General features: G+C 41.2%; 3 protein-coding genes across 10 annotated transcripts in view; all 3 read left to right on the top strand.

The window, feature by feature from the left end:
• The first annotated feature begins 9,005 nt into the window (after positions 1-9,005).
• On the top strand, positions 9,006-20,980 carry LOC102079681 (sialoadhesin). Of its 3 annotated transcripts, none has more exons than XM_019356665.2 (10): positions 9,006-9,282; positions 9,659-9,740; positions 10,055-10,090; positions 11,769-11,886; positions 12,418-12,566; positions 13,622-13,864; positions 15,554-15,823; positions 19,370-19,621; positions 19,769-19,906; positions 20,781-20,980. In XM_019356665.2, the coding sequence occupies exons 2-10, from the start codon at positions 9,716-9,718 to the stop codon at positions 20,885-20,887; spliced, it is 1,338 nt and encodes a 445-aa protein (XP_019212210.1). In that variant the 5' UTR covers positions 9,006-9,282; positions 9,659-9,715; the 3' UTR covers positions 20,888-20,980. The 3 variants fall into 3 exon arrangements, with proteins under 3 accessions (XP_019212210.1, XP_005464546.1, XP_025761888.1); XM_005464489.4 differs by having other exon boundaries at positions 9,008-9,282; positions 13,616-13,864; XM_025906103.1 differs by lacking the exon at positions 9,006-9,282 and having other exon boundaries at positions 9,567-9,740; positions 13,616-13,864.
• Positions 20,981-23,316: 2,336 nt separating this feature from the next.
• On the top strand, positions 23,317-48,126 carry LOC100699267 (P2Y purinoceptor 14-like). 6 transcript variants are annotated; one of them, XM_019356672.2, is made up of 6 exons: positions 34,727-35,457; positions 43,751-43,887; positions 45,204-45,522; positions 46,408-46,516; positions 46,618-46,877; positions 47,165-48,126. In XM_019356672.2, the coding sequence occupies exons 4-6, from the start codon at positions 46,412-46,414 to the stop codon at positions 47,829-47,831; spliced, it is 1,032 nt and encodes a 343-aa protein (XP_019212217.1). In that variant the 5' UTR covers positions 34,727-35,457; positions 43,751-43,887; positions 45,204-45,522; positions 46,408-46,411; the 3' UTR covers positions 47,832-48,126. The 6 variants fall into 6 exon arrangements, 5 of the variants coding, with proteins under 5 accessions (XP_019212219.1, XP_019212217.1, XP_019212216.1 ...); XM_019356674.2 differs by lacking the exons at positions 34,727-35,457; positions 43,751-43,887; positions 45,204-45,522; positions 46,408-46,516; positions 46,618-46,877 and adding exons at positions 23,317-23,411; positions 26,439-26,547; positions 26,651-26,910; positions 27,111-27,666 and having other exon boundaries at positions 47,721-48,126; XM_019356671.2 differs by lacking the exon at positions 45,204-45,522.
• An 8,114-nt stretch (positions 48,127-56,240) lies between these two features.
• The window catches only part of LOC102080595 (G-protein coupled receptor 87-like), a 3,925-nt gene continuing 2,591 nt past the window's right edge, over positions 56,241-57,574 (top strand). The window contains exon 1 of the mRNA XM_019356682.2: positions 56,241-57,192. The gene's annotated coding sequence lies outside the window, so the exon portion shown is untranslated. The remainder of the gene's footprint in view (positions 57,193-57,574) is intronic.

Genomic DNA, 57,574 nt, shown 5'->3' with positions numbered 1-57,574 from the left:
CTCGGATATCTGAGCTTCACTGTGAAAACATAATCGTACATTTGATATTTCATTGAATTTTATTGTTTTAGCTTCGGGGTGGCACCTGGGCTGGACACGCCACTGATGCCTGTTACCCACCAGCTGACCGCATAGCTGGACTGGCCATTGGGCATACTGGACATTTGCCTGGTGGGCGGATGGTGATTTTTCATTTTTATGTTTGTTTGTTTTTGTAACGGTATAAACAATGAAAGGTGGTGGATTAGCCAATTGGTCATGATCAACTCTGGGCTGGACCAATTACAATACATCCGTATTGAGGGGAAAAGGAACGCGATTCGTCCCGAACTTCAGCTAGAATGAAAAAGACACAAAGCTGGAGTTATTCTGTCTTTACACTGTCAGCTGCCTCTTCTCCTCTCAGTCTCTCCCCTCTCTCTCCTGTTGCTACTTCAATCATAAAACTGATCAATGATCAGCTGATCGTCTCTCGTTTGTTTATCGCCCACTTTGCGCCAGAAAAAGGAAACCAGCGGATGTCGCGCTAAACAACAGCAGCACGTTTAAGCTTGATCAGCTGTTGTTAGAATTTATTTAATATTACTTTCTAGTATCAGCTGTTTGCTGGAGTGTACATCACTGTCACAACAGCGTTTGTTTTAGTTCAAAGGCTTTATGGTTTTTCCTATAATACCTGGTGGTGTAGTCGGTGATTTTTTTGTCAGTTCAGCCTTATATATTATGTTTAACCCGAGTGACCACCCGGTCAGCTGGTGGGTAACAGGCATCTCCGAAAACATTAGAGCACTTATGCAAATATGTGCTGTCTTGATAAATCGAGCAGACATTTGAAGTTTACACAGCACCATTCTCGCATGAAAATATCTTAAAAGTTTATTTTGTGACCCAGAAAGAGTAATATTTCAAACTCCGCCACTCTCCGTTCCTCCGCCACTGCCTCGTTTGAGTTTTGGACGAAATGGATTCTGGGATATTGCATTTCGTCATTTCGAGCTGATTGGAGACCAGAACAGCCAATCAGATTTTTTTGCATCCAAGTCTGTGATTGGGTGGTTTTGTGGCACAAATATAACGGTGTACAGAGAGTTGAGCGCGCACGGGCAGAAATGTTGAGAGCGCGAGCAACACATTGCGAGCAAGCGCAAATGCAAAAACTGAGCGAGAGGGGCCGCTATTGTGTGTGTGTGGATAATAGAAAACACTGAAATACATTTTTTGCACGCAGCAATGAATTTTGTTCACTCAAATTCAGCTTTTCTTCGCTCAAAATAAATTTTTCCTCAAAATACAACACTTGCACCTGCAAACTTTTTTTTTTTACGTGCGCTCAGAATAGTGGCACAAAAATAACGCTATACTTTATATGTGTATTTCCTGACAGAATGAAAAACATCAATTTTTAAGTGAAAGTCAGTATGGATTTCGATGAAACAGATCAACAGCAGTAACATTAATGAATACTATTGAAGACATTTCATCAGCAACACATAATAATAAATATACTATAGGGGTATTCATTGATTTAAAAAAAGCTTTTGACACTACGCAACACTCCATCTTGATTTCCAAGTTGATCACTTATGGTGTGGGAGGAATTGTACTGAACTATAAAATATAATATTGGCATTGCCTCAAACCACGGGTAACCTTAAACGACGGGAGACTCAGGGGAGGGGGAAAAAAAAACAAAAAAAAAAAAAACAAACACAGGACAGGAGGAGCTTGCGATGATTACCGGAAAGTATTAATGAAACAGGTTAAGTCTCATGCGTGACAGAGGGCAGCGACTGTCCTATAAGGGCAGTAAAGGAGATGGGGACATCCAGGGGCACGTCTCAATGGCAAGACAATGCACAAGGCCACCGTCAATAAGGTTCTGCTGTCCAGAATCTAAGAGTGCTTGAGTAGAGTAAGTTCCGGTTGAGTCATTCACGATAGCGGGGAGCTCCATGCGGGGAACCCGCGAAAGAGAGGAAGTGCCACCCACCAGTGCCCCAACAGTTACTTGTGGGTGCCACCTTTTGACTGAACCCGGCAGGTAGAAACAAAATGACCTGGCTGACCGCAATATAAGCATAACTGCCCCTCAAACCTCCTCCAACGCTCCTCAGGAGTAAGCCTCATTCGACCCAGCTGCATCGGCTCCTCCGTATTGTCAGATGGAGGAGACCCTGCATAGACTCGACCGGGAGTAAGAGGAGCCTGGGAGACCTCTTGCATCGAAACGTTCTCTCCCAACTCAACATGGCACCTGCTCCCCCCCTCTCTCTCTGTCTCTCTCTCTCTCTCGTGAAGGCAGTTGTCAATATAAATGGCCAGGCTAACAAGAGCCTCAAAATTTTCAGGTTCATTGCGGGTAGCAAGCTCATGCGTTCGTTTAACCCGCCGATGAACGCCTCGCGCAATAAGTTATCGCCTTACCCAGTCTCGACGGCTTTACCGTGGAAATTGTTGGAAAACTCAGCTACTGATTGACTGTCTTGCTGGAGCCCTCCAGCAGGGAGGGAAACGCTAAAGAGCAGGGAATCCTGAATCAAAAAACGCCCACAACGACGCAGCTCCCCCGCGAACGGTGTTGTGCCAAAAAGTGATTGTCTGCCAAAAACTGATTTCCAATATTTCTGTGTATTTTTTTTATGTGTAATATTTTTACGTATGTTGGTAAATAGACTTTGGTGAACAGGGTTTACAAAGGGGTTATATATAGAGTTAAAAAATTCTGTTTTTCAAGTAACTTTAACTCTGTGTTATTGTACTTACATTATAACCAATCCGATCCTTTATCCCCACTTAAAATATTTTTACAGAATTATTGTAATATTTGCTGCCATTTCTGCTGTCCTCTTGGCCAACTTACTCTTACAAAAGACATTGTTAATGTTAACGAGATTTTTTTTAACTGCATAAATAAAGGTTATATAAAAGTCACTGCCAAAAACTGATTGCAGCTTCTACCTTGCTACACGAATGTTGTTTGTGGCTCAAGATGACTTTATGTCATCCATGGGGGATGCATTTGACATATGTTTCACATATTATAGCCCAACAAGTTACTTATAGCAGTTTAAATACGAGCAATCAGTTTTTGGCAAATACCGAAAATCAGTTTTTGGCAGGCAATCACTTTTTGGCACAACAACGGCACCAGGGTTGGAGGCGCTATTTACAGTGACAGGGTAAACGTGTGAGGATTGGGACAAAACAAAACAGAACCGGGACGTGCGGGAGGATTGGCGTCCTTCTTCTTTCTTCTAAGGAAGAAGGACAAAAAAGAGTTAAGGGGGTGACTCCGAAAGCCGAGAGCAAAAACGTATGCGAATGGGAAGAACTGGAGAGCTTACTTGACAGAACTGAAAATACAGACGTGGGTGCAGACCTTCTGGAACTACAGGCAGAGGCGAGGCAGATATCCGTTTCATATCAGGGAACACAATCTCCCAAACCACAGGCAGGCGAGCGGGCAGTGGGACAGGCTAGTGAAGGAGAAAACCGGCAAGGAGACGTATCCTGAAAATTTAGCAGATGTAGCGTCAATCTCGAGAGTCTTTACGAAAAACACGTTACCACTTGTGAAAGCGACAATACTCTGATACCAGAAGTTTGTTGCACAGCTCTTTAAAAACGCTACCTCTGATGACATCTGATGCACCGCAGGTGTGCTGGGGATCCCACAAAGAAAACAAACCCAAGAATGCCACGCATACACACACCACCTCACTGGTGGTCCAATTCCCGGCTATCATGGCTGGCTATCAAGCATGGATAGTTTTGGCATATTATTTTTTAAATATACAGCAATTAGTATTAAAAGGTTAAAAAGATGGTGTTTGTCCTCATTGTGTGGGTTAAAATGTAATCACTGAATTTTAACTTTATTTACATTTTGTTTTAAACAGTTATTACTTACTGTACATCTAACAGGAAGTGACTTGGTTCCAGAATGATGTCTTCACCCACTGAGGAAGACGAGGATGATGTTATGGCTGGCGTCACCACTATCATAACAAAGCTGAGATTCCGACGTGCTTTAAAGAGTCCATCATTGTTCCTGTCCCAAAGAAACAACAGCCCTATTAAAAATGTTCTGTTTCCTGATCTGTTTTCTCTTTTCAGCAATTTCTTGTTTTGGTTGATTTCCTTTTTTTCAATGTTTTATCAATAAAAACAAATCTGACCTCATAACATAGTATGTTTTATTTAAGATAAAGCAGTATTTGTCCTAGCAATAGAAATGATCAGAGTTAAATGTAGACGTTTATTTGCACACTCTTTTTGAATTTTAACTGCCTCGTTGACTCTGTATGGGTTTGAGGCTGTAGGTCACGGTGTACAGAACCTGGCGATATGCTGCCCCCTGCTGCCTGCTTTCTGTCAGTACTCGGGTTATCCATCTCTGAGAAGAGACTGTGGAGCTAAATCAGGGAACTGAAGCCATGTGATATTAAAGATGGAGATTTATTAAAATACTGCCAGACTTTAATTACATGTGGATGTGACAGTGAATATTCACTCTGTTTTAGCCCAATGCTGGACTGAGAGCCACCCACTTTAAAAACTGCAACCACTGACCAAAGTGCTGAGTAAAATTTGCCCTTCTCACTTTGTGGGCTGGAAAAGGCCCAAACTAGACTGTGAGCATGACTGGATAAATGGTTAGGAAAAATAAGGAGAAACCAGTGAGGTGCTCCAGTTTCCAGGATTACAGCTGTTGAGATGTGGCCTCCATCCTGGCATTTTGGGGTCTATACAGAACAACAGTGTCACTGTCTGTATAGCAGAACATGGGAAAGTGGGGAAGGAGGACCCAAACGCTGGACTCTGTGAGGTTAACAGTGTTTTTATTTACAATGAAGTAAATGTTAAAACACTAAATCCCCTCTTCTCCCAAAAGACTGTGTTTTGTGCTCTCCGCTTCAGTGTCTCCGTACTCCCCATGCTCGCTGCTCTCTGCCGTTCCATGCTTCGCCTGGGGGAAAAAATAACAGAGGCAGTCATAAGGACACACAAGCTTGCAGGCATACACTCACTGACTTTTAACTAAGCTAGAAGACTGACATGGAGTCTCACGCAATAATCCCACATCAGTGGGAGCTCCCTCATGCTCTTAAATAGGTCCCCCGACGAGCCTCATCAGCAGCAGGTGCGTGGCATGGTCTTCAGGTGTGGCCAGCCCCCTAGCATGGCCACACCCACCAGGCCTGAAGGTGCCTGTCACCCGACCTACAGGATACAACTGCATCCGCCCACACACACACACGCACACACCTGCCTATACATACAGAACCCAGAACAGCAGCACAGTGTGGCTAAAACACACATAATAATAATAATAATAATAATAATAATAATGAGATAATAATAATATAATGAGAGTCCACACTGCTCATGGACCCTGGGTCCCTGACAAACAGTAAGAAAAACAACTCTTATCTCTTATCTCTTATCTCACACATATGACCTTGAGTGAAATCCATAGGGCTTAAGATGACATCGGCCCACCTTTGCAACTACAACAACTTCAACCTGTCTTCAAAGGCTTTGCAGAAGCCTACCCCCCCACCCCTCACCAAACTTTACACTTGGCACTTGGCATTGAAATAGGTACCGTTCCCCTGGCAACCGTCAAACCCAGACTCATCCATCAGATTACATCACTGAGTATGGCTGCCAGCCTGGATGCTTGTACCAGTAATGATTATGCATACTGTAATTATATTCTATGTCATAGTGATCAACTGTGATTTACATGTGCAGCTTTAATGCAAAGCCTAATAAATACTTATCATCAATAAGCTTACAACATTAAACCTTGTGGCAACCTTGAGGTTTAATTACAGACACAACTAAGCGTTTTGCATTTTGGTATAATTTTAAAAAGGTTAAATTTCTTCGGTATTAAACAGCAGAAATTAGGCTTTCTTGTCTGAGGTCATTTTTTAAAAAAGAATGGTAGACTGCAATCAAATAATGCAGAAAACAGAGATTTGAGATGTGAAACTGTTCTTGAACTACAGAGAGAGAGAGGGAGAGAGAGAGAGAGAGCTGTGCAGGAAGTGGGATTTTATCGTGGTGCAAGCAAAACAGCAAAAGTAAGAGCGAGTTATGATGTTTATTAAATGTGAAGCGTAGTTTCAATAATCTTTTGCTGCCGGTTCAGTGACTTTTATTTGGAGAAAGATAAAACCTGCAGCATCAGAGTCTGTGAGATGTCGCCTTTTGGCACCGATGGTGTGTCCATGTACGTATGTATGTATGTATGAATGCATGTATGTATGCTGGGTGAACGATCCGCGCTTTGTGTTACATCTTTGTGTAGAATCCGTTTACCTGCCCTCATTTGCTGTTTTAGCTGTTTGGTGGTTGTTGAAATAGTTTTGTGAGCTTTAACCTGAGATTCTGGCCTTTCTGACAAAATACATTTATATTTCAAAATCGATTCAGGTTTTAATGACTCGATATCGTGTTATTTAAGCTTAAATCAATTTGAATAGGAAAATAGATTTTTTAAACCCTCCCCTACTAATAAGTCATCAAAATTGCAACACACACACACAGCCCTGACCTTCTCATGACCTCACGTGACCACATCTAACAGGGCTAAAAACATTGTTAGAGCAAAGTTAAGTATGGTGTTAACCACAGGATCCACTGCTTTCTCTCACCAAGACTTGAGTATTTTTCATCCTGAGCTTATCTTCAAGTAGTTTCTAGTGTTTTGCATTAGTGTTTGTAATGATGATACAACAAGGTGTGCTTTAGAGGAAGCCCACACAGAGGTAATTCACTACAGTATGTCTGGTTTAAAAAAGCAAACATGGCAATATCACATAGATCAGGCATTCAAACCAAGACCTCAGAAACCTATTAGTTTTGTGAACAGTTCACACCACACTTAACACATTACCACAGGAACCAAAGAGCCAGTGTAGTCTGCAGAATAGGTGAGAAAAACAATCACTCACACATTTTAAGTCCAATATTTCTGTCAAACATTCTTGGGGATCTTGTGTGATACTGGTACTGAACCAATATCTATCTAATATAAAACAAATGGGTTTCAGCCTTTAATCTATACAGAAACATCCCATAAACATAGTAATATTATGTAAAATTGGCAGATGCCAATAAATACTATGTCTCTATACTTTCTGCGTTGGTCATAGATATCACTTTCAAGGGATTTCAAGTGAGACTTCAGTCTTATAACACAGAAAGTGTGTGTTTCCTGTTTCTGCTTGTAACCTCAAACAGTACATCCTCAGTCATAACCACAGTCAGTCAGACAAACACCAGTGGAAAGAAAAACCCTTATAAAGTGGAAGTGTGTCTGCTTCTTGCATAGATGCACCAATATCAGTTTTAATAGTATTAGCATACTTAATACCTTTGAGTGATGTGAGCTGCAAAAACGTAACTGTAAAGTGCCAAATAAGGTGAATATCATTACATAAAATGCTTTGTATGGTCTTGTTAACAGCTTCTGGGGATGCCCTTGATGGGTTGAGCTGATATTGCTGTCTCAGTCAATGCATCAAGCACAGGTGCTAATGACAAGGTTGATTGACTTGTCAACAAACTTAAAAAAGAGAGGAATGAATAAATTAAGATACCATATTCTTTACATACTGCGGTAAATACTTGTCACAGTTTTGCAACAATAGTGCAAACCTGTGGCTATTTTCAGGAAGCCAGATGCATGACTGTGGGTGGAAGACATCTAAAGAGAAAAGTATTACTGAACAGCAGTGACATGAGTAGCATTTTGTCCAGATGGCCACAAGAAAGAAAGTCAGTCAAGACTTGTTGGCACAAAGAAAGTTTGGATTTAACTGTTTAATGTAACTTCTTTCTGTTTGTGATTTCTGTATTCATTTAACCTTTAGGTAACCATTGGGTTGTATTTGCCGTAAACCAAGTGAGAAAGTATGTGAAAGTATGTGCAATGGACATAGCTGCCATTACATCATTACTGAGGTAGAGCAGAAACATGCAGGTCCATGTGAAGTCCATGTATGAGGCCTCGAGCTATATTTACATCATAATCTTGGTATTTTGAAACCGCATGAGGTTGGTAAGGGTGGATCTTACTATCAAAGTGAGAAAACTGCACACTCACTAGATAATAACTTGTTATTACCAAATTTTAACCAATTATAATCATCTCTACAATTGTATTTTTCATCATCATCTTTTCATCATCCTGTATTTATTTGACCTCAGACACCATGTTAATTTGATATACTGTCCACAATTTAAATAAAGTTATTATTTTCAGTCCAATACTGATAATAGTTGTCTGAGTGTGTCGTGAAGAACATGTACGGCTGGTCTATATGTTTAGTCCACAGTGGAAGCTTCAAAGTGGTTCAGTGACAGCTCTGTGTATCCAATGATATATTGTATAACAACACAAGTTAATAAACATATTGGTTCATTTAAAGTGAAAAGTTTAAAATGAAAAAAAAATTAAAAATAAAAACCAAGAAGCCATGTTGTACTCCATCACATCATTTGCTAAATCCATTGCAACATTGTACTTTTTGGTTCTTGATCAGTTTATAGCTGTTTACACAAGTGAAGGCGCAATAAAACCCAAGAAAATCATCAAAACTGGATGCCAGGTGAGACAGTACAATTAACCTGTTCATTTGTTATGAAGGGAGAAATTAGCTATTAGACTAGACAGATTTTTTCCATCCATCCATCCATCCATCCATCCATAAATCCATCCATCCATAAATCCATCCATCCATCCATCCATCCATCCATTCATCCCAGACCAGCCAAGAGGTCTCTTCAGCCCATAGCCTCCTCTTGGTAGGACATGCCCAGAATACCTTACCCAGGAGGGGCCTGGTAGGGATCCTAATGAGATTTCTGAACCACCTGAACCGGCTATGAGGATGATTGGCAGCTCTACACTGAGTCCTTCTGATATGAATGAACTCTTCACTCTGTTCCTGGCTCATTCAAATATCTGACGTCACGGGAAGAAACCCTCTGGGTACAGGCAGCAAGCCTACAAGAATACCGACCACTTTCTGCTGTATAACTGACATTTTAACAAGGGAAACTATGAGTATGACTCATGTCTCACTTCTTAAGTGGACATTACAGGAACAGCAGCTTTTGGCAGTTCAGTGTTGTCTTCATGACACTTGATACTAAGCTGGTTTAAAAGATGGGTGGATTCACAGAGCAACTTCAAATAGACTTTGCGACTTGGAGTAACGAGCTCTCCCCCTATGTTCCAGGAAGGAGCAAACTTATACCAGGCAGGTAAGAAAGATGTGCTGAAATCTATCAGCTACAACCGGCAGATTATTATATTCATATTATATTAACCACAAAAAAGTCCTCACTTTATTCCTTTCATAAAAGCATTCGATGGCTTCTAATGAACAGCTGGCTGTTTCATGTCTCAGTTCCCGCTTGCATTTATCTTTTGTTTTTTTCAAAGTTTGGTGTCAGAACAAGAGGATGTGAATCATGTTTTGTTTTTCCGTGTTCCCTCTGTTTACAAACACATTAACATAATGTGCTATACCAGATAAAGGATTTCTTCTTAAATGCCTTTAAAAAATATTTTTTGATGTTCTTTTTGGTTTGAACTCACATCCTCCTCCCCCTCACCACCGTGTGGTTTCTTTAACAGGATGTTGTCGCCACTTTTGCTACAAAACGGTCAGTGAAACTGCAGCGTGCAGACGCTATGAAGGCAATTCTGCTTCTCCTCTGTAAGTACAGAACAAAAATTAACAACCTAAACTTCTCGTCACACAATACTGCAAAAGTATTGTAGATTAAAATGCACAGAGGTGTGTTTTGAGTTCTTTGTTGATAAATAACTCGTTATAACGTATAAGGTTCTTTTTACTACACACAGTTCTGTGACAGACTGAATTGCTGTAGTATGAAAGTTTAAAGTTATCAGATGTCTTAAAGTTAAGAATTGCAAATGAAACTTAGTGATTTTATGTTTGTGTGACATGAATGAGAGTTTTTAGAAACACTTACACACTGTGTGGTTTGACTTTGACTTTCATTTCAGTGTTAAGCATCTGCCGGACGTCAGCCCAGAGTCGTGGTAAGGTTCAAGCCCTGTTTATGTCTGCATGTGTGTGTCTGTGTGTCTGTGTGTCCGTGTGTGTGTTAGCATTTTATCAGTTTTTTAGACAAAGTGAACTTTTAGAAGTAGTTCTTGACTGTTCTTGACTTGCATTGAGATGTTGTTGCGAACATCTTCCTCTCTAATCTAAAAATCTTCAAACTGCCCCTCACCAACTGTTTCCTGCCTGCAGAATCAGGTTTTTCTTCCTAGTGACACCAACACAGGCTCCTAAAGCAAAATACTAAAGCCCAATGTTTTCATTGTATTTTCTGCTACTTTATGATTCATATTTACAGATTGGAAATAACAGTCAATCAATCAAAAACAACCACCATCAATCACCAAACAAAACTAAAAAACTCAGTTGCCTCACTGATGAAGGTCCCCTAGCCTTATGTTGAAGTATCTTTTACCAAATCAAGCATTCTTATCGTAGCCATAGCTCAACGCAGACACATGCGTGCCCCTTGGTAACCACATTCATTTTCCACCAGTGATCTGTGAGACAACATGTCACACAGCTGATAAATGTCCGATCAGAGCACAAGAACAAATAACTGCTTTCTTTACTGTTTATTACCGCTGTGGGGCTACATAACAAATGAGTTCTGTTAATTACATTTCTTCTGTGAGTGTATGAAGTGAAGCCCACCATCATCAGATCTCTCAGACTCATTATGATAACAACAGCAATTGCAAAGCTCAGTTGTTACACTGTTTCACTAACTTGGTAACTCTCTGGGTTTTTGATTAATTCACTGAGTACATTTATTCACTTTGGTTAACATCTGGTCTAAAATAATAACCCCTCAGAAACAGCACTGAGCTGAAAAATGTCCACATCCGAATTTGAGCAATTTCAGCCAATGATGTTCGGAAAGCCTAAAAGAACCACATGCTTATTTTCTTTAGGCCATTGCATGGGAAGGAAACAGGAAGTGAGTCTACTTAGGTGGCACAGTTCTTATTGGTGCAGGTTGAACAGAGAAAGACGCGCTTTCTTTAGGCCAAAGTTTGCATGAATTTACATAACACCAGAGTCTGTAGTGGAGGAAGCTTTCTCAGCACGGGGTCGACTGTTCAACTACTGTTCACACGTAGGATGGTAACAATGTAAAGTGCCTTAAAAATCACGCATTTACTGCACTCACCGACTGTTTATGGATCTGAGTGGATTATGTAGAGATGTCGCTGATGATGTGTTTTTCTCTCCAGGTATGATGGTACATTTCTCACTGATTTTTACCAGCTCCCAAACACCACTGACAGAAATGCAGATGGCTGTCAACACTCACTCACTAACACTCACTCGATTAATCACTGCACACCTCTTGACATATTATGAAGTTTTGTGGCAGGCTGTGCAGGTCTCTAAACATACAAGCCAGATAGCAGCCAATGTGCACCAAACCTTTGGAATAGCTTGTTTTGTCTGTTACTTTGGCCTTTGTTCACCCCAGAGTTAAAGCTTTCAGTTTGGTAGCAATAAAATCACCTTAACTTGTAAATTTGTTTCTGGGTATGGCTTTGGGGACCACAGCGGGGTCGTCTTCCTTTCAAACACTTATGTTGTGCTCCTGTACCCCTAGCCTGGGTCAAAACAAACATTAAGACTGAAAAAAAAAGAAACCAATTGTGTCTCTGTCTCTCTCAGCCTCTTTGAAGGTCACTCCCAACTGGTCCCAGTTTTTCGAGTACGAGCACATCAGTCTGAGCTGTGAGCGGATCAACTCCGGTGAATGGACAGTGTGGAGATCCCCAGCAAAAAAAGAGTCAGTTTACTGCTTAAATAACAAAAATCACAAAACTGGCATGTTAAAGGGAGACCGCTTTTTATGTTTCACTCAGCTAATTTGTCTTTTCAGTTGCTGTTGCTGTTGTGCAGGAAGGCAATCATTTCTAAGTGAACCCAAGAAGGTTTCAGTGTCTAAACCTGATAGAGTTGTTTTCAGTGAATTAACCTAACTGGAGACTGAAAGCAAATAAAAGGAGATGTTAAAGAAAAGCAATCAGCAAAATAAAGAGCAGATTCCAACAGTCTCATAACAAACTGCTGACAAACTGATATTTGACTGGTGAATCAGAGCACCAAAGTACTTTATGAGTGACAGTGAGAGTCAGGAGGCGTCTGGTAAAATGCCTGGTTTGAGAATTTTTTTTGCATAATTTACAACTTTGGATTGTAAAATGTATCCAGTATAGTACTGAATTAGATAATTAGTTTATTCATTAGTCATCTAAAAATGAAGTTGAGAATCAGGTTATTCTACATGTGTAAATGACTAATACAAATGTTTCCTCAGATTGAAAGTGTCTGACTGCACATCAGGCTGGGGTATTCAAACTTCCTCTACCTGTGAAATTAAGAGAGTCACACATTCAGACTCCGGGGTTTACTGGTGCCAGTCCACACACGGTCACAGCAGCAACGCCATCAGCATCACTGTCAATGGTAAGATTCATTAAACTGTATTTCAGCATGCCTGAAGGAGAAGCTACATATACTCAGTCCTCCTGCTTCCTGTTTCAGGACAATAGAGCTACTCAAACCGCAGACTTGCTATGAAATTTAATGTGACTCATTCATGTGTGAATCAGCTCTTCTCTCTCCAATAGTTTTGCAACATTTGCAAATAAGTCAATACAGTCTGTAACACTGTTACTATACACGTCAGTGTTTTACAGGGAACTAGTTGTGATAAAGGGAAGCACATCAATATAAACCAAAAAGGTTCACTTCAGTTAAATGGACTCATTTTTATACACAACTTGCTTCATTCTCCCATTAACACAAGCACTACTGACTAACTTAACATTTGGCATTCAGACTGGTGCAGTCAGGGATTAAACCACCAACCTTTTGGTTGATGGTCTGGCTCAGGGCTACAGCTCCAAACAAGCCACACTTTCTCAGTCTAACATTTAACATGCTAGATAAAGTCTGTGAGCTGTAGCTCTTTGATGTGTTTCTGATCAGCAGCGACCTGCTCTACTTTCGATGCCACAGCCAACCAGAGCTAATGTTGCATGTTATGTCAGTAAGCTCACTGCATGTGGAAAAAATGATCTTTAATGCTGCACATTTCTTGCTGCATGATCTGTTTTAGAAATGGATGCCTGATTAACCTCTATGAGGTTGGTAGCTAACCTGTGCAGTGTTAGGTTACCTAAACTGGGATGCTCAAATAAAATAATTTTTAAAAGCAGCTAAAATACTTTTTAACATTACCAAAAATGATCCCACTGGGCCTGTTGAATATCAGTTGTGTATAGAGTCCATGTGAAGTCTCTGTGTTTGTGGACACGACTGACATTTAAAAGTGACCACTGGAGGCAACACCCCCAGTCCTTCTCTGTAAACCACAGTGACCTAATTTCTTTCCTGCAGAGATTCAGAGATAGCTGATTTTGTTAGCATAATTGTTCTAGGCCAGTCACCTCTTCCCCGTAGGCTGTCTCCTCACCTGAAATCACACAACAACATTTTTCATTTTTCTGTAGGTTTAGAGAACCCAGTGATCCTGCAGAGTCCTGCTGCCCCTGTGGTGGAGGGAGATAAGATCACTCTGCTCTGTAGAACAAAGAATCCCTCCAACCTTCCTGCTAATTTCTTTAAAGATGATCAGCCCATCAAAAGTGAAACTGCAAACCACACGACCATCTACCGAGCATCTAAATCTGATCAAGGTTCCTACAAATGTTACATAAGTGGTCATGGGGAATCACCATCCAGCTGGCTGCTGATACAAGGTAAGGAACAAAGTCATTTCACTAAATAACAAAACTCCTGCTGTCTGCTTAAGCTGCTGCCCCTGTGACATGACCCAGATAAGTGAACAAAATAGATGAATGGATGGATCCAGACAGCTGTATAAACACATAGTGAGGGTAAAGATGACTGAAGAAGAAACATTCAGTGCATCATGGGAATCCCCCAGCAGCCTACACCTAAATGCAGCTTAACTAAGGGAGGATTCAGGGTCACCTATTCCAACTTTGTCAAATAGTGAAGTTTTAAGTTTTAAGTTCTTGAAAGTAGAGATAGTGTCTGTCTCCTGAATCCAAACTGGAAGCTGGTTCCACAGAAGAGGGGCCTGAAAACTGAAGGCTCTGCCTCCCATTCTACTTTTAAACACTCTAGGAACAACAAGTAGGCCTGCAGAGCGAGAGCGAAGTGCTCTAATAGGGTGATATGGCACTACAAGGTCATTAAGATAAGATGGGGCCTGATTATTTAAGACCTTGTATGTGAGGAGCAGGATTTTGAATTCAATTCTGGATTTAACAGGAAGCCAATGAAGGGAAGCCAAAACAGGAGAAATATGCTCTCTCTTTCTAGTCCCTGTCAGGACTCTTGCTGCAGCATTTTCGATTAGCTGAAGACTTTTCAGGGAGTTTTTAGGACATCCTGATAATAGTGAATTACAGTCGTCCAGCCTGGAAGTAATAAATGCATGAACTAGTTTTTCAGCGTCACTCTGAGACAGGATATTTCTAATTTTACAGATGTTGTGCAAATGGAAGAAAGCAGTCTTACATATTTGTTTAATATGTGCATTGAAGGACATGTCCTGGTCAAAAATGACTCCAAGGTTCCTCACAGCATTACTGGAGGCCAAGGTAATGCCATCCAGAGTATGAATCTGCTTAGATACCATATTTCTAAGATTTTTGGTTTATTTTTTGCTTAGTTATTTTAACCTGAGTTTGAGAAATAGAGTGAATTGGACAAAGACAGCAAAACAAAAAGGAATGGGTAAGAGTGGACATGCAGCCAAAGTCCACAGAAGTTATAAAGCCAAAGTAACTTGTGTTTTGCCCACATACACTGATGGTGATCTCACAATCTAAATAGATTAACTGGCATTCATCAGGATTCATTCAGTTCTAAATATGAACAGGATGGCTGTGAGTATGGTGAAGGAACATCCTAAAAATCTATTCTTTATTCTTGGATTTGGGTACCTGACATCATGTATTTATTAGGATTTGTGTGAATTAAAAAAAATCTTATTGTAAAACAAATTGTGTTACCAGCTTGTTTTTCTGTCTTGGTGTATGGAGTCTCAGTGAGATTCGTAGCACTGCAATACATCATCCAACATGTTGCTTTATAAGGTAACACTGTAATGTGTGCCCAGTTGAACTGGTGTTTGTAAAGGTGAAAACACATTGTATATGATTTAAAATTTACATATTATATTCATATTAATTGCAAGACACTGCATGAATGGAATTCTGATTGGGGCTCAGCAACATAATAAATACATGAATTGAATTTCGGTCACATTTTTTTTAATGTAAGAAAGTCGTGACATATGTATCATAGAAACAAAGTGAATAAGTAAAACAGAAGACGGTCTCAAAACAACAGAAAATGGGAAAACATTGAATACAGCCGAACATATTCTAACACACTGAGTCTTGTTCTGTCCCCAGATCATTCTGACCTTCCCACTCTCACACCGTCTCCCAACTCAGCTCAGATGTTTGAGTATAAGGACTTGAATCTGAGCTGTGGAGTTCAAGGATGGACAGTCAAGAGATTCAGCACCGTTAATAAACAAGTGTCGTCCGCATGTGAAGACTGGGGAAAACCTACTTCCTATGGTTGCATCCTCCACAAAATTAAGGGGCTCGACAGTGCTGTTTACTGGTGCGAATCTCCTACACACCAGCGGAGCAACTCAGTTAACATCAAAGTTTACGGTAGGAGCGGTTTAAAAAACTAATTTGAAACAGAAGCCCTCAAAACTGTATACGAATGAGAGAAAACTAAACATGTAACTGTCATGTTTGTAAGACACGTGTCAAAGTTCTTATAACAAAAATGGTTAAATGAAAACGTTTTGTTTTAACCACACAAACAGTGGAGGAGTACAGCTTCACAGCTGAGCTCAGTGGATAGATGCTTTACTATGAACAAAAATAGTCGAGATGAACAGAAAAAAATGCATTTCTATTTCACTAATGTATTGTTTTCTTTTAGTTAACAGAATCCATGATTAGTCACAAAGCTTTAGTGCTGCACACTTCTAAAGCTGATACAGTAATGGTAGAGACAAAGTACATCATATTTTATTTCTAAGGTCTAACATACCAGGAAATAAGAAAAAGTAATTAACACATAACTTATTGCACCATGTCACGACAAAAAACTAACTGGAAAAGCAGGCTGTGAAAAATCTAAATACACCTCACGATGCTGCTGCTTGCAGGATCACAGTTAATAGCAGCAAAATAATAGTTTCCAACTTCATGAGAATAGGTTGGCCAACTCTTCTTTACAGCATTGTTTCAGTTTATTAATTCAATTCAATTCAATTTTATTTATATAGCGCCAAATCACAACAAAAGTCACCTCAAGGCGCTTTATAGGTACAGAGAAAAGCCCAACAATCATATGACCCCCTATGAGCAAGCACTTTGGCGACAGTGGGAAGGAAAAACTCCCTTTTAACAGGAAGAAACCTCCAACAGAACCAGGCTCAGGGAGGGGCGGGGCCATCTGCTGCGACCGGTTGGGGTGAGAGAAGGAAAACAGGATAAAGACATGCTGTGGAAGAGAGACAGAGATTAATAACAGATATGATTCAGTGCAGAGAGGTCTATTAACACATAGTGAGTGAGAAAGGTGACTGGAAATTAATATTAATGTGCACAGCTCTCTTAAGCTATCTTAAGATCCCACAGGATTGCAGTCGGGTTCACTGCTGGACTTTGCATAAGCCATTGATACATTTGATCACAGTAGATGTCTTTCTTAAAATCCTGTAACTAAGTTTAAGGATGTAAATCCTCCACTTTTATCTTCTTTAATGACATACGGCAACACAATGTAAAACAGCTACCTAGACTCCCACAAGACTGATTATCTTGTTAGTGTTACATTTAACAGCTTTCATTCAAAAAGCAGGCCTCAAATCAGAAGTGCATGAGTCCCTGGTATAACTCACAAAAGTGTGCCTTAAAGCAGATAACCTGTAAGCTGTAGAGAAAAAGGCACCTCACTATTCTAGAAGATCTTCATTTAGACTGGAAGAAGAGTTTGCTGCTCTATAATACAAAGTTCTCTGTAAACTTGGACGTCTTAGTATTTGTCACTGAATCAAGACAATAAAAACAACCCCAGGTTTCCTCAGGTGACCACAATATTTTATACACATACCCTATACTTTATACACAGAGAAGAACATGCAATAGAAATTAAAGGTACTGCACTGCAGTGGTCTGAATCATACCATATCTATCTAATAAACTCTGTTTTTTTCATGTAAATGAATAGCTCCCTTCACACACAAAGGTTTATTATGAAGTCAAAGGAGTTTGCAAAGAAAAGCGTCTGGACTGCTTTAAGTTGCTTGAAGACGTTTCACCTCTCATCCGAGAAGCTTCTTCAGTTCTAAGGTCAAATGGCCGAGAGTCCCAGATTTAAACCCAGTGGGAGTATCCCCCCAAGGAGGGACAAAGGACCCCCTGGTGATCCTCTAATCACATGCGCCAAGGTGTGAAAACCGGGTGTGGGACCTAATCAGCCAGGGTTTCGGGTGAGCTCATTGTGAAACCTGGCCCCACATTGTCATGTGAATTCCTGAGGTCAGATGGCCCTGGATGTGAGTGGGCGTTAAGGCGTCTGGGGAGGGAACTCAAAACTGGATTATAGATGGCAGACAGTTGGTGTCGTAAACCACCGCCTCTGTTCAAAGATGGTCGCTCACAGTGGACATAGATGGCCTCTTTCACTCCTCTTTCAAACCATCTGTCCTCTCTGTCTAATATGTGAACATTGGCATCCTCAAAAGAGTGACCTTTATCCTTAAGATGCAGATGGACTGCTGAGTCTTGTCCTGTGGAGGTGGCTCTTCTATGTTGTGCCATGCGCTTGTGAAGTGGCTGTTTGGTCTCTCCAATGTAGAGGTCTGGGCATTCCTCACTGCACTGTACAGCATACACCACGTTGTTCAGTCTGTGTTTTGGAGTTTTGTCTTTCGGGTGAACCAGTTTAAATCTGGGACTCTCGGCCATTTGACCTTAGAACTGAAGAAGCTTCTCGGATGAGAGGTGAAACGTCTTCAAGCAACTTAAAGAAGTCCAGACGCTTTTCTTTGCAAACTCCTTTGACTACGATGACCTGGATGACTGAGAACCTTCACAGACGGTTTATTATGAAGTTCCACAGGGCTGAGTGGTGGAATCAATTATATTTCAATTTGATATTTTTTCCTATCATTGGAAGACATACCATACATGACATTTCACTGCGGTGCAGATAATATCCAGCTTTATCTATCCATGATGACACACACTGATTATCTAAACTGCAGGAACTTCTTAAGGACCTGGATGAGCTGTAATTCCATCCATCCATCCATTCGCTTCCGCTTATCCTTTTCAGGGTCGCAGGGGGTGCTGGAGCCTATCCCAGCTGTCATAGGGGAAGAGGCAGGGTACACCCTGGACAGGTCGCCAGTCTGTCGCAGGGCTAACACACAACCTGTAATTCCCTGCTTCTAAATTCAGATGAAACTAAGATTATTGTCATTGCACTAAAAATGTTAGAAACATTGCATCTAACCAAATGCTTACTCTGAGTGGGATTACCTTGGCCTCCAGTAACACTATAAGGAGTCATTTTTGACCAGGATATGTCCTTACATGTACATATTAAACAAATTTATAGGGCGAGTACTGCATATTTGCAAAAAACGTTCATGCCAAAAAACTAATTCAGTCATTTATTACTCAGAATCTGCACGGTTGTAATTTATTATTATCAGGATGTTCAGATGATCCACAATGACAGTGACTACTGTTGTAAATTGCTGCAATAAAAATGAAACTGAATTGAACTGCACCTTGTAGAAGTACTCACACTTGCTGATGATCAAATAATCAAGTGCATTTGACTAGTAGCACCTCCCCAGAATACTTCCTCACCCATTGTTGCTCTATTCTGGCTTAATTTTTTTTTATATGTCATGTCTTGTAGTTCCTCTGAAGTTTTATTTACTTAATTTTAAGAACTTTAAGGAACCAGAATATTTTATGTCCTGATACTTGAAACCTTAGCAATTAAAGAAGGTTTACTTTCTTTATTTACCTTGATTTTATCTGCCTCTCATCAGACAGTGCTAGATAAATAAAGCTGAATAGCATGTTCTGCCAGCTGTTTCTTTCCTGTATTGAAACAGCCATTCATTAACCTTTGATTGCATGTACTCGTTTATTCAAAGATTTTGTTTTTTTATCTGTCAGAACGAGAATATACTCCAGTAATCCTGCAGAGTCCTGTCCTCCCCGTGATGAAGGGAGATAATGTTACTCTGCTCTGTGAATCCAGGAACAGTCAATCCGACATCCCAGCAACTTTCTATAAAAATGAATCTATTATTGGGACTGCGCTTAGAAGTCACATGATCATCTATAACGTCACAAAGTCTCATGAAGGCATCTACAAGTGTAACATGAGTGTGGGAGTGTCTGCATTCAGCTGGCTGTTCATCATAGGTAAGCCAGGACTGAAAATCTAAGGAATCACATGACTGGTGACTTTGGTCTTTTTTCTTTGATGTGTATTAGAGACTGTTAATCTGTGGTTTACAGAGAAGATAAAAAGAGCTTTATTCCAGCAAGATCTTTGTTGTTTGTTTCTAGATCCTGAAGATCCTGATGCCCCCACCTCAGATCCTCACAAAAACCTGTCTTCTCTGGGAATACTGCGCTACATCTTGGTGTACTTTCCATATGTAATTTCCACATTCCTCATGGTCTCTATATATCGCATGTCTGCAGGTAACACTCATCATTATGTTCAAATATCACCCATCCATCTCGTAGTGTTGGATCTACTGCTATAATCTTTACCAGAATAGAAAAACACTGGTTAGTGAACATTTTTACTATGTAAAAATCAGAGAATAACCAAAGTTATTGCAGTTTTGATGGAGAAAATCAAAGTATTTGGTATAGGTAAGTAAAGGCAAGTATTTGGCATTTATTTGCAGACAAGTTAGTGTCTTCCTTTCAAATTATAGGCAACGTTTGCAATGTGCTAGTGACCAAATTAAATACAAGGAGGTCCTCAATGTATAGCTCTTTACAACCAGTTTCATGTTATGGACTGCCAGCAACTTCTAGCAACCACTCACCATTGGGTCACAGAAAACACATTATTCCTTATCAGTAAATACAGAGGGGGTCAGTGACTGGATTAATGGGACCAATGGGCTAATGACTTTTCAAAATCAATATACATAATGGGATGAATGAAAGCTTATATTTAAAAGCCGTGATCTTCAGGCCCTCAGGCAGGACTGCAGTAACGTGTTGATATTCACATGTCCAGGGTTAGGTTTGGAAGTTGTTTAGCCACATGCTAGTTTTAGTCACTAGAATTTGCAATTCAAATAAAGTCTAATACACTTTCGCGGTCCAGTTTTTCTGTCTTAACCCTTTCCATCCCACTTTCTGTTGGCCCAAAATTATTTAAGATGGAGAAAACAGAAGCTCAACTCTATCGTCAGACAAGAATAAATTAATATCTACAGTCAATGTCAAATTAAGTTCAAATTAAGAATGTATTGTTCAAAAGAAAAATGACTTGAATATTCTTCATATTTACAGTTTGTTTCATCATTATTATCATTTCTTACTTTGCGCCTAACAGGAAGGAGCTCACATGTTTCCATGACGATGCCTCCACCCACCGAGGAAGAGGAGGACCAGTCATATGATGATGTCATGGCTGACGTCACCACTGAGCATAATTTCTAACTTAAACTCTCTGTCATGTTTTGAAGTCCTGGTTTTACATGAATTTTGTTGCATGTTGTTTTTAATTTCTGTATCAATAAAGTTTTAATGTTTTTTTTTTTTGTAAATTCATTGCTTTGTGTTTTCTTTAGTTTAAATCTTCAACCTGTTAACATGAAAAATGAAGCAGCACTTTTCCTGGAAACAAACGTTATCAGGGTTAGAGGTGAGATTTTATTTATAGGGTCTATTTTTAGGGCAAAGGGACAATTTAACTGTTAGTTTAAAACTTTACTGGGTTGAAGAAGTATATTCAAAATGAATAGAATCATGATGTTACGCTGCCACCTGCTGATGGCTTCTTGTCACTGCATCTCTGAGAGGAGACTGTGGAGCTACAGCAGGAAACTGACTCTGAGATATTAAAGATGGAGGTTTATTAAAACACCACCAGACTTTAATTCTGACTTCAATCCTACTCAGTGCTTAAAACTGATGATGCATAAACATGTATATTTTAGTTAGTTGTTATTTAGTTGTGTGAAGGGAACCTGCAAAGTGCGGTGTATATGACAATAAACTTCTTGAATCTTGAATATTTTTTTAATGTAATGCTGACACACCACAAAACAGGCTGTCTGTTTTTCTTAGTCTGATGACTGACAGCCTGCACAGAAGGAACCCTGAACCTCTCACCAGAGAGAGGCCAAACTGAGTGCAATCATGGTTGGCTGAAAAAAATCACAGAATGCATGAAAGCTATTGGAAAATGTACTAAATCAGCTCAATTTAACTTAGCAAGTGAAAGAGAGTTTAAAGTAACAGAAAAAGACAATCAAATATTTTCCACAACATTTATTTTGCTGGCCACCCTTCCAGTCCCCAGAGAAACTGCGATATCAGCCAGTCTCCGGTGCAGCCTCCCCACTGCTGGCTGCTCATTTGACCTTCAGAGATGCTCATGTGTCCTTCTCCATGTCCAGGTGGATGCTCTAAAGTGTCTTCAGGCCTCGCTCAGCCTCGTGGTCGACCCCCTGAAGTGGTTAGCCCCTGCACAGGAGGAGCCCCTGCTCCTGTCTTTGTCTCCTGTGCCTCTCACACCTTAGTTTATTCTGGCTTTTATATCTTGCTTATCTTTGGAAAACTCAAGCACTAAATGGTCGCTTGAGTTTTCATCGGCCTCCTTTTTCTACATTTGGGTTTACAACTTTCTAGATTTAGTATTTGTAGTAATTCATAGCATCTGTAGTTATGCAGTGAAATGGGTAACGCAGCAAAAGAGTTTGTAAATGTAAATGAACAAAAACACGCAGCCATTAGCTGTGTTTTCACTTCTATTATGAAAGAAAAATGGTGCCAAAGGGTAAAAAACTCAAATCTTAAAAATAAGTTCTTCTTGCTATGAGAAAATATTGAAATTAAAACAGGTTTTGACACTCACTTGAATTCAGATTTCACACATTTAACACTTCTTACTTTGTTGTAAGACTTGGGCCACAGACTGGTTGAGTTTATTCATGCCAGACAGATCAGTAATTGTGCTAGGCTGGAAGCTAGCATGGAGTTGATGGGGACGAGAAACTTGTTGTGGGCAGCACACATGGAAGAATTTCAAGCCCAGGTTTGACCGCGAGAACAGTAGAAGCATTCAGCCATCCAAAAACATCTATCCAGCAAGAGACGCAGCTGCAAGATGCACATGTAACCTAGATTTGCTTCTGAATGAAATATCATGAGCAGAAATGATGCTTGCCAGTGTAGCAGGAACTACAGCAGGAGGAATCTGCCAGTTCTGCAGTAGTTACAGCTACAGTAAAATAATATGCACAAATGCTGCCTATTTAGGAACATATTTGTGTTGAGTTCAGCCTCATGTTGATCTCTGATATCATATTCATTTTCCTGAATACTTGGGATCAATTAAAGCTCTTTGTTTCACTGATATCATTTGACTCAAAAGGCCTCACCTCCTGCAGGAGGTGCTGTAGTAGAAGAAGAACAGGGATATGAAAACCAACCTATAGCTGGATGGTGAAGCTGGTGTTGATTGTTTTGATGAGCAAGTCGACATTAGAGAGAGATCTGAGATAACGTCAAAGGGCACTAAAAAGTGCCTTCAAAACAAAATTTCCCCTCAGTGTAGGGAAATAATGTGCAGTACAGATAAGTAAATGACGCATGTTGTGGTTGTTTAAGAGCAAAGTCAGACTTTGAGGGAAAAAAACTCAAATCAAACTGAATTATAAAGGTGGAAAGCCTGTGAAGTCTTGTCAAAAAGTGACAGTGTCATAAGACCATCTGAGAAAAAAGTCCTGACATTTGAAGAATACAATATACAGGCAGCCTGTGCATCATAAATGATGAGAAAGCATATATGTTCCTGGTTTGGAAATTTGTAGTCAGTTTAGCATAAAATAGAGGAAATAAGTATGAGGTTAGTAGTGTGGTCTCTCTGTGTTTCCTGATTTGCAACAATATCATTAAACTCAGAGGACTCAGCGAATCAAGCAGCTTTTCCTGCTCGCTGAAAACGGCAGAAACACAGGTGAGTCTTGTTCACGCTCAAAACCTTTGTGCTTAAGTTCTAATTTCATGCTTTGTAGCAGCTTCTGGGGAATATAAACACACAGCTGCCTCAGCACCACAGTTGGCTCCTGCCAGTGTTCAGGGTGCAGATCTATTGATGTTATTACAAATTGGTTGTTGTTGTTGTTATAGACTAAGATTTAGGGTGTACTGGTACCAAATTATAATAATCAACCTCACACTCTTTTATGGCTTCGTTATGAACAATCTGCTAATAGCATATTCTTGTATGTGTTGATCATTGTTCACTACCATTCAAATGTTTGGACACACCTTCTCATTTAATGTTTTTTCATCTTTTGTCCTGGAAATTGTTTTTAATGGAATTATGTAGTAAACAAAAAAGTGCGAATCAACTCAAAACACGTTTTATATTTTAGAGTCTTGAAAGTTGCCACCCTTTGCTTTGTTGACAGTGTGGGTTTCAATTATCGATTTTAGCTTGAATATCAAAATATAAATGTGTTTTGCCAGAAACACCAGAATCTCAGGTTAAAGCTTTAATTTGAACAACCATCAAACAGCTAAAACAGCAAATGACAGCAGGTAAACAGATTCCAAATAAAGACGTAAACACAAAGTTCACCTGACGGCACGTATCCAGACATGCCGTTGGGGCTTAAAGCCAACATCTTACAGGTTCAGATGCTGCAGATTTTGTCACTCTCCAACCAAAATTCACTGAAACAGCAGAAGAAGAAGATCAAAACTACGCGCCACATTTGATAAACATTTACATAACATTTACATTTACAGCATGAACAGTCCCCTCTTACTTTCCCTCTTACCATAAAAATCACACTTCCTGCACAGCTCTCTCTCTCTCTCTCTCTCTCAGTGTACTTCACGACCAGTTTCCCATATCTATATCTAAGAAATCTAAACTTTTTAAAATGATACCAAATTGCAAAAACCCTTAGCTGTGTCTCTAATCACACCTCTGTAACTTTTCTCTGCTTCAGTTCAGCAACATCACTTAATGTTCATATGTTTTCCTCAGTTTTTGTTCTACTCCAGAATATTTTTAAGGTGTTTGCTATAAAAAGCCAGGCCAGGAAAATTTCCTTCATGTTTTTCTGTGTTTTAGCTTCACTTCCGCAGACACAAAGGCATCTGCTGTGATGTTTACACCTCTGATGAAGTCTCACAAGTGCCAGTACTGATAAATGATCAGAATTATAATATTTCTTACTGTTTGAGGCAAAATTTCCCTAATTTGAATTGAAATGAATTCGAATCGGAATCAAATCAATTACAGAAATCAGAGTCCTGCAAACCTTTGACCTTCTCTCAGTGAGATTCATGATGTAGACAACTGACATGGTCTTCACTTCACATTCCTTGTCAGGCTTGTCAAACTTGTCACTTTGCATGTTCTCCCCGTGTTTGCGTGGGTTCTCTCCGGGTGCTCCGGCTTCCTCCTACCGTCCAAAGACAGGCAGTCTGTGGGGATAGGTTAATTGATTAATCCAAATTGCCCATAGGTGTGAATGCGAGAGTGAATGTGAGCAGAAATGGTTGTCTGTCTCAGTGTGTTAGCCTTGCGACAGACTGGCGACCTGTCCAGGGTGTACCCCGCCTCTCGCCCTATGACAGCTGGGATAGGCTCCAGCACACGACCCAGAAAAAGGATAAGCGGAAGTGAATGAATGGCTGTTCAGACTTATACCACAGGTTGTTGTTAATTTCAGATGTGTTCATTCATAGTTTTGATGCCTTCAGGGAAAATTTACAATGTGAATAGTCATGAAAATGAATAAAAACCATTAAATAAGAAAGGATCTGTCTACCAGAGGACCCAAGCTTGAAGGATAGACCACCCGCAGGGGCAAGTGGGGAATTATTATTATCATATACTCAGCTTGGAGAGCAAAAATGACTGACAACCTTGGCCAACCACTTGAAGAGGTATACTAGGGATATTAAACCAGCACTACTCTACGGAGCCATCTGAGGTGTACTCTGAGTGGTAGGGGAACAAAATGAGAACAGCGCCACTAAAGCTGGAGACAGAGCAATAGTGGAAGAGCATAAGGGAGAAGGACGCAACCCATGATGGCAATGCTCAGAAAGGATCTCCAGTATGAGCTGAAAGTTGGGCATCAAGAGGCCCTGACATGATTCACGCCTACTGGCTGAAGAAACTGACTCTACTCCATTAGTGTCTAGCAGCACAAAAAACCCCAGCTGCTAGTCAATGAGAAAGGACCAGTCCCACTTAACTACTGAAGATTAACATGGAAGCTCCTGATATCATAGTGGCTAAGTTAACCAGGCACGTGGCTCAGTGCATTAGTGGTGCACCGAAAGAAATTGGCAGGAATACCAGACGAGCGAAACACGAGAAAATATTTGACAGTGTCGTCTGCTTATGTATGCATTTATATACCACCAACATACTGCGCAACAATCTGATGTTACAAGCAAGTTAAGTTAAGGATTTCACCTGGTTAAATGTTAGTTTAGCTGACAGCTTTCATCTGTGTACTGAGATGTATGGGCATTCAATTTTCGATCAGCTGATCAGCTTTTCAAGTTGGTATTCGAAAAGCTCAATAATGGGGAAATACAATAATAAAGCCTCAAAGTAACAAAAGCATGAACCTTGATCGGATTAAAGAAGGCACTGCTTAAGTAGATACCTGGTTAATGTGCAAGTTAAAGTTATTCTGATCATATTCTGAATGATTTGTCATCGTGACTGGGGACCAAGTTAAACAATGACTACGTAGTAAGACAGCATGGTTCTGAGATGTTTAGACGAAATATAGTTCCTATGCAATATATCACTAAACAAGATGGAACATGTCATTAACACAGTAAGTGATGTGATTCAGATCTGGAAATAAGCATAATGATATTAGACATGAATTAAAACACAATGCTAATAATAAAGTGTTAGAATAATAGGTCAGTTAAGACTGAGCGGTGGATTTCTATGACTGCTCCTTGATCTCAATAAATTGGATTTATTTTTCAACTCCAGAAACATGGTTGACACAACAAATGTGACTTCATCTTCCAACCAGACCTGTGATGCTGTTAACACTTCAGCCTATCCTTTCTTTATGCTGGTCTACAGTCTTGTGTCCCTGGTAAGTTTCAAATCATCAGATTGTGCCCTATTAAAAATGTGTTAAAGGTTCTCAGTGTATGTACTGAAGTCCTGTCCTCGCCATCCTTTCTGTGTTTCTTTAGGTGGGTTTAGGCCTCAATGGCTTCATCATGAAGTTTCACTTTTGTGGAGCACAGCAGCGGACATCGAGCAGCTTGAAGATCTACCTGAAAAACCTGACAGCTGCTGACTTCCTGCTCTGCCTCTTTCTGCCACTCCGCATCATCCACTATGCAAGCAGCTCTGTCATTATTCGGCAGCTCTACTGTACTTTTGGAGCTTGTGCCATCTTCCTCAACATGTACGCCAGCATCATATTCATGGGCTACATCGCTGCCAACAGGTAAAACTTCATGATGAAGCTCAGAGGAACCTTTTACTGATTTCACACTGCATTTCATGGTAATGCTGTTTACGCCTGACAGCCTGACTAAAGCACTGACAAGAATTTTGACTTTATTAATGATTTCTGCTGATTTGAAACCATTAATTAATAAATAGTGACTGATTCATCTACTCAGCCCCCTTGTCTTCTCTCTTCAGGTATCTAAAGATCGTCCGACCTTTAGGAACTCACATCCTGCAGACAGTAAAAACTGCCTACATCATTTCCATCATTACCTGGGTTTTTCTCCTGGTTCCGACTGTGACATACACCATCCTGTTTTTCATCACCCAGAAACCTGTGACCTCTAACCCCAGCTGCTGTGATCCCTTCTTTAGTGAATCGATCAAGCTGTTCTTCACAATCATCCACGCTTTGTCTCCCATCATCTTCCTCGTGGTCTTCATATCCCTGGTCTGCTTCTACTACAGCACCTCCCGCAGGGTGTTGCAGGCACAGCAGAGGCAGCTGGCCTCCTCTGGTTCTGAGAAGCTTGTCAAGCCTCGCAGGAACATGTTGGTGCTGGTCAGCATCTTCTGTATTTGCTTTGTCCCCTATCACCTGGCTCGTCTTCCCTATAGTCTTCTGTGGAGCAATGACTCTGTAGGCTCCGTCCTGAACTATATAATGGAGGTGACCACCATGGTGGCAGTTTTCAATGTCTGCCTGGACCCTGTTGTTTACTTTTTCCTCTGTAAGTCTTTCCGGGCAAAGGTGAGAAAGGTGTCCAGGACAACCAACAACCAACAACCAACTGAGGAGAGTGAGAGTACCAAAGAGCCACTGGACAGTCTTCCAGCAATGAAGTAACCCAGTGAGTTATAAGGAAAAGCTCAACATTTTATGAAATACAGAGATTTGCATTTGGTCTAAGAGTCAGATTACACCAGTGAAACCAGTGTCATGGATCCCTAATCCTTGTCAGCTATATGACTCTCTGCTGAGCTCATGAATCAATACGGTGCTTAACACAAACATAAAGACAGAATCAGCATTTATGTTGCTTTCAGCTATTAGCACAGTGGCTGATTTAGCATGAATAAATTGAACCAGTCTGGGTTCACATGGATATAACACTTGGCATCTTATGAACACTTACAGAGGAAAGAGATCACTCCTTTGGGGAGAGTGTGATGGTATGATGACAGTTATGAAGTGGGGTTTAAAGCCATGCACACACTGGAAGTAATTCCCCTCTTCGCACATGGCTCTGAAAATGGTTGTTAGTCACTTGTGGACATTCCAGGCTATGGTTGCCTGGGTAACGCTTTAATGTATTTATTATCAGGTTATATATCAATCAATGGTTTCCCATGTTATCATTGGTAGTTGCTTCAATCTCTTACCTGGGCCCAGAAAAACGTTTATCCCGTTCACTTGATTTTGCCAGAGTGTATTTTTGTTGTAGTCCTTTAAAGTCGTAGAATGTCATTCACTTTCTGTCTCAGGTTGCCAAATTCCTGTGAATTTGATGTATGTATGAAGCTTAAATCTGTAAGAAAACCTGCCTCAGAATGAGGCTTAATGAAAAAACGAGTACTGTGTCAAATAAAACAGCATCTTAACACCAGTGAACTCGTTTTGGTTTCTTTTCTGAATCTTATCAGCAGTTTTTATAAGCACGTCTTCTTTCTGTTTTAATGCTGAGAGGAACACTGAACATCAAACACTGAAGAAGAGTTAAAAGGGACTGCTGAATATGCTGTAGTAATCTTTCTAAAATCAGTGGAGTTCACACTTTCATTTTGACAATAGAAAGGACATCTGTCAGGATTGTAGAATAACTACAGCTCTGAGGTGTAGAAAACCTTTTACATAAAGACAAAACGGGTATTTGGGGTTGATCCCAGAAAGATTTTCCTTATCTGGATGTTGGATTTTCAGTGGGAGAAATGTTTTGTGGCTTCTTTAGTTTCTCTCAGAAACGACCAGATGAAAAGAATCAATTTTCTGGGATTTCTGATGACTCAGTGTTTTTTGTTTCCTTAAAATATATCTGTTCTTTTTTTTGTTCTGGTTATGTCTTTCATTAAGATTTGCCATTTGTTGTCATAGTTTCCGCTCGTGGGTCTGTCTGTTAAGTTCAGTGTCCAGTCCAATCTCAGTGTCCAATCTCTGTGTCTGTCGTGTATTTCCTGTTTTACTTAGAAGGTCCATTTCTGATGTGTATAGCTGTGTGCCAAAACGTTGACTGCATCCTCCGGAGGCCGCATTTGAAGGCTGATTACGTCACAGCCAGGCGACGAACCCATATGGAAAGGAAATAGTAAAAACTTATATGATTTACTCATGAAAGTGGCCACTTTCTCATTACTTTCATATATTGTTTTACTAAGTATCCAAAACATACAAGTTTCATTATATAATTTTTCAAGGGATCTTATATCTGTTTTCACTCTTGTATGCTTTTCATACAAGTTTCACACAAGACAGATACAAACTTTATAAGATTTATATATATATCTTTTCCATATGGGAAGGCTGTCCCAATTCGTTGACTCCTTCAAATGCGGCCGACAAATGTGTCCTCCATTTTCCCAAATTTGAAGGATGGGTCGGGTGTGTCCTTTGTGGCCCACCATATCCGAGAATTCATAGCACAGCCCAGCCAATTTCAGTTTTCAACAATGGCGGCCGCTACTAAGTTTTAAAATTAGTCTTATTAATCTTTCTGGGTCACAAAATAAACTTAACATTTCTCAGGCAAGAAAGTAGCTGTGTTACGCCGGGAGGCGCGGTGAGGGAAACATTAGACTTCACACTGTCTTAACTGAAGTAATTGCTTTATTATCTCATGCCAATATCATGCACATACAGACAGCAACTTCTCAAAATGGCCCCCAATCCATTTCCTGCTCCCTTTAAATACTCTAAAGACCACGCCTTCTCAATTCAGACTGGCCTATAAAAGAGCTACCATTGAGGCAGGCCTCCTCTTTACTGGAAAAACAAGATGGCCATCACAGAGGTAACCTGCAAAACACTTTATTACATGAATGCTTGCCAACATTAGTCACTACCCCCCCATTCTGGTCAACACATATCCAGCAAACGGGAAAGACAGTCAGCAATGAGATTCTTCTTACCCGAACGATGCTGGATGGTGAACTTGTATGGCTGGAGGGCTAGGCACCAGCGCAGTATCCTCGCATTTTGATGCTGTTTGGAGTGCATCCACACCAGGGGTCTGTGATCTGTCTGAAGAATAAATTCTCTTCCAAGGAGATAATATTTCAATGAATCAATTGCCCATTTAATTGCCAGTCCTTTTTCTACTGTAGAATAGTTTTTTTCCCTGTCAAACAGCTTTTTACTTAAGAAAAGCACAGGTTTTTCTTCACCAGCTTCTCCCTGAGCCAGCACTGCTCCAAGTCCAACATTAGAGGCATCTACCTGCACAACAAATGGTTTGGAAAAATCCGGGCTTTGCAAAACAGGTGCTTCAGAAATCTGTCTCTTTAAAGATTGGAAGGCATGTTCACAGTCGTCATTCCACATCACTTTAGAAGTGTTTTCTCATGAGATCTGTAAGAGGGGCTGCCAAGGTTGAGAAATGGGGAATAAACCTCCGAAACAGCCAACCAAGCCCAGAAACGACCTCACTTGCTTCTTGGTTTTAGGTCTGGGAATTGTTTGTATAGCCTTTACCTTTCCAACTTGTGGCTTTATTTGTCCATGGCCAACAATGTATCCTAGATACTTCACTTCTTCTTGTGCCCAGGCACACTTGCTCACATTCAGAGTCAAACCAGCCTTCTGGATCTTTGCCATCACAACCTTTAGATGCTGCAGGTGCTCCTCCCAAGACTGACTATATATTACCACATCATCCAGGTAGGCAGCTGCAAACTTGAAACAACCATTAAGGATAATGTCCATCAACCTTTGAAAAGTTGCAGGTGCCCCATGAAGACCAAAGGGCAACACAGTGTACTGAAATAAGCCCATTCCTGGAATTTGGAAGGCTGTGTATTCTTTACAGGATGGCTCTAAAGGCACTTGCCAGCAACCCTTACACAAATCTAAGGTTGTAATGTATCTAGCCTTTCCTAGTCTTTCCAGTAGCTCATCAATCCGCGGCATTGGATAAGAATCCAAACAGGAAATACTATTTAGCTTTCTCATGTCAATGTATTTAATGTACCATTAAATAGTTCGAATACCTTTTACACCAAGTTGGTCATAAAGAGACTTTACCAATTGTGACATAAAACTGGTACCCTGATCTGTCAGGATCTCCTTTGGAATGCCAACTCTGGAAAAAAGGTCTACTAAGCATCGAACAATGTGTTTGACCTGCAGAGAACGCAGTGGATAAACATCCGGATATCTTGTGGCATAATCACAAATGACTAATGCATATTTATGACCACTACTGCTCTTAGGTAAAGGACCTATGATATCCATAGCTATTCTCTCATAAGGTACATCCATTATTGGCAATGTTTGCAACTGGGCTCGGTCTGAAAGTTTGGTGGGAGCCACTTTCTGACATTCATGACATGTTTTGCAGTAGTCAACCACATCTGTGTACAATCCCGGCCAGTAAAAACGTTGAGCAACACGATTATAAGTCTTTGCCTGTCCCAAATGTCCTGACCATGGTACAGTGTGGCCCAAATGCAGAATTACTGATCGGTACTCTTTTGGTACAACAACTCTGGGTTTCTCCATGTCTGCTAGATACAGAAGTTTATCCTTTATTATGAAAGGTTCTCCAGTTACACTTTTAAGCCCTACAGCATTTTCTTTTCCGTCATCCACGTTGCATGCTTTCTTAAAGAGAGGTTTTAAAGATGGATCATTTTCCTGTCTTTCTCTAAAATTATTGGGAAACTCCCACTGAAGATCAATAGGTGGAGACATTGGTAAGGTTGGTTCCACAAGTTTTGCCCTACCACTGTTTTTATTTTTCTCCTGCCTATGTCGGCGTTTTGTTTTCCTGATTTTACTCCCTCCTTCAAATAAGTCTTCATCTACATCTGGCAGTGGTTCTAAACCCCTTTTCTGTCACGGTCCCCATGCCTCACCGGCTGATTCCGTGTTAGGCAACATGTGTTTTGTTCTTGTGCTCTCTCTCCCTCTTTCCCCGGCCACAGCGGTGCTCACTGTGGGCTCCGCCCCTGGCCCACAGACCTGTGCTCATCATCACACCTGGCGCTGGTTACTACAATCAGAAGGGCTTTTTAAGATGGCAGACCTACACTACTCGTCGCTGGAACGTTGAGTCACCCGCGTTAGTGCTTCAGCATTCTGCCTAGTCTGTGAGTTTCCTTGTGATCTAGTGCTAATTGGATTTTCTGTGTGTGTGCGTAGATTCCCCCCCCCGGACCCGTCCTTGTACCCCCGAGTGAGCGAGAGGAGCGACTGGAGTGGAAAAGAGTGGGATTGTTGGTTGAAAGAGCAGAGTGTGGTTTTGGACCCTTCACCCCCTGGAGCCCCGGACCCCTTCCCCGAGCACCTTATTTATATATATATATATATACACCACTGTAAATAAATGCACTATCAGTTTCTGCAAAGGTCTCCTGGTCTGCGCCTGAGTCAGTTTACAAAACCCTGTCATTTTCATTGAACGAGTGACAACAGCACAGGAATAGGCTTCAGAGTTATTGTGAACCAAACTGTCTAAGATTGGTAAGTCTTCTCCCAGAATGACATCATATGCTAACTGATCCAACACTCCTACAGTTAACATAAATGCTTGGCCCTCAACTTCAATAGTGACATCTGCTGTTGGATAATCTTTTTGACACCCATGAACACAAGTAATATTTACAGGTTTGTTAAAGTCAGGTAATACATTGCTCAACATAGAAGATTTAACCAAGGTTTGTGAGCTACCAGTGTCAGCAAGAGCCTTTACTGTTTGGCCATTTATTGAAACATCTACCACATGCTTATGTGGCACTAAACCATCACCAGTTAGTTCACCCTCAAGACCTGTGGAGGGAACTACACACAACTCTACTGACTTTGGTTTTCTTAGGGGACATAAAGAAGCTTTATGACCTGGCTGCTGACAGTAATAGCAAATGAGGTTGTACCTTTGACTGCAATGTATAGGCTTCTTACCACCCCTAGTCTCCAAGCTTTCAACACTAGTCACCCCTGGAGGTTTTACCTCCCCAAACCTTGGTCTCCCCACAGTCATCTTTGACTTAGAAGGTTCACGATGAGCAGCTAGGTAACGTTCAGCCAGATCTGCAGCTTCCCCTCCTGTCTTTGGGTTGTTCTCCTTCACCCATGTGCGGACGTCTGGCTGCAGCACACAAAGAAACTGTTCCAAAATAATGGTTTCACCAATCTCTTCTTTGCTCCGACTGTCAGGACGCATCCATTGCTTATAGAGTCCCTTTATCCGATTGTAGGTTTCACGTACACTCTCTCCCACTGGTACACTGGTGCTCCGGAACCGGTATCTGTAGGTCTCCTCTGTTACATTAAACTTGGATAACACTGCAGCTTTGATGGCATCATAAGAGTCAGACTGTTCTTCATCCATGCCAGCATAAACTTCAAGGGCTTTTCCAGTCAATAACGTGACCACTCTAGCTGCCCATTCAACTTGTGGCCATCCCCACGTTTTAGCTATGCGTTCGAATCGTACAAAGAAACTTTCAGGATCCTCACCTTCCCTGAAGTCAGGTATTCTTGGCTTAGCACCACGGTGCATTTCTGCTCTCTGCACTGGAGCAGGTTGAACAACATGCATTTGAGGCTGTGCATGCAGTGGTTGAGATGGAGGAGGCAGCTCAGCTTGGTGCTCAGCGACTCCGTGAGGTGGCTGCAGAGCTGATAGTGGAGGCAGTTGTGTCATTTGGATTATGAGAGAAAAAAAATGGCCCGTGTTAATAACAGTGGTCTGTGGTTTTAAGAGTTTGCAAAGTATTCTGGTTGTTGTTGGATTTTTTTTTTTTAAAAATCTTTCAAACGAGACCAATACTGGACTGTTTCCATGGCAAGAAATCACAAATTTTAAAAGTAGCTGCAACATTCTACTATACATGTGGCTTAATTTCTTATCTATTTTCCACTCCACTCTAGCATGTAGGTAGGTTAAACAGTTATCTGTATTTATATGTAATTAGCTTCCTTTAAGTTGCTTCAGTGATGCAGTTTTTCAAAACTGTTTTATGAAACTAGCACCTCTGTGGTTGTCCAGTTTCCTGTTTCTGATAAAACCTGTTTTACTGCAGACCTGTCATGTTTAATAACCCACATAGTCACCCACATGTGCACAATGCAAATTATGTGGTTTCAGCATGTTTTGAAGCAGCTCAGCAGTCTGTCACCTGTTTAACCCACATGAGTCACCATTCTTATCATCAGAAGTCTTTATTTTTCTCAAACACTTAAAACATCATCTTTATTTATACAGCACTTAAAAAAAACAAAGCTGTCAAGAAGTGCTGTACATTTAAAGTAAATAATAAAAATACACAGGTGTACAACATGAATTGTTAAGTGATGATGAGAAAGTTGCACACATTCATCATGGAGCTGGATTCATGGTAATCTGTTCTGTTTACAAGGTGGAATGATTGCACAGCATGCAGGCTCAAAAGTATACATATGGTCTCAAATATAAACATGCACTAATACCTGGCTGGATGTCTCTTAGAAAATTGCACCCCCCCCCCCAGACGCTTTCAGCACTCATCAACATGCCTTTTTTTGTTCAAGTCCCAGTATAAATGGTGATTGTGCTGTGAGACATCACAGTGGGGATATGAAACAAGCTGAAGTCGGAAGCTGGGGATTTATGGTCATATTTTATAAGTGTATGCGTATTTTATAAGTTATGAGTGTTATGTAAACATTTGGTGTCAGCACAAGAAGAGCTCATGAATGTGAAGTTCACTGCCTTCTTGTTTGTTTTTTCATTAACTGTCGTCTAATCAAAGACCTTTTCCAGCTGCTCAATTAAAATATTTTCAGATTTTGTCTTTAATATTTTTGGGTTCATAATATGAAAACAAAACACAAGATATGCATATGTTACCTTTTGAAAACAGCATCCTGTGAGTGTGTGACTGCCTGAGTGCTCGAAACTTAAACACAGCCACCGCTCACTGATTTGTTCCTCCAAAGTTAAACACACACCCATAAAACAGGCGCAGATGTGAGCTGAAGAGAGAGCACTAGGATCAGCTCTGAAGCTAAATGCATCTTATACACTCAGCTAAGGTGGTATGGTGAGGTCGTTCAGCCTACTTCCTGCAGCCCTCTGAACTCGCCTCTCATCCTCCTTCCTTGTTTACAGATTAGCAGAGCAAGCTATTGAAACACCAGGAAATCTGAAGATCAGCCACTTGGCTTCCTAAATTGGATTGCATGAACTCATTGAGCAGTAGGTAAAAAAGAAAAGAAAAAAACATGGAAGAGAAAGGCTTGATGTTTCGTGTCTTGACGAAAGGCTGCTAAAACAGGAACTACTTTGCGTGAAAGACAAACTGAACTGTAGAGGCGATAAAGAAAACCTGAAGTGGACTCCCTGAGTTGGTGAGCTAGAGTTTTTATTTTTATTTTAGTGACTAGGATTAGGGGATTAAGATGATATTGGAAATATTATTTGAAATTCTTACTGAAACTAGTATTAGGCTTCCTTTGCTATGCAGGATGACCAGTACTCTTTTTTACTTTACGTGTAGTTTAAGATAACAGATAAGATAACCTTTATTGTCATTGCACAGTCGTCCATAGTACAAATAAATTGAGAAAACTATCCCGCGTTGGCACTACATATAACACAACACGACATAGGAACTTAATTTAAATAAAATGAAGAATAGGGTATGTGTATTGCACACTGTTATTGTTGCACACTAATTTTTATATTGCATCTTGTTTTTTTTAATAAATATTATTGTTGTTGTAGTTACAGAACCCAAAAAAGTCCAGGGAGGTAGCCAATCAGTTCAGCTGTTTCAATTGCATTAAGGCTATTGCCCTGTTGTAAAAGTTGTCCTTTAGTCTGTTTGCCTGCGATCTCAGCAGCCTGAATCTCCTGCCTAATGGTGTGTGTAAATACCTGGTGTGTACAGTCCCGTAGGACGCTGCGTGCCCTCTTGAGACACTGAGTGCTGTACAGGTCCTTCAGGGAGGGAAAAGGATGTCCAATTATTTTTTGGGGCCATATTAATGAACCTCTGAAGTGCCTTTCTGTGTGCCATGGTGCAGCTGAAGAATCACACACAGATGCAGTATGTCAGCACATACTGCATCTGGAGCAGTTGTAGAAGACGGTCAGCAGCTCCTTCTACATGTGCATTTTTCTGAGGATTTTCAGAAAACAGAGACGCTGTTGGGCCTTCTTTTAAAACCGCAGAGGTGTTAGAGCTCCACTGGAGGTCTGTGTCTATGTGCACAACTTGAAACTGGAGAAACTCTCCACGCACTCCCCGTTGATGCTGACAGGCTGCAGCTCAGACTTCCTCCTTCTGACTACCAGTTCTTTTGTCTTGGTGATATTGAGGTCCAGGTCGTTGTCTAGTAAGGTTTAAGTAAGGAATCTCACAAACAAACATGAAAAAAGACCCCGAGAAAAAAAAAAAGAGTAAAAAACCCAAACATCAAATCAAACTATTAAAGTGTGGGTCTGTAATATGTTAGTAATAATATTAATTACATTGACTTTAAAGGTAAAATACCTTTGTTTCTGTCATGCCCTTCTCCTCCTCCAGTTCTTCATCAGGTGCGAATTGGTGGGAGAGAGCATCTGGCTTAGAATTGCATGAACCTGTTCTGCAAGTTATGGTCAAATTAAAACGAGCAAAAAACAAAGCCCACCCGGCTTGTCTGGCATTGAGGCGTTTGGCTGTCTGAATGTAGGATAGATTCTTATGGTCGGTCCAGACCAAAACCAGGTGCTCATTCCCCTCCAACCAGTGGCATCACTCCTCCAGAGCTAGCTTAATCGCGAGGAACTCCCGGTCACCAACGTCATAGTTCCTTTTGCTCGAGAAAGACAATATGAGAAAAAGGCACAGGGGTGCAGTTTACCTTCTATTCTTTGTGAAAGAATCGCTCCCACGTCCAAGTCCAAGGCGTCCATTCCACAATGAATAGTTTTGTCAAATCTGCCTGGATGAGAACTGGGGCAGAAGAAAACAGGCACTTCAGTTGCTCAAATGCTTGTTGTGCTGCTGGTGACCACACAAACTGCTGTTTGGGAGAGGTGAGAAATGTGAGTTTCATGTACATGCCACTTAATCACTGCTTTTATGTTGTGCAGGATCTGCTTTCAGTTGTCGCTGCTCAACAATAAAACCCAGGAAGGGAAAAGTCTGAAGGTGAAACTTATATTTCTCACCATGTTCCACTCAGGTTTTAGAGAAGATGGGAATGTGATTTAAATACATGAAGACAAAGTGCTTAAGGGAGTTACGCAGAACGTCATTGACCAACGCCTGGAAGACAGCTAGGGCATTGGTGAGACCGAAGGGCATGACCAAGGTGATAGGCATTTCGGAGATCTAGCTAGGTAACAATTGTTGCTCCCTGGAGCAATTCAAACGCTGATGCCACCAAAGGTTATTTATTTTTAATAGTTATCTTGTTCAGACCACAAAAGTCAATGCAGGGACGAAGGGTCTCGTCTTTCTTTCAAAAAACAAAAAAGAACCCTGCCCCTAGAGGAGATGTGGAGGGGAAGATTATGCCTACTCTGAGAGAGTCGGTGATCAGTAGCCCCACTGCTACTGACGGGTCAGATGTTTTAGTGGCAATGGGCATGAGCACTCACCCTTCTGACTTTTCTTCTTCTAGTCGGAGGCTCTCGCCCCAACTGCATTGGGTCTTCCTCCTTCCACTCCCTCTCCTCCAGATGAGAAGGAGCTAGCCAAAGTGGTTGGGGCCACTTTGGGCCACTCCCAAGGCCTCCTTCCGTATTCCCGCATGTGATTGTTTAACCTATTGCATATGTTTACCAGAGCTTCCAAAGATTTGGGTAACTCCTTTGTGGCTAACTCACATTTTAGTCCTTCGTTGAGGCTGTTAAGGAATCCTCCCAGAGTGCCTTCTCCTTCCAACCATAGCCAAAATCCAGAAGTCCACTTAAAAGTCAGACACACTCCTTTTTCCCTGTCCAAGTCTTGGTTGGAGCCTTTATCGACCACACAGCAAAATTTGTCCGAAACATCCTTATAGGTTACATGTGGGTTTGCACTTAACACAGCCTGAGACCATTTCAAAGCTCTTCCTGTCATTAGCTGCACCATGAGTGTGATCTTTGCACCTTTCTGTCTGTCTGCTGCACAGGCTTGGGTCTGCTGCCAGAAGACTAAAGCACACTGAGTTAAAAAGCCACCACATTTATCTAATTCACCAGAAAACTTCTTTGGAACAGGCAGCATGTGCTCTGTTTGTGTTGGAGGTGGAGAGAGTGGTAGCCACATTTAGTTAAAGGAGGTGGAACATTTTTGCCTGCCGTGCAAGGGGCTTGCTGCATACCTTTCAGCATAGTGACTGGCTGAAACAGCACGCTTTGTTCTTTAGAGATCTGGTGCAGAATCTTCTCATGATGTTCTCAAAGGCCAGTTTGAAGTGACAACTCATGTTAACAGGGTCGGAGTCCACCGAGTCCATTACTGGCGCTGGAGCATTCTGTCAGGATGTGGCAAATGATTGGACCCAACTGCAGAGCTCCTCGAACATAAAAAGTGGGTTTATTTACAGTGTGGTGAAAACAAGCAACAGGTGTATGTACAGAGTTGGGAAGGTTACTTTTAAAATGTATTCCACTACAGATTAAAGAATACATGCCCCAAAATGTATTTTGTAACGTATTCCATTACGTTACTCAATGAGAGTAACGTATTGTGAATACTTTGGATTACTTAATATATTATCATGCTTTTTACAACTACGTGAATGTACTATTTCTGAGTGATTTATTACTGTTACTGAAAGTCCTCGGCTGCGAACCGTAATAAAGGGACCTTCCCAACACTGTATGTAATTCATTTATTTCAACAAAGTAATTGTATTCTGAATATCACCTTTTTAAAAGGTAACTGTAATGGACTACCGTTACTCAAATTTTCTTTTAAATATGTAACTGTGTTACTCCCTAACACTGTCTGTGTACAATAGATAGTGCTCTAGCATGGTGTCCTCCTCTTCTCTGGACAATGTCCATGGTAGTGATGTGCAAAAACACAGTGACTTCCAAACCCTTTCCTCAGGGATGATTCAGCTCTCATAACTCTCCTCCTCTCTCCTCTCAGTTCCAAGTTCCACTACTTAGTACTCCAGGGCTGACTGAGGCCCGATTCCTCTGTTAAATAGTCAGGCCAAGAAGATTAGCGGCAGGTTTGACGCCTCCAGCACGGGAACGCTCCCAAGAGCGCGTGACCTTGATAAACATAAACAACACATACAGAGGGAAATGAGAGGGAGAGGAAGTGAGAACACCACACCAATGCAGGTCGACCGGTGAAGATCATCGGACCTTGACAGTTTCCATTTTGCATCATAGTCTAAACTTTATGGTGACACCTCATGGACTAAATAATGAGTGATTTAGAAAAGTTAACATCTACAAAAGTGACTAAAGAAAAAACAAGGAGGATTTTGGTGAAACACCTTCAGTACAAGTGACTTTAACCAGCATTAGCCAAAGAACAACCAGCAAGAGCACATGTTTTTATCCATGGCAACATGATGTTGCCTGGGGATCACCAACTGGTTTCTATGCTTAAGTAACTGTGGTGCAGCTGAAGTCATGTTTCAGATATCATTATTTTAACTATAACTGTAACTCTATTATTTTACAAACTTCAACAACGTGTCTCATTACTGTCACACACAGGCATTAAAAACAGAAATATTATGTTCACTGTCATTAGTTCAAAATGAAATTATATTGTTCAAAAGGACAATTACTGAATTTTAACATTTAATATGTTCGCTTTGTGCTATGCTCCAGGACTTGATGACTCAATTTTCTTTTTATTTACATTTAATTTGAGACAATTATTTACTGTACAGCTAACGTCCTGTTTCCAGGACGATGAAGCCACTCACCCAGAAAGATGAGGAAAAACTGTGATATAGCTGATGTCACTACTGAGCATCATTTCTGGAACTACCATATGTTATTTCCTGATATCTTTGTTTTTTCTAACGCAATAATTCCAGGTTTCATTTCATGGCTTTGCTTTTGTTCCAGTTTGTTTGTATTTTTCAGTTTGCCTGTTGATAAAGATGTTTTTTTTAAGTTTATTAGTATTAAAGTTGGCATTGCAGGATAGCATGTAGGTTTTCATTTTCAGATTCTCTGTTACACTAAAAAGTTGTCTTATCCCTCTATTGCAACGGTGTGAAACATAAATCTGGTCCACTGGAAAGCTTCAAAAAATGTAAAGGAAGGCACAAAATTTTGATTTTTAATTGTATTTTCATATGTATTACAGCTTTTCCTACTAAAGGTCATTCATACTACACCATGATAATGAAGTACAAAACAATTAAATAACCAAGAAATGTTTTTCAATATCTAGTATAAAAAAATAAAATAAGACATTTCTTGTAAATTGACAAAGATATTCTTAAAAAAAAATGCAGGCCAATCAATGAATACATGAATGTAAATTTGACACATTCATATTCATATTTCATGACACGGTGGTTAGCACTGTTGCTGCACAGCAAGAAGGTCCTGAGTTCAATTCCACCATCAGGCTGGGGTCTTTCTGTGTGGAGTTTGCATGGATATTCATATTTCATTGTCAGAAAGGAGAATTCATCCCACTTCAAATCAATATGGGCTTTATGTGGCCCACAATGTAAAATGGGTTCCTAGTCTAATGAGTTGTGGCTGTACGGATGTCCAAATTCATGGGATGCATTTGCAGGCCAATTATGTCACAGTGATGCAACAAAGGCTGTCCAAATTCGTAGACTCCTCCGAATGCAGTCGACAAATGAGTCCTCTGTTTCTCTGAATCTGAAGGATGGGTCGGGTCTGTCGTTAGTTGCCCAACCTATCCCAGAATTCATAGCGCGTGACCTGTTATATTTTAGATAGCAAGGAGCAGACAGCCGAGTTTATTAAACTCCACCGAGACAGCAGTGATGCAAATCCGAAGGCTACACTGTCCAATTTCACAGGGCTTTACTTTCAGCCTACCCGACCTTTTGAGGACCCGGCCCACATAGACCGTGAAGGCCAGGTCCTCAGGAGAATGCAGCCCATGAATTTGGACATGACTTATATACACACAATGTGTAGAACCACTTATTGAGATGGGCAGCTGGCTGCTTTCTGTCACTGTTAAGGCTGTCCATATCTGAGAGGAGACCGTGGAGCTACAGTAGGAAACCATTTGATATTAAAGACAGAGCTTTATTAAAATACCACCATCCATGTGTGTAGTGAACTATTAAGATGGGTTACTGGAACAATAAATAAGTTTAAGTATAAATTTTCATAAGATAGAAAGAAAATGATGTTGCACTCATTTAAAAGAAAAGTTTGCTCTGGAAAAACTGTTTGTTATTCTATAAAAAAGCTCTCGGTAAAGTTAGGAAAATTGGAACAGCCCCACTCATCTTTCCAACACTGTAGTCAGGCTGCAAAGACCCAGAGTTCTGTTCACTGAGTAGTCCCTTAACTGTAACTAGCAATTAATTTATGAATTATCTATCCATCCGTCCGTCCTCATCAGGGTCAGATCGGAGCTGCACACTATCCCAGGTACCATAATAATACATAATTCTTTAGGTTTTAGAGAACAAGACTGTGAGACTTTCTGAGGGTTCGAGTTAGACGAGATCAGAGCCAAAGCAACACATCCAGTGACCAAAAATTCACATTTTTCTATCTTTACTTTTCTATCTTGTAGCACATTGCAGGCATGGACCCATTTATCCTTCAGAGACAAAAAAAAAAAAAATCTGAATATAATCCAAGTAAACAATATGATGACTGATGATGACTGGTAAAAATAAAAAGATTACAGACAGTATTGTGGAGCCCACCATCTGTATCCCCAAAATTACCTGAGTGTGGAATCTGTATCGTGAGGCCATGGGTCTTTCATCTAGTCATTTAGTGTTTGCAAATATACACCCACAAACAGGAACTTAGCCCAGACAGGCAGAACCTGGACTAATGGGAAGAATGGAAACATACAGCAAAACCCTTGAAACTCAACATGGTCCATGACACTATTGATCTTGTTTTTAGAGTTGCTGTGTTGCCATGATTAGTGCCACTGTGCCATCTTTCAGCCCAGCTTTGTCCATCCACTGGTCCAGATTTCTAATATCAGCCACTTCTTCTATCTGTTGGTGCTAAATACCATGTTTTCAATGATGGTTCCTCTTGCTCTTCTTTTTTCTCTGGCTTCAGCTGCCTGAGATATTTACTAAGCAAATAATAAGTCGTGACTATCTTCCTGATGTATTCATGAATCTTTGTTGTTTCGTCCTGGAAAGGGGTGCAGACACAATCTAGTCTCCAGCTGCATTCCTTCTGCTTAGTGTACATGTAACACACCCCTAGTAAGAGGGCAACAAACAGCTTATATCTGGTCCTGAAAAAAAAGAGTAAATGATGAGATGGACGACAGGTAGTGTGTTTTCCTCTCCCGCATCTGCTAAAGCTTTATTTATACACATTCATGTGCTCACTATAGGTTGCAAAAACTTCTTAATGTCTTTGTGTCACATTACTAAAATCTGAGTAAACTAAAATAATACAAAAAAAAATCTAAACAGTCATACCTGTTGTTTGTTACTCAAAGTTACACATCACACTCTTTTTCCCCACACATAGTTTAATAGAATAAACATTCGTACTGTACCAGATAAAAAACTTGTATTGGAAATCTCCACATCAACATTTCAGAGTGACCAGAGTTGTTATTACACTAACTTTAGACAATTACAGTGGTAGAACATCAAACTGTCTCTGTGAACTCACTAATATAGAGGAGCTGTGGTGTACTGTTGTTACAAGAGAGTGCCTTCAATTTAGAAGAAGCCAAAGACAAAGGCTACTCCAGCATGCGGTGAGCTAAGCTAGCTCTACTCTCTTAACCATAACACGTTTCAAAGAGAAAATACAAACAAATACAGATCCCACCAAGACAAACTGTTGGTCGGGTTTTACCCTTATTTGGCATCTTAATCATGTGGACCACATGTGTTGCCTTATTATTTACTAACCTGAAAAAAACAGGTGGACTACAGGTAGTGTGTTTTCCTCCCTGGCTTCTGCCAGATCTGAAGACGAGCGGTAGCGTCACACTAAACCACAGGTGTCGAACTCCAGGCCTCAGGGGCCGGTGTCCTGCAGGTTTTAGATGTGTCCCTGGTCCAACGCAGCTGATTTAAATGGCTAAATGACCTCCTCAACATGTCTTGAAGTTCTCCAGAGGCCTGGTAATGAACTAATCATTTGATTCAGGTGTGTTGAAACAGGGTGAGATCTAAAACCTGCAGGACACCGGCCCTCGAGGCCTGGAGTTCGACATCCCCGCACTAAACCATCTCACTAGGGTGGAGGTGCCCCCTTGTGGCGCAACTTGGGATCGCACAACATGTTGACTCTCCAACCAAACTCACCAAATTAAGGGCCTTCTTTAACAAAAATACACCTGGAAATTTATACAATACACAAAAGTTAAATCACATAATAACGCTTCCACACATTACGGTGTGTCACATACTGTCTTAAAATGCAGATAAGGAGTTTTCTTGTCTCTCCCCTTTGCTCTCTCTCCCTCCCTCTCTATAGACAGTGACATGTTTTTTGTGTGTTTCTAAATCTGTTGCACTTTTGTTGCAGTGAAGACAAACAGGAAGTAAGTGAGAGTGCAGGGTAGAAGTGTGATCGCGGTGTTTCCAGATTTAAAGCAATACGATAAAAGAGCACCTAAAAGCTCAAGCAGCTTTTCCTACTCATTGACAACTGCAGAAACATAGGTGAGTCCTGCTTGTTTTTCATCCTTCTCTTTTTTCTTCTACTGATTTCATGTTTACCTTAAGATATGCATATATAAAAGATACTTTACCAGCTCTGACGCGCTAGAAGAGAAACACTATGTTCCTTCGATACAGCTATCGCAGCATCACAGCTGGTTTCTGGCAGGGTTCAAGATGCAGAACCTACAGCTCTATAACTTTTTTTTAATTAACTAAGAGCTGCTAACTAGCCTGCAAATCAACCTTACACTCATTTTTTGCATTTGTTATGAACAATCTGTGAGTAACACAACATTATATTTAAAAGTGTTGTATTTTTGTATTTATGTATATTTGGTCATTTTCCATCTGCATACAGGTATTTCTTCTCTGCATTTATACATGACACACATACTGTGGCCCTTGTTAACAATTTTATCCAGTTGCTATTGCAGATGACAGTTTTAATCTATGTACTGAGGCGTATGATGACCCAATTTCGGCTTTTCAATTGTTTTTTTAGAAAAGCCAGATACTAAGGAACGTAACAAATGTAGAAACATTGATCAGATTAGAGAAGGAAGTTAAACAGTTGATACTTGTTTAATGTGCAAGTTATGATAGGGGGAGGGGCAGGGGGAAAGCAATCGCATGAGCACTGCTGAGCAAGAATAAAGTAGTTGTGGTAAACCAGTCATATGACTAATTTAAGGTAGCATAGTAATAAGATGCTATGTACCCATTTTTAAATTGTGTTGATAGGCCAGGTAAAACCAGAGTCATGATAAAAAAAAGAAAAAACGCTGTGTTTTTTCCTGAATACTGTTGTCACATTTACTGTCTAAGGACGGCGCTAGAAAGCAGTCTCTGCTGATGACCCCCCGAAAGTTTAGAAAACAAAAAACACCCTTTCCTATTGGTGGAAAAATGTACAATGTTGACCAATCATAAAAATGATATGGCACCATGGTATTTGGATGTTTAGGAAGAGGGGGAGGTTTTAGGAGTGATGGTTGTGAGAGAACGAAAGAGAGAGAGTTTTAAGATGTGAGAGATTTGTGACGTTTAGTGTGTTTAGAGAGTGTAATTAGTGAGTTGTGTAGTCGATGGTTTTGTGTTCTGTGTCAGAACAAGAGGTAACTGCTGAATGTCACAGTTAAGGTCAAAAAGCTTCCAAAGGCAGACTGCAATGTAAACGCTGTCTCCAGGTGAAAAAAGGAGTGATACACCTCCTGCTGTAAGGCCTGTAGGTATCAGGCATGTGGCTGCGTTTTTAGGCAAATAGCTGCAAACTCTGTTCTTTGTAAAACTTGTGAGATCAGTCTCCTGTTCTCCAGTCCCCTATAGCTCAGCCACCTTCCAGGCTGCTGACTGGACCTTGTCGCAGGCCTGGCCGGCCTCCGGACCTGCTCAAACGCCACCACTGCCTTCGGCGTGGCCGGCCTCCGGACCTGCTCAGTCGCCACCACTGCCTTCGGCGTGGCCAGCCTCCGGACCTGCTCAGTCGCCGCCACTGGCTTCCGTGTGGTGGGCCTCTCGATCTGCTTAGTTTCCTCAGTCGCTTGCCACGTGGCCGCCCACAGGAACTACTTTGTTTTGGACTCCTCGACCCCCTCCACCCGAACTGTTCAGGTTTTTCTTTCTTTCGGCTGCCAGGTACCGGCCTTTGAAGGGGGAGTGGGTACTGTCAGGGTTCCAGGGTCGTTGACCCAGTGATTTAAGTTTGTTCGTGTTCAGTTTCTTTTCTACGTGCTCGTGTTTATCTGTGCCACCCTAGTTCCACTGCATGTGTCTTTAGTCAGATTATGTTCAGCCCTGTACTCACCTGTTTCCAATCATCGTCATCATTCAACCTGTGTATTTAAGTTCCTCAGTCTCACCAGTTCATGGTCGCGTCATTGATATCGTCATTGTTGTCGTTCCTGCCTATGTTCAACCAGTCTCTCAGTCAGTTAGTCAGTCCTGCCGTTCCTGCTTTGTTAATTCTCTCGATCCAATAAATCTGCATCATTTTTCACTATGAGTTCTGCGTTTGGGTCGTCTCTTCCTCGCCTCCACACACACGACACTCCTGACATCAAGCCACGAAAATGATTTTTTAAATATGATTTTGGTTGTTACAGTAAAAACTATGACTTTGATTCTGAATTTATGTTTTTGTCTGATTTCAGATCAATTGTGTTAATGCAGTATGTCAAAATGAAAAAAAAGTAAATTCAGACATGTGAGATCATGCTGAAAAGAAAGGCAAGTAGGCAAAGTAGTCAAAAACGGCCAATTAAACCCTGGACCGCAGAGGGTTAAAAAAAGTTTAAAGTAACACAATGGTTACTTTTCCTAGTAATTACTTTTTCAAAGTACCTTGCCCAACACTGGTCTTGAGACACTGAGTATGGTGATTTAGATCTGAAAAAAAGAAGAACGAATTAAAAAACAATACTAATGATAAACTGTTAGAATAATAGGTCACTTAAGACTGAGCGGTGGATTTCTATGACTGCTCCTTGATCTCAATAAATTGGATTTATTTTTCAACTCTAGAAACATGGTTGACACAACAAATGTGACTTCATCTTCCAACCAGACCTGTGATGCTGTTAACACTTCAGCCTATCCTTTCTTTATGCTGGTCTACACGCTAGTGTTCCTGGTAAGTTTCAAATAGTCACATTGTGTTGTTAGAAATGTGTTAAAGGTTCTCAGTGTATGTACTGAAGTCCTGTCCTCTCCATCCTTTCTGTGTTTCTTTAGGTGGGTTTAATCCTCAATGGCTTCATCATGAAGTTTCACTTTTGTGGAGCACAGCAGCGGACATCGAGCAGCTTGAAGATCTACCTGAAAAACCTGACAGCTGCTGACTTCCTGCTCTGCCTCTCTTTGCCACTCCGCATCACCCACTATGCAAGCAGCTCTGTCATCATTCGGCAGCTCTACTGTACTTTTGGAGCTTGTGCCATCTTCCTCAACATGTACGCCAGCATCATATTCATGGGCTACATCGCTGCCAACAGGTAAAACTTCATGATGAAGCTTAGAGGAACCTTTTACTGATTTCACACTGCATTTCATGACAAGGTTTTTTACTACAAATTTTGACAGCCTGACTAAATCACTGACATCACTTTTGACTTTATTAATTTCTACGGATCTGAAACCACTGTGCCTGATTAATGAATAGTGACTGACTAAAGCACTGACAAGAATTTTGACTTTATTAATGATTTCTGCTGATTTGAAACCATTAATTAATAAATAGTGACTGATTCATCTACTCAGCCCCCTTGTCTTCTCTCTTCAGGTATCTAAAGATCATCCAACCTTTAGGAACTCACATCCTGCAGACAGTAAAAACTTCCTATGTCATTTCCATCATTACCTGGGTTTTTCTCCTGGTTCCAGCTGTGACATACACCATCCTGTTTTTCATCACCCAGACCCCAGTGACCTCTAACCCCAGCTGCTGTGATCCCTTCTTTAGCGAATCGGTCAGGCTGTTCTTCACAATCATCCACACTTTATCTCCCATTATCTTCTTGTTGGTCTCCATATGTATGGTCTTCTTCTACTACAGCACCTCCCGCAGGGTGTTGCAGGCACAGCAGAGGCAGCTGGCCTCCTCTGGCTCTGAGAAGCTTGTGAAGTCTCGCAGGAACATGTTAGTGCTGGTCAGCATCTTCTGTGTTTGTTTTGTCCCCTATCACCTGGTTCGTCTTCCCTATAGTCTTCTGCAGAGCAATTTCTCTGTTGTCTCAGTCTTGAACTATATAATGGAGGTGACCACCATGGTGGCAGTTTTCAATGTCTGCCTGGACCCTGTTGTTTACTTTTTCCTCTGTAAGTCTTTCCGGGCAAAGATGAGAAAGGTGTCCATTATGACCAATATCCAACAAGCAACTGAAGAGAGTGAGCTCAGCAAGGAGCAGCAAGGAGCATTAACCCTGCAGGAGACAGACACAACACTGTGAGCACAGAAGCAGGCATCAAGCAGCTTTCAACTCTGCACTCAACAGTTCTCTACGTTTGATATACTGATATAATCTCAGCAATTTTAGTAAAGATTATTTACTTTTGTTACATTAAAGAAAGAGGAATTTGCTGATCTTGGCCCATGAGAAGTCCATAACAAATAACTTGATTATGGATGAATCTGTACGAGTTTTTGGAAAGGAAAGCAGAAGACATCCCAGTGTACTTTAGACCCAGCAACACACTCAGACAGAAACTGGTTCATCCCGAACACAAAACTCAGTGTAGCGAGGAATGCCCAGACCTCTACATTGGAGAGACCAAAGAGCCACTTCGCAAGCGCATGGCACAACATAGAAGAGCCACCTCCACGGGACAAGACTCAGCAGTCCATCTGCATCTAAAGGACAAAGGTCACTCTTTCGAGGATGCCAATGTTCACATTTTGGACAGAGAGGACAGATGGTTTGAAAGAGGAGTGAAAGAAGCCATTTATGTTCACTGTGAGCGACCATCTTTGAACAGAGGCGGTGGTTTACGACACCAACTGTCTGCCATCACATGATAGGGTGGGGCCAGGTTTCACAATGAGCTCACCCGAAACCTTGGCTGATTGTGACCTACACCTGTTTTCACACCTTGGCTCATGTGATTAGGTAGAGGATCATTAGGGGGTCGATTGTCCCTCTCGGGGGAATACTCCCCAAATCTGAGATTCTCCACCTTAGAACTGAAGAAGCTTCTTGCATGAGAGGTGAAACGTCTTCAAACAACTTAAAGAAGTCCAGATGCTTTTCTTTCCAAGCTCCTTAGACTACGATGACCTGGATGACTGAGAACCTTCACAGACAAGCAGGAGACTATTGTTGTACAGTGGATTGAAGAGAGAGAGGAGCAGTTCGCTTTCAATCAGAGTTCAGTTCCTTGCAAAACAAATAAGCTTAAAACAAGACAAAATCTGTTGTGTTCTACAAACAGTGTTGGGGAGTAATGGAATACATGTACCGCCGTTAAATATTTAAAATCCAAAATATGAGCAACTGTATTCCGTTACAGGTACCGTTTAAAAAGGTGGTATTCAGAATACAGTTACTTTGTTTAAATAAATGGATTACTCTGCAGTCTTTTCCTGTTTCAAATGTTTGGCTATGCCCGCTCTATTTTAGGTAATTCCACGGTTGTGGAAACCTAAACAAAATACGCATTAAGAGGCTCTAATGCCTGTGTCTCAATCACGAGTCTCATAATGGCGTGAGGAAATATTTTTAAGAATAATTTAATGTGAAGGCAATAGGCGAAGTGTTAAGGGCATAGCCCTAAAGAATGTAGCCTCATGGGTAGGGATGGGTATCGTTTAGGTTTTATCCGATACCGGTGTCAAACCGGTACTTTTGAAACGGTGCCTGTGCTTAAACGGTGCTCGAACCGGTGCTTAAAGAATAGAGAACACAAACTTTGTCCAAAAACGTCCCATGTTCAGCTGATTTTTTTTGTAAAAAGATAACAATGTTAGCTTTTTCTGCAGCTATAGGGCATATATGGTATCACTCTTGGCTGGAAGCAGTGCTTAAACAATGAAAAAATTCCAAAAACCTCTCATATTTAGCTGTTTTCCACTTTTTCTTTGGTCATTTTAGCCTTTTTGGCCAGGGTGAAGGGAATATCTGCCATCAAACAAGAAGACAGCCGCATGTAACTACGACGGTGTTTGCTAGTTCAGCTTACGTGCATTAATTTAATAACGTGGTTAGCCTACTCAACGTAAATTACACACGAACAACATTAAGCTACTCAGAGAACGGCTGCTGCTCCTGCCATCATCATCCGTCATCATTTCTGCTACACTGGCAGGGCTAGGGGCCAGGACTCTCCTCTTAGGGTTCTTGGGGGATGTTGCTAACTCCAGGTCCGATAACAGGCACCACACCTGCAGTAGATGTGCTTGGTGTGAGGTCTCGCAGCAAGCTATCAAACACGGCGCATTTCTCGGCTTTTAACAAAACGCTATACGTCTCAAGGTTTGTTGTCAGATTCGAGGTGTTACCTCCTTTGACAGTATCACAGTATCAGCTTAAAGCACTTGTTGCAGGCTGCTGAATTTGCATCTTTTGCTGTGAAGTACAGCCAGACTTTTGACCGCTTCGCCTTGGGCATTTTCAACACGTTCTCACTCCCAAAGCGTAACATTTTACGCTAGGTGACAAATCGTCAACATATTACGTTTTCGGGCACCCAACGCATTCCTACGTGACGACATCACAAAACTGCGGACACGTGAGAACCGTTTGGACTCAATCTACACATCTTCGCTTTTTCCCTTAAAATCGCTTGGGAAAACACTATTTCACATCATTAAAGTGCTGGTTAAGGTTAGGAATAAGGTTATGGTTAGGCATAAGGTTATGGTTAAGGTTACAAATAAGGTTAGGCTTAGGGCTGCAATACAGGGCTGGAACCCGCCGCATACCATAACAACGTGGAAGGTCACCTTTCGTGTTCCTCAGGAACGCCGCGGGACATGACAAAACGTCGGAATGTTACGCCTCGGGAGTGAGAAGTGGCTCGCATTTTTAATCTGTAGCTCTGCTCTAAAAGAACGTACGTGCCTGGGCCCGCCTACTATCCTTGCAAAGGTAAAATTGTTGGCTGGAATCCAAAGTGTATGACATCTCAGGAAAAAAAAGGCACCAAAATAAAGCACTGAAATGTGCGCTGCTTTTCGGTCTGGTTACTACTGTTGATGTCAGAACCGGTACCATAATGGCACCGGATACCGGTACACATCCCTACTCATGGGCAGTGTAGTCCGTGCTGCAGGGAGAATGGACTGCCATATCCGTTATGTGTCTGTGAGCGCGAGGGAGGGAGAAAAAGGAGAGTCTTTTCCTCTGAAACAATAAGTTCCATTGGAGCAGCCTTTCAACGCCTCTCTCTGTCTCTCGCTAGCACAGTTGACCCAGACAACAAAGTAAAGCTATTTTTCGGCTACGAGCCCGACACGGAACCCAATGTATGAGCCAGAGGTCCCTTTACTACGGTTTGGAGCCGCGGACCTGTTTTATATACGAGATCGCTGCAAAAAGGGCAGCCTTACCTAATGTCCCCCTACTTTTACTCATTTTATATTAAGATTTAAAAATCTAGTTGGTATTGGTATGGCGAGTAGCCTTCAGTAATAGTAATAAATCACACAGCAATAGTTCATCAATGTAGTTGCAAAAAGCATGATAATATATTAAGTAATCCAAAGTATTCATAATTGTCATAGCTCAGAGGCCCGTGGCGTGGAATGGACTCAGGCGCAGAACCAAAGACCGGAAGCTCGAAGTGATTTGCGAAAACAAAAACTTTTATTTACACGTGTTCCTAACATAAATATTTAAGACAGAAAACAAGATTAAACTTAGTGCAAAAGCGTGGTGTCTGTGAGGTGCGGGGCTAGGGCGAGCATGGAACAGTCAGGTCACTAAACTGCTGAAACTGGAGTGGGGCTGGTGGAAGCTGTGGCAGACCAGGGCACTGAAACGTAGGAGAGGAAAATCAGAACAGTCCAAGGAGTTGCGAGTGTTTCTCCATTTGACAAGCTGGGATGGCTTACGTGTTCGCAGGCGGGGATTAGCTGAAGGTGGAGGCGAGGTGAGGTCCAGGCGAGTGCTGAGTCCAATACAGGTATGCAGGGAGGCAGGCAGGTGTGAGTGGCAGTTTGTCTGAAAAGGATTAAGCAGCAGCTGACCGGAATCCAGGAACGAAGCTATGGCAGGTTTTGGAATGATGAGTCCAGGTACCGACTAGGAGACAGGGGTAAGTAATGCACACTGAAAAATACACAGGAACATGAGGCTGTGAACTAACTGAGGTTAGCAGACGATCTGGCGAAGACTCATTGTGTGCGCTGCTCCTAAATACTGCCAGAATAATTGCCTGCAGCTGAGGAACGGGGAGGGGCAGGAAGGGCTCCACCCAGAGGAGGAGAGCTGATGCTGAGGAAAGTTACTTAGGCTCGCCCAGACCATGACAATAATACATTACTCTCATTGAGTAACGTAATGGAATACATTACAAAATACATTTTGGGGCATGTATTCTGTAGTGGAATACATTTTAAAAGTAATCTTCCCAACTCTGTCTATAAATTATTCTGAGAATTGTAGGAAAAGACATGGCAATTGTTTTTTTGTTTTTTTTTACTATGCCAACCCTTTTAGGTTTGTTACGGCCCTGGCCGAGACTGGAGTCCTAGGGGTTGTCTCTTGTTTCTGTCTGTGTCTTTAGGAGTCCACAGGTCCTTCCTCATTGGAGAGCTGGCGGCTGCTGATTGGTCCCCTGATCTTGTGATTGCTTTGAAAATCCCTCACCAGCAGTTGTCCTGTGGCAGCCACTGACAGCAGCAGCAGACCCATCCTTGGCCTCCAAACCCTTTGACATTTTGTGTGTGTTTTCTGAAGAATGTCTCCATTTGTATATAATGTACAGTTAGATTCATGTGTAAATAGTCACTGAAGCAGAAGGGGGGAGCTGCCTTGTTATTTCCTGTCTTGTTTTCTCCTGTTTATCCAGTTAGGGAGCTAGGTGTAGCATTTGCATTTTGTTTGATTTAGTTTTTTTTTTTTTTTTATCACATAGGGTTTAGGTAGCACCTCCCCAACTGTTTAAGCTTGCTTTGTTTGTAATTTTGGCCTTTGTTCACCCCAGAGTCACACTTCAGTTTAGGCACAATAAACCACTTTTCACATATATATTGGCTTTGGTATGGTTTTGGGGACCAGGGTGGGGTCACTCTTCTTTTGAATCTTATGTTGCGTACTGGCACCCCTAGACCGGGACGTAACAAGGTTTGTAAATATTTTTTATATTGAGAGGTCTTATTTTATTCTTACTTTATTTTGCAAATTTATTTGAGAATTAGACCATTTCATTAAGAGAATTTTTGTTGTTGGTTGCAAAGATCTGGATGGATATGGATGGAGCCAAAGTGACCCTAAAATCTAGACCAGCAGAAGCTTAGCCATCAGGTAGGACACCCAAGTTAGTCAGGTGTTAGGGTAGATAATTCACATTGTCATTGGTTTTCTTGTCTTTAATGAGACCTGAGAAATATAAAAACACTCCAAATGAAGAGGAAGGAGACTCATGTGGGCCAGAGAGGTGACAGACTGCTGAGCTACAAGACATGCTGAAACCACAAGATTAATGTACTCCTAAAAGTCTTACATTGTATGTGTGTGTGTGTGTGTTCGTAGCTGCATGAGTTCAGGCCTGCAGTAAAACTGAAGTTTCTCAAAAGCAGGAAAATGGATGACCATGGAGCTGTTAGTGACAGTTGTTTTTTTGAAAAACTGCATCACTAAAAATTTAAAGAAAGCAGATGAGATATAAATGTAGTGAACTGTTTGAGCTACAAGTTAGTGTGGAGAGAAAGGTACAAAGGTTAGAAATTAAGCCACATGTGCTGTAGAATGTTGTAATTACTTTTAAATTTTAAACTTGTTTTATTTCTAACCACAGAAACAGTCCAGAGTTGGTCTCTGTTGTTTGAAAGATTAAAACATCCTACACCAACCAGAATGCTTTGCAATCGCTTAAAATCAAAATCTATTGCATCAAATATTGACACAGGCCATTTTCCCATTGGTAATCCAAATTACACTCCTGCAGTAAACAGCAGAATGTAACAAACTGGCAAGGAACCTGAACATTAAGTGTACAGCACCTAGTCAGATATCTGTGCACATGAACCCCCAAATCTCTTGATACATGGACAATCATCCAGTTAAGGAAATCCCAGAAACTTGATTCTCTTGAACTGGATATTGTATTTTCAAAAAAAAAAAAAAAAAAAAACATTTCTAAAAGAAACCGAAGCACTCACAAAACATTTCTCCCACTGAAAACCAACATCCAGATAAGGAAAATCAACTTTCTAGGATTAACCTCGAAATAGCTGTTATGTCTTTATGTAAAAGGTTTTCTACACTGCAGACCTGTAGTTATTCTACAATCCTGACAGATGTCCTTCCTATTCTCAAAATGAAAGTGTGAACTCCACTTGATGTTAAAAAGAAGATTACTACAGCATACTCAGCAGTCCCTTTTAACTCTTCTTCAGTGTTTGATGTGTGTTCCTCTCGGCATTAAAACAGAGAGACCTGCTTATTAAAACTGTTGATAAGATTCAGAAAAGAAACCCCAATGAGTTCACTGGTGTTAATTTGCCAGCTTGATGCCGGATCCAGGGAAGACCTGTTTTCTATGGCCCTGGGCTACATACGCCAAACCAAAATCGGGCCAGATATGGCATGCCATCGCATAAACCAATCCCAGTCCACGAGGGCCAGTGTCCCTGAATCAAATGATTAGCTCATTACCAGGCCTGTGGAAAACTTCAAGACATGTTGAGAAGGTGATTTATCCATTTAAATCAGCTGTGATGGATCAAGGACACATCTAAATCCTGCAGGACACCGGCCTTCATGGACTGGGATTGGGGACCCCTAGCATAAACTGTGGCATCATTGCCAGACCTGGCCCATATCTGGTTGACATACACTCTGCCATGACACCTGTCAGTCAGAAGTGCCAGCTTGATGCCAGATCCGGGCCAGACCTGTTTTCTATGGGCCTGGGCCACATAAACCAAACCACAATCGAGCCAGACATGGCATGCCATCACATAGACAATTCCATCTATGCCAGGGCTGGCCCATATCTGGATAACATACGTCTTATCATACTAGAGGTCAAAAAGGACTGCTGGCTTGATACCAGATCCAGGCCACACCTGCTTGCTATGTGGGTATGGGATCAAATATAGATTTTATTAGAGCAGTTATGCAAATATGTGATGTCTTGATAAATCGAGCAGGTATTTGAAGTTCACACAGCACCATTCTCGCATGAAAATATCTTAAAAGTTTATTTTGTGACCCAGAAAGAGTAATATTTCAAACTCCGCCACTCTGTGTTCCTCCGCCACTGCCTCGTTTGAGTTTTGGACGAAATGGATTCTGGGATATTGCATTTCGTCATTTCGAGCTGATTGGAGAGCAGAACAGCCAATCAGATTTTTTGCATCCAAGTCTGTGATTGGCTGGTTTTGTGGCACAAAAATAACGGTGTACAGAAAGAGTTGAGTGCGCACAGGCAGAAATGTTGAGAGCACAAGCAACACATTGCGAGCGAGCGCAAATGCAAAAACTGAGCGAGAGGGGTCGCTATTGTGTGTGTGTGTGGATAATAGCAAACACGGAAATAAATTTTTTGCACGCAGCAATGAATTTTGATCACTCAAATTCAGCTATTCTTCGCTCAAAATAAATTTCTCCTCAAAATGCAACACTTGCACCTGCGAACTTTTTTTTACTTGTGCTCAAATTTTTTTTACATGCGCTCAGAATAGTGGCACAAAAATAACGCCATACCTCGCGTCATTCACTTCAAAGAGTCGGCTCTAAGAGCCGTTTCGTTCACGACCGACACATCACTATTGCCTGGACCTGCGAGTATAGAGTGTGTATGAGGAGTGTGAGTGTATGTACAGCATTCATTTCTGTGAGTCTCCATGTTGGGTGAGTGTGTGAGTGGTTTTGTATGTGTGCATGAGGGAGCAAATGCATGCTTGGGTCTGTACTGGCCGACTCCTGGCAGTTCCTTCGCGGGTCTGGGCCCAGAGCTTGGCCTGCTCAGGTGTAGCCAGCTGGCGGCAGAGCTTGCGGACTCGGTCCCTGGGGCTTTCTGCACTGTGGCTTCTGTGTATTTATTTGTTTTGAGATCCTTTCCCAGATCCCTTCACACCTACTCACATCCTGGGCCTCAGTAAATCACATGATATGGTGGAGCTAGGTTTCACAATGGGTTCACCGAAACCTTGGCTGATTGTGACCCACACCTGTTTTCACACCTTGGCTCGTGTGATTACGTAGAAGATCCCTAGGGGGTCCCTAACCCTCTTGGGGACACTCGCATAGGGCTTAAAATCTGGAACTCTCCTCCAATTGCTCTTAGAACGTCTTGCTTAACTGTAACTAGCAATGAATATCTTCAATCCATTCATCCATCTTCTCTTGTATATATGTGTATTACATATATCAATAAATCCACACTATCTTCATCCTTCAAGCTTGGATACTCTACCAGAGAATCGTGTACATTGTCTTTGCTTTTATTAAGACTGCACTAAACTAGACAGAGATCTTGGATGTCATTCCTTGAATGTACTGGAGCCACCCACCCAATTTTGGAGGTCTCTGCCCTGAGTGCTCTTGGTTAACCATCACCAGTTTGTCCATCTGCATCTTGTCCCACATGATCTCAGCCTTATCATTCTCCACCTTTGGGGTATCCAATTTTGACCTCTCTGATCTGTGTCCAGATCCACCAGTTCTGCTGGAGGTGGTGTGTGAATGCATGGTGAGATCTGTCTCTACAGTCCTCTGTCAGGCACAACTTCTATTAGAATTTTATGTAGTTTGAAAACACGGTCAATAAATAATTTAGCAGTGTCTGACATTCTGGGCAGTTTTTGTAGGACTAGGAAGTGCCATTTGGTACTGCTTTTATTGTTTTATGAGAAAAGGCGGTTCAGCTCCCTCCAACCAGTGTCACCATTTGTCCAGCCTCAGCCCAACCTTGAGTAGTTCACAATCACCCCACATTCTAATTTTGCACTGTGGGGGCTAACTAACAGGAAAATAATGCACAAGGTTGCAGCCTATCCAGTGTTTCTTTAGAGACTTAAACAAATCAGGATATAATTCAAGTGATCAAAGACAAAAATGTTCAAAAGGTCCCTCAACACATCATTAACCAAGTCCTGGAAGACTGCAGGTGCAATTGTGATCCAAAAAGGCATCACAAGATCTTCAAAATGTCCTAAACATGTGTTAAACACAGCCTTACATTCATCCTCCATCCTGATATGGACCAAGTGGTAAATGTTTCAGAGGAGGAGAGGAGGGGGGAGCTCAGAGGAGGCTCAAGAGCAGATCTAATGAGTGGCAAAGGATACTTACTCTTCAGGTTACAGTAGTCAGTGCATGGCCTAAATGTTTTTTTTTTCTTAGCCAAAATGAAAAACTCAGCACCTACCGGGGAAGAAGATGGTTTAGACAATAATGCGGAACCACCTTTATCTCCAAAACTGCCGGAGTCTGTAATCTTTTGGCTGCAAAGGGCAGGACGCTTTGTTTTTTTCTGTGTTTTAAAAATGTTGCACTATTTTGCAGTGAAGGCAAACAGGAAATAAGTTAGTGGGCAGTGTAGAAGTGTGATCGCTGTTTGTTTCCTGATCTAAAGCAATACTATAAAAGAACACCTAACAGCTCAAGCAGTTTTTCCTGCTCACTAAAAACTGCAGAAATAAAGGTGAGTCCTGCTTGTTGCTCATCCTCAAGTTTTTTGTACTTTTAGTGATTTCATGCTTATCTTAAAATATGATTTTACCAGCTCCTGACACGCGAGAGGAGAAACAATGTATAATACTTCCGTACAGCTATCTCAATACCAAAGCTGGCTTCTGACTGTGTTCCAAATGGAAAACCTGTAACACTATTACAAATTTGTCATTGACAAAGGCCTAAGTAATGCTAACTGACCTGAAAATCAACCTTACACTCATTTGTAGCATTCATTATGAACACACCATTGTACTTAGTGTTGTATATTCAATACTGTAATATATTGAAGAATTTCTTCTCTGCACGTGGATATTTCTTCATAAATTGTGCACCAATCCCATGTCACAAGT

The sequence above is a fragment of the Oreochromis niloticus genome, linkage group LG3, assembly GCF_001858045.2.
Source record: "Oreochromis niloticus isolate F11D_XX linkage group LG3, O_niloticus_UMD_NMBU, whole genome shotgun sequence".
Classification (NCBI taxonomy): domain Eukaryota; kingdom Metazoa; phylum Chordata; class Actinopteri; order Cichliformes; family Cichlidae; genus Oreochromis; species Oreochromis niloticus.
This window is presented reverse-complemented; position numbering and strand designations above follow the sequence as displayed.

What these genes read in the sequence shown, in the direction of transcription:
- LOC102079681 (XM_005464489.4), top strand. Translation starts at nt 9,716, where the DNA reads ATGAAGGCAATTCTGCTTCTCCTCT. An exon ending in GACGTCAGCCCAGAGTCGTG is followed by an intron (nt 10,091 to 11,768) that starts GTAAGGTTCAAG and finishes TGTCTCTCTCAG; the next exon opens with CCTCTTTGAAGGTCACTCCC. An exon ending in CAGCTGGCTGCTGATACAAG is followed by an intron (nt 13,865 to 15,553) that starts GTAAGGAACAAA and finishes TTCTGTCCCCAG; the next exon opens with ATCATTCTGACCTTCCCACT.
- LOC100699267 (XM_019356674.2), top strand. Translation starts at nt 26,443, where the DNA reads ATGGTTGACACAACAAATGTGACTTCATCTTCCAACCAGACCTGTGAT. An exon ending in TCTACAGTCTTGTGTCCCTG is followed by an intron (nt 26,548 to 26,650) that starts GTAAGTTTCAAA and finishes GTGTTTCTTTAG; the next exon opens with GTGGGTTTAGGCCTCAATGG. An exon ending in GGCTACATCGCTGCCAACAG is followed by an intron (nt 26,911 to 27,110) that starts GTAAAACTTCAT and finishes TTCTCTCTTCAG; the next exon opens with GTATCTAAAGATCGTCCGAC.